Here is a 70683-nt window from a genome sequence, read left to right as displayed (position 1 = left end):
AAGTGCGCGCCTTTCGACGCCCCTCTGGGCCACGGCACCGCCACTGCGATCCCACGCTCACCACTGATGTATCTACAGGTTGGTTACTATGACGCTTATTCTTACCGTGACGATGACGTCTGTCTTTTAGCGGTGTCGTGGCCACCTCATGTTTTAAAAAGTTTCCGCGCTGGTGTATCCTATTTATGGTGTCTGCTAGTTTTGGGAGGCGATGTCGAGCTAAACCCGGGACCCATGACTAAGGCTCAAGAGGAAAAGCTGGACCTTGTGGCTGGTTCCATCTTACGCCTTGAAACCAGCAATGCAGTCCTTCAAGACTCTGTCAACAAAGTGCTTAAGATTCACGCAGACTTAAAAATTGACTTAGAAAAACTAACAAAGCGAGTTCACGATCTAGAGCAGAAATTTGCAACCGCACCATCTGCTGAGCTCGTGGGGAACAGTGACAAGGGTCTCGCAAATGTACAGGCAAAAATTGACGACCTTGAAAATCGCTCTAGGCGATCCAATGTTCTATTTTACGGTATAGATGATCCAGAGAAGTCGGAAACTTGGGAGGAGTCTGAACGTCTCGTAAATGACTTTTGTAAAGAAAAACTTGGGCTTACTGTTGAATCTGTTTCCAGAGCACATCGCGTGGGCCGCTTTTCTTCCGAGAAAAAGCGGCCTATCACAGCCAAATTTTTTAATGAAAGGGAAGTTGACACTGTCATGAGCCGCGGCTATAAGTTAAAAAACACTAATTTAAGCATCTCGCGCGATTACTCCGAAGCCGTTCGCGAAAAGCGACGGAAGCTTCTCCAGTTTTCAAAATCTATTAAGAAAGATGGGGATAAAGTGCGACTCGTTTTCAACAAGCTCTTCGTTAACGATGATCTTTACATGTGGAACACCAACGAAAGTCGAGCCATTCTTGTATCAGGGCGCGAGGATGGCGAATGACGTCCTCCCTCCGTTTCCGTTAACCTGCGTTCATCGACCACCTCACCTGCCAAATTACATTGTGGTAATGATAACGAATGGCTGTTTTTGTACACCAACATTAGAAGTGTTGTAGCTAACGGTATTGCACTATCATCTTTCATCGATTCATGTCAAGCTTCTTTAGTGGTACTAACTGAGACGTGGCTGAACGACACTATTCATGATGTCAACATCTTTACCAGTGCATGCAATTTCAAATTTTTTCGCTGCGATAGACAATTGCGAAGGGGGGGCGGTGTTCTCATCGCGATAAAGGAGGATTTCATTGCCACACCTATCGTTATAGATTCTTTCCTTGAATGTGTTTGGGTTTCTTTGAATGATGGTGCATTTCATGTCATCATCGGCGTTTTCTACCGTCCTCCCGACATGTCTGGTGAGTTTTCAGATGAATATCATCGGGTGCTCAGTGAAATGTATGCGCGTTTTCCCAATTCCGCTGTTATTATATTTGGAGATTTCAATTTTCCAAGAATTAATTGGTCAACACTTTCCGTAGTGGACACAGATGCAGAAGCACATTCTTTTCTCAGCACTTGCCTTGATTTTTCACTAACACAACTCATTAACCAACCAACACGATCAACTAAAGCCTCTTCCAATGTACTTGACTTAGTTCTCACAAACAAACCTGATATATTTTCAGGCATAACTCATGAGGAACGCATCTCTGACCACGATGTTATCACTGGGTACATTAAATTTCGCACTAGTAAAAAGATAACTACTAAAAAGAACATAAGATGTTACGGCAAAGCAAATTTTGATGCAATTAATGCAGAATTATTAATGTTTTCCGATAAATTTTTGCATGATTTCTGCTCTCGCTCTATAGAGCAGAACTGGATCCTTTTTAAAACTGCCCTCAATGATCTCATCGACCAGTTCATTCCCATGTTAACCATTACCTGTGATAGCAGTTCTCCTTGGTTTACCAACCGTCTTCGGCGGCTGAACAACAAAAAGAAAAAACTATACAGACAGGCAAAACTGAATGGTCTTGTGAGTTCACATGACAAATACAGAGCATGTGAAAAGGATTATAAGGCTCTATTAAAATCTACTCGGCGCAACTTTTTTTCTCATGACTTGTCTTCCATGCTGAAAAATAATATTCGCCGTTTTTGGCGTGTGGTAAACCCAGTAATTCGACCTGACATCACTCTTACAGATTCTGTTGGTGTTCCCATCCCTGATTCAGAGTGCGCTCAACTTCTTAACGATGCGTTTGTAACTGTGTTCACAGATGAAGACATTACATCCTTGCCTACATTAAGCGCACTAGTGGAACTAACTATGGACGAGATAGTCATCAGTGAGCCTGGTGTTTTATCTCTACTAAACAATCTCAAAACATCTTCTAGCGCTGATCATATGGGCTTCAATAATAAAATTTTAAGGAATACATCACATAGCATTTGCTCCATGTTAACCGCATTATTTTCCCAGTCGCTATCAACTGGCACCATTCCTAACGACTGGCGCATAGCTAAGATAATACCCATTTTCAAATCAGGTGATCGTGCTTCTCCGCTTAACTATCGTCCCATCTCCTTAACAAGTACAGTTTGTAAATTACTCGAGCATATTATACATACTCAGGTCATCAACTACCTTGAAGATCATAACATTATCTTCGATCATCAGCACGGTTTTCGCAAGGGCTACTCATGCGACACCCAACTTGCCGGATTTATTAACGATATTCATGCACAGATTGACGCTGGTTTCCAAGTTGACGCAATATTTTTAGATTTTTCTAAAGCATTTGATCGCGTTCCACACCAAAGGTTGTTGCTTAAACTTTCCCAACTGAACATTCACCCTCATTGAAGACTAAAGCCGAGTTAGATAACTTAGCACTGCGCCGAAAAATTTCCCGTCTGTCACTTTTCCACAAGCTTTATCACCATCCTTCCCTTCATGATGAATTCTTTCAGCCACCGCCAGTTATCTTTCCACGTCGCGATCATCCTTACAAAGTTAAACGCATTAACTGCCAGTCATTCCATTATGCCTATTCTTTTTTACCACGCACAATAACCGAATGGAACGCTTTGCCATCAGAGCCAAACAAACACGCACAATTAGTTTAGCTGTAAGAGAGGTTCCTTTCCTTGCAAAACCACAGTGCAAAGACGAATGCACTGGTTATGTATGTGCCCTTTCTATCTCTATCCTTCAAAGCTGGCCTGTATTGCTAACTGCACTTTAATGGCAGAGTCACTATTTTCACCTGACTCAGCTTAAAGGGACACCGAGAACAACTCTATTGTTAGCAAAATCCAATATGTGGGCATTTCAAAGAGTTGTTTGTCCAGCAGCAAAAGACTAATTTATTGCCGAGAGATTTGGATTCTGAGTTCAGAACGATTTTTCCACCTCTCTGACTCAAACTCTGGACTCTCTGATGATGTCACCTCCAAAAAGTGACGTGAACCATGACGTAAATGCGGACTCTGTGATTGTTGACTGCAAGCGGGGCTAGCAGCAGCCGAAGTAAAAGCAACCGCCAGCCACACGTTGAAGGCATCTTTTGTCTCTTCGTTGACACCAGCAGCTGGTATGGATCCCGTTCCCAATAACAAAGTTTTCGCAATAAACTCTGTTAGCTTCATCCTGCATTTCCCCAAACTTAGCCCCAGAGAGTGCACAATGCTTTTGAGGACTCAGAAAACTGGACTGCCTGGATACCAAGAGTATTGGGCACTGACGAGTTGGCAGCAAACGAGCTATTGCCTCGACCTGCAGAGTGCGGTCGTATGTTACTGCCGAGTCTCTCTCTCAACAGTGTCGCTCGAACCTTGGAACCCTCGTGTTCAGTAGATAGATGGATGTCGTTGCATGTGCCGTCCCTAGTGCCGCTAACCATGCGCTCCGTGGAAAGAATCTGAAGGGAGAAGGGAGCCTTCTTGTGAGCACTGCGCAGGTGCGTTAAGTGGCGGCTGTGATGTGTCTGCACTGTTGATTGACAGGAATACAGTAAAACCTCACTTGCGGGAAGAAACATATTATTCAAACCACCTCATTTTGAGAAATGTAACTGCTGAATTGAGGGAAAAAAACATTTATTGACAATTTCACTTTATAAAAATGCCGATTGGCATTTCTTGGCACAAGAGCTGAACAGATCCTATTCCAGAGCTCTCTGAATTCAGTCTGCGTTCGCGCTTTCTTTAGCGCGGAAGGGAATTCGTAATGCGTACGGTCCGTCGATGGCAGTGACGAAAGTAACCAAAATCTCTGCCTTGCAATTTTCAAATGCTTCACCCCTTCGCTGCCCAGTACTGTGGGAAAGCCACTGCGGCAGCTAATTGTCGCAGTGCTGCTTTTTAAACTGCATGTCCCAGACCCGGCCAATTCATATACAAGTTCATCGCTGTAGTTGATAGAAGCTTCGCCTCGTTTCCCTTATGCACCGCAAAGAAACCTCAGCGTTTCCCCTCTTCATATTGGGACCCTGCAGAAATACCCATTGCGAACGCTAGCACGCAGTTTTTATTTTTTGTTCTTGATGGCGGCGGTGGTGCTTCGCCTCGTCGCATTGAGACACCGCACAGAAGCCACCACAGTGTGTGACTGCCGCAAAAACACGTCATGTGCCCTCTCATTCGGCCCACTTGTATGTTTGCACATGTGCGCTTGGTCAATAAACGTATTATACGACCACAATTTGTCAAAATTTTTAAGCGTAGTAGCCGGGAAATCGCGTTTCTGGGAACATATTAACCGGAAAAAATAAGACAATTATGTTCATGATTTTGAGTGTACGAACCGGGAATGTATCAACGAGGTTCTACTGACAAACTTCGTCCGAGGAACACTTGGAAAGCGTTTGGGTTAACTGCTGCTCCATACTTGTAAATCATGGCACAACAAAAATGAAACCACACAGACACGAATCGCCAGACCAAGGATACTGAAACGATCTGCCTGCCTCTGGCGCCACCAAGTAAAAGCTGTCTTTAACTTGCAAAATTCAGATGCTGCCTTTTTCACTCTTCGTTGTGTGATGAAAGTGCACTAGCATTTGGAAATGACGCTTGCTTCAATACTCAGACGCGTAACCTTCATGGGCATTTGTCAGCTTCATAGATAGTGTTATTTTGGCGATGTCTTCTCACCTGCACTTGCGAAGTTGGCCTGTAGCAACGATACCTATATTTCAGTTCTAGCTTTTTTCTACGTTCCAAGAGGTGTTTTTTCAGCGAGACTGGTCTTTTTGTGATTAGGAGCTGGCATTCTATCAATACTAGCCAACTTAAAATTCTCCTCTGCATCCCACGAGACAACTTTTCCAGATAAAACAGCAGATAAGAATAGAATATTACAGCACAATAAAACTTAAAAAAATCGCACTTAGTAACAATGGGCCATGGTCTGCAGCATCTTGCATTGCTCCGCTGACGAATCAACAGTCAAGAAAATTAGCTTTTTAAAGTCTCACTATCTCAAACAAACCACAGGCAGCAAAATTCGTGACATTGTAATTTCGGCTTGCAATTTAGCTTCTTTTTATTGCTCGAAGAACGGACTACTTTTTCATCAAGTACGAATTCCGTGTGACGGCCCTGAAAGTGGGCCCTAATGAAAGTGTTAAAACAGATTGAATTTTTAATTTTGCTAAATATACATGCAAGGCCAGCAGTGAAACTTTAAAATAGTTCACTAAGAGGGAAATAACTGTTCATGTACATAAAGGTGAGGTGTGTAATTACCAATTGTCAAGTATGTTGGAATGACTATAAAAAAAAACTGCCTTTATGCAGGCATCTTTTTGTAACTGCAGCATAAAATAGTTACTTATTCTAGTTCACTGCACAGGCAAATATATAGGAAAAATAAGTATCAAAAAAGGTTTTTCAAGAAAAACTGCTAAAATGATTTGAAACATCTATGAATGCATAAAGCAGTCGAGAGGGTTACTATCTGCCAAATCCATACGCTGACAGGAAGATTTCCAGTTATAGTCCCATGTGAGGCAAGCCTTCAATGTTTACACATATAACTTGATCCCATTGTGGTTCAAGAATTCTAGCATCCTTCCCTTGCTATTGTTGAGATGACACATGGCACCATAGAAACCAAACCTCAGTGTTGGTAGGATGTAAACTGAAAAAGTAAATGTCACAAAAATCTTCCATTTATTTTCCTGTGTATCAAACTAAAACAGTTAGCTTTGGTTTCGCGAGACACTTTTAATGCTCCAACTTTGCCTTCATGTTTGGAACGGTGTAATGGGAACATGATTTCTGAATGATTTGCAAGAAAAATTAATATTTCAATAAAGTTTGAAAAATTCTTTTCCAATAATGTGATGGGGCGCTTCTACCCTTGGGTGTACAATGCAATAGCATTAGAGATCCCTCCCGTGCTTTTTTTTCCCTAGGTTTTTGCTCACAAGCCCAAATGGCGTTACGTTACTGTGTGACATGCAGGAGTGTTGCAGAAGCAGTTCCGTAGTGCCACCTGGCATGGTAGGCAGGTTATGAGGACGCCGCATGATCATGTGACCTCTAATGACCAATTAATTTTCGCCCCCCCCCCCCCGTAGGCAAGTTGCGATAACAAATTCACGCGATGTCACTCGACCAATCAGTAATTAGACTGCGATGTCACAAGGTCACATGACCTGTCTCTACCAACCAGGGATTTTTATGACACAGAGAGATGCCACTTTTTCTGAAGAAATTGCACCTTTAAGGCTATTGCATTAATATGCAGTTTTAGAAGCAACCTCATAACATAAGCTTTTAAGGCCAAAAATGAAATGCACATGTTCCTATCACCAGCTGATTTCTGCAAGTAAACTGCAGGGTTTGAAAAGTTTCTTGAGATTAGACTACACCGCCATTCACTTTCAGCAGGGTTCTTTATGTGTGTGCGAATTATGAGCTTGAATAGAGTGGCTGGGAAAACTTTGAAATGCAAATTTTGCAGCAGTGGATGAGTCTGTTGCAGAACCATCACCAACAAAGCCAGAATGATCCATGAATTAAATTTTTACCATGAATGAAAAAATCGGCAATGAGCAAAACTTGTCAAGACTATGGTAGAAATGAAAACATCTTGGGTCCAATTTCAATTCCGCATTAAAAATCGCATGAAATAAAATAAGCTGCAGTGAAACCTTGTCAATAGTGTATCAGACTTTGTGACCGCTTAGCAAAACACTGGCATAGAGGCAACAAATTTTTGGGCGCATGTTTTTTTTCATTTGGAACGATGCTATGTAAATAAAATTGTATATACGAGGACATGGCATTCGCTTAAGCCTGCTGATAATTTACGATTTTTTCCTCATGCCGTTTCGATGTGAACGCTGCATGGCAGCAGTGACATACGCACATACATGATGTGTCCAGTTCACAGAAGGCATGCAAAAAATAATCGTTCAACTATTGGGTAGGCTTGCATAACAGTTGATGTGAGGTCAAACGAATAAAGCAGTGACCATACTGCAGTTTTTTTCATGCCTTGCGCAACCTGACCGCCTTGTGTACATCACAGCGGTCGTTTAGCACTTGAAACCAGAAAAGCGAAAAAAAGGCAGTTATAAATTATGCACCGCTTGTTGGCGCAGTCCGTCTGCATGGCCATTTTTCAGTGTGTTGCGCATCATTCGAAAGTGAGAAAACAACTCAAATTTAGTTCTGTACTCTTTCAACACCATGTGTTTTCAGTTGGAACTCTGTTCTAGCAGATTTATCAGAAATCGGGTTAAGCCTCATTTCTTCCCAAAACTGCAGCTTCTGGAAAATATAACTTGCCACAACACAACGCCAAGAGCACTGCACGGGTATTAGTGGATGCCTTGTACTTGTTATAGAACTGCATTTTTAGCGCATGGTGTAACCTGAAGGTAAGTTCGAACAGTACATTTTCAAAGCGAGAGGCCTAGACAAGGTAGTGTCCAGCGTCATTGTATGACCACTACCAATGCTAATGACATGTTGAGCCAAAAGCTGGAACAAAGGAGCCAAAGGAAGAGGAAAGGCCAGCAGGGTCTCCATGGCTGCTGCATTTCCTGCGGCATTGAATAAAGGTTTAACGAAACAAAAGCAAGCAGTGTCCTGTGCATCCTGTCGTTTGTTGCTAGGAAAGAAAAACATGCACTAGATAGAGGTAATTTATCATTGTTGGTAACAACACAACATTCCCAGCTATAAAACTTGAATAGCCTGCTCTGTACCTAAGTTTGAACATTCCATGTTCAAACTTACGTAATGCCTCGATAGAGACCTTTAAGGGTAAAATAATGATGACAACCTAATTTTTTTTATCCTCCGAATTCTGGGTGGGGGGGGGGATACGAAAACAAAGGGCCACCATTTTGCTGGATGTCCAAGGGACAGGGCGGACACGGTGGATGAACTGCGACGTGTCGCTGCCATTGCGTCGAAGGAATCGGTGTAAGGGAGGCAAGTGATAGTAGGAACAGAGACGACCACAGGAAGACACCGGTGCACTCCTGTCAACAGCCCCAGGAACTTGGCAGCAGCAGGAAAAGCCATAGCCAGGACCCGTCGACGACATCCTGAAACGCCGTGGGCTTAAAGGGGCTCCGAATAAAGTTTTGGCATGCCGACGATGTTAAAGGGCGCTGGTCACAAATATCCTCCGGCTAGAATTTTTTTAATGCGTTTTGTGGAAGCTGAGTTATCTGTAGGCAAAATTTGAATTTACGCATCTTTGCACCTTTCTCCTTTCTCTCGTCACTTTTTTGCGCGCTGAAATGTTGGCACGCCTCTGTCGGTCCCACCCACTCCGTGGGAGAGGGGGCGGAGATTCCGGCCGCGGCCACGGGAGGTGCGTGACGTCATGGCAAACCAATAAAAGACCTTTGCTGCTGACGTAACGAGCTTGGGTTTCGGGCGAACACGCGGCACCGCAGGTCGCCGCGAATTTTAAATATATTGTAAATGATTGGTCCGCTTTTGAAGTACTGTACGCGGCATGAACACTCGGTGGTCTGTACTCTACATAACGCAAGGCGCTATTATAAGCAAGCTCAAATACGCTTTTCAGGAACCTTTTAATGCAGCCAATCCAAGGGAGCCTCTTGGCAGCACGATCCCTCTGCCCATCGGTCCACAGGCAGAGGCTCTTTCATTTTTATTTTTTTTTCATTCCTCACCATAATTTATGTCCATCGGCTGCCACCTCCACGATTGAATGGGGCGCAGTAGGCTTGCATCGGTGGTTCAAGGGAGGTCCACGACAGCACGGACCTAGTGTCCGATGGCTGCCACCTCCATGATTGGATCACCCGACCTCCGCTGCGCTGTCTCCCTTCACAGCTCGGCGACACCACGGGTTCCCGAGAATCCGCAGGGACATTCCCGCAGGGGGATGATGGTGAAGAGTGCTTCACCACGGACCCGAGCACCCGCGCTTCGCCGTGCGTGGCATCGCCGTGTCCGGGGAAAAGGGGTTCCTGGTGGTTGAGCCGATGCTGAGTGTTTGGACCTGTAAGGCCCCTCGGCGAAGGCAATACACCACTTTGGCCCCAGCTTCCTGTAGACGGCACCTCCGGCCTGACCCGACTGGGGGAAATCTGTAGTTGCCTTTTCCTATCCTCTCCTCTATTTTTTTACTTTCCTACCCCTTTCGCACAATTATCCTTCCTCCTACTCACTTCTTCGTTTTTCCTGGCAGCGAGGGTTAAACCTTGTGTGACCAACCACCGTGAGTTGCGCCATATTTGATTATACTTAAGGTGTACAGGTGGCGTGGGCAGGCCTTCCTTGCAAATTCCTGTCTCGTCGCTTAGTTGGGCTCCATGGTGGGTGACTGGCACCATGACCGAAAAACTTAATTTTTTGTGGCTCCCCCACTTTAAAAACAAGATCGCTTTCTCAAAAGAGGGCAGAACGAGGAAGACGACTTCTTTCAAAAAAGAAGAGTAACTTTTCCAAAATATTACGTAATCCACAGTGAAGAAGAAGATAAGCAGGCAAGAATAATATCCCCCTTCCTTGTGTTAATCTGCTTGACAGAAACATTAGGCATTGGCTATAAGCTCTCAAAAATGGCCAGCGGCGATTTATTGCTTGAACTGTGCGACAATGTCCAACACTTTAAGTTCTCCAACCTAACGTCCATAGCGGAAATCCCTGTCTCCGTGACTTCTCATCGCTCACTTAACACTGCCCGAGGCGTAATATCCTAAAATGATTTTGTTCACATCACCGAAAAAGAAATGCTCGAAGGGCCCACCGACCAAGACGTCATAGATGCCCACCGAATCAAAATCCAGGACAATAAGGAAATAGACACCAAACACTTCATCCTTACGTTCAACACCAGCACATTGCCCGACACAATTGACGTGGGATATTTGAAAGTTAATGTAAGACCATACATACCCAACCCTCGCAGATGTTTCAATTGTCAAAGGTTCGGCCATGGCTCACAGAGTTGCCACGGTCGCAAAACTTGCGCAAAATGTGTTTCGAATGATCACCAGTCTGATGGATGTGACGCAGCCCCGCACTGTGCAAACTGTGAAGGAGACCATGCTGCATACTCCAGGGCGTGTCCGTCCTGGAAGAAAGAAAAAGAGATAATCACCATAAAAACAAAGGAAAACATTTCATTTAAAGAAGCGAGAAGGCGTTTTGCGCTTACAAACACATTCTCCTTCACAGCAAAACAAAACTTCGCTGATGTGGTGCGCAGGGGCGTAGCACCACACAGCAATCCGGCACCTGCCAAGGCCGCTTTCACGGATCCTATGGCAGGGCCATCGACGCCCCAGGCAGGGTCAGCGAAAGCTGCCCTGTCATTGCCAAAGCAGGGAGAGCCGGTCCATGGGTCGGCATCCCGCAGGACTTCCCCTGTCAGGGGAGGTCTGAAACTAACACAACCGCAGCTGCGTGGTCCTCCAGCAGTTCTGGCAAGGTGATCGATATAACTCCCAGTCCGCCTGCTTTGCAGCGGCGGAACAGCTCTCTTGAGCGAAAAAAAGACAGGCCCCTCATAATGGGCCCATATCTAAGTAAATCCCCTTTCATTTCCTCTCAAAAACACAAACATGCCTTTTTTGAATTCAGTGGAATTGTAGGGGAATGCGGAATTACAGTGACATAACACATATTTTAGGGTGAAAGTTACCCATAGTTTTATGTTTTCAGGAGACCAATCTTGGTCCACAACATGTGCATATCCTGAAACATTATCAAACTTTTAGACGCGATCGAGAGCAGGCAAATCGACTCTTGGGAGGCGTCGCGATTGTCGTTCAAAGCGGCGTCCCTGCTCAAGAGATCAAGCTCATTACAAAACTTGAAGCGGTTGCAGTCAGCATCATCACCTATAAAACACTAACAATCTGTTCAGTATACATTCCTCCACAATTTGCATTAATAGCCCATGATCTACAAGAACTGATAGATGAACTTCCAGAGCCATATCTGGTAGTTGGGGATTTTAACGCCTACTCCCCTTTTTGGGGAAGCGAGCGCTGCGACTCTAGGGGGCAAACCATCCAAGATTTTATTCTCAGAAACAATATGTCTTTTAAACACGGAAAAGGCCACATACTGCTCTCCAACTTCAGGCACTGTGAGCTGGTTAGTTTGTCTTTTAGTTCTCTATCTGTTTTTAACGATTTTAAATGGGACGTTACTGACAACCCATATGGCAGCGATCACCTTCCTGTATTAACAGTTTGACATCAGCACTAGAAATCATCCCAACTAAACCGAGACATTGGAAGCTGCATTTAGCAGACTGGGAAATTTGAGCACAGGCCAATTTAGAAAATATAGCTTTAGAAAACCTCAGCATCAACGAAATGTTCCCGAATTGCATAATTACTACCGTACACTTAGCTGTTCCTCATTCTTCAGGAGTGTTGCGGCAAAAACAGTGTGGTGGACAAAGGAATGCAAGGAAGCAAAAAACAATAAAATAGAGCTTGGGGCAAATTTCGCAGATACCCTACACATAGAACCTCTAGCTCAGTACGTCAGTCACAGTGCTGAGAAAGCCTCATGGCAGAGTTACATTTCATCTGTAAGCTGTCAAATAACAAAAAAAAATAAGATTAACATTTGTTCTTGAACCCCGCGAACTTGATGCCCATCAATGCGGTTATAAAAAGGGATGCTCAACAACAGACCATTTAGTTCGCCTCAAAAACAATAAGAGAAGCTTTTATACACAAACAGCACTGTCTTGCCGTTTTCTTTGATATGGAGCAAGCGTATGATACAACCTGGAAGTTTGGTATCGTCCGCGACCTTGGCGACCTAGGTATCCGCGGTAGGATGTTAAACTGACTTCCTTTCCGACCGCTTATTTCAAGTACGCCTGGGATCAACTCTGTCCAGGAGCTTCGTTCAAGAGAATGGGGTTCCTCAGGGATGTATTTTAAGCACGACATTGTTTAGCATAAAAATGAATGCCATAAGTAAAATAATCCCAAAGTCCATCCTGTATTCAGTGTACGTTGATGATCTTCAAATAGCTTGCACATCCTAAAACGTAGCAACATGTGAGAGACAAATACAGTTGACAATGAATAAACTAGGGACATGGGCAGATCACTACGGTTTCCAGTTTTCCACACAGAAAACAGTAGCCATCCTTTTCTCGCTTAAACGAAGCATACAAGCTGACCCTTTTATACACCTGAACGGAACACGGATACCTGTCAAAAAAGAGCACAAATTTCTGGGTACAACTTTTGACAAAAAACTCAATTTCCTGCCTCATATAAACGCACTGAAAAAGAAAGCCTCCGGATCCCTAAATATATTCAAAGTACTGTCACGTGAACGTTGGGGTGCTGACAGGACGTCTTTTACAAATTTATCGCTGCATGGTACGCTCCATCTTAGACTACGGATGTATAGTTTATGGGTCAGCAAGGCCTTCATACCTGAAACGACTAGATCCAATACATAATTTAGGTTTGCGTCTTTACTCTGGTGCTTACAGAACGTCAAACATAACTAGTCTTCATGTAGAAATCAACAAACCATCGCTTACAGATAGAAGCACCATGCTCACATGCTCATACATTTTAAACATCCGTTCACTGCCCAAACACCTATGTTGCCCAATAGCCGCAAAGTGCCCATCTAGAACACTGTTTCACAACAAACCGCTCGCTATCAGGCCGCTCATTCTGTGTATTGAAGAGATGTGCCAAAACCTCGGCGTACTAGATACATTACCTAACATTGCTCGGAGACGAGATCCACTGCCTGCATGGTACAATTTTCCTGCAATCTGTGATCTCACTCTTACACAGTTTCATAAGAAACAAACTCCGCAACAACATATAGTACAAGAATTCCTTGCACTGGAAGAAAAGTACAGTAGTTTTATACAGATGGTTCAAAAATGGACACTGAAAAAAAAAGTAACTCAGTTTTATAATGAATGCATTCCTTTTCATCCAGCACTGCTCTTAGATGATAATGCCATTGTTAACATACATTCTGTTTTTAGCGTTTTAAAAGAAGCAGCGGTGCTTGAAAAACTAAATCTTGAACCACTGGCTTGCTTTAATACATGATGCACCTCAGCCGCTTTCTCATTCCTGAGAAGGCTGAGGCTTTTTATTTCAGATTCAGACCATTTTATTTCCTTTCAGTTGAAAGTGGAAGACGAGGCAAAAGGCATGGAGCCTGACAAGGCCTCGACTCCCATCTTTAGTTCGGAGCAGTCAAAATTTCAATACATTTGCAGGGATTTCTCCTGATGAAACGGTGTACACATAGGCATAAAATAAAAAAGTACATATGAACACAAAATGCTGGAAACTGTGTGCTCGCAGAGGTGCGCTGCCTTTTGGGTCAATAATCTGGCTGCTTTTCCAGATTTTTGTTTGTAGCAGTGCGCTTTGCTGCAGATGGCTGCTTATCCGGAAATTGCTTTAGCACCTGTCTTATCTCATGGACTTTCTTTATCACGAACTCTTCTTAAGCTGCATCGCCTGATTCCTTGTTCGCTAAGTCTTGTAAAGCAGCTCCAAGCAAAGTACGGATGTTTTCAATACCACGACTTTGCGGCTCAGGGATTGCATCAGCCTGGATGCTGTCGAGAAGTGCCTGGGACTCATATAGAGCGAATGAATCATTTTCGGTTGAATTCGAAGGAAGAGCTGCGCTTTTTTCAGTCGATCCCTGAGTGCTTGAATTGTCTTTTTCACGCTCCCATTGAGCAACTGCATGCATATGCTTACACAAACTCCAGTGCTGCTTGTAATCCAAGAATAAAAATTGCAAGGTGTGGATACATATGTTGCATTGTTTGCAACTGTAGCTGCACCCTTATCATGGTATGCTGCCCTTTAGTACAGTGTGCTTAAACTCTTGCAAAGATTGCGACTGCACCAGCCACCATCCATCAGGTGATTCACTCGCGCCAGATTGAGCGAGCTCGACACCTGTGCAGTGCTTCTTATAGCAGTCTGCTGTCTGGTGGCTTGCCATGGGCCTCACATGTGAAATGAGCTGCTTGATGAGCCGATCATTCGTAAATTCCAGTAAAGTATGCAGCAATTTGTCCAGGCGCTGGCATTGCTTTCTTCGCAAATAAGCAGCCTTTAGCTCATTGTGCATTGACTCTATGTGATTGTTTGTCGTGAGGCCAGTACCTTGCCTATAGCAATGCGCCCACTGCTCATGACGCTTCGCATAAGACTTTTCGAAATACTTCACAAAGTCTTTGCACTCCCCCACAGACTTAGCCGCCAGAAATTTTTGAAGAAGAGCCTGAAATTCTGGTACGCTTGGGCAAGCCATCAAAGTGTGCAGAGTGTCTGACCAGTTTTTTATTTTCATCGCCACTAACTCTGCTAAGTTTGGAGGTCCAACTGCGTCTTAGGTGCCAGCTGCAGAGCAAGCGTCTCTGAGGGATCCCCATAACCTTTTGCCAAGCATTGCAATATGCTGCTGCATCGTCAGACATGAAGGCCTCACAGCAAAGTGCCTGACCAATACTATCTTTTAATGCCTGAAAAAACGAACCATAGTTTCCTCCGATGTGCTTTGAGAGAGGAGATAAGCACAAGGTATGCCTGACCAGTCAGCCGCAATTACGAGCACTGTCATGAGCAGAAACCCATAAGAATTCGTACCATGCGTCGTGTCAACACATACAGCCTTGGTGCCGTAGTGCAGAAGCATTTCCCTTTGAGTGCAAGTCATAAGGGCCATGTTAAACTCCTTGATGTCTTTTCGTGAGAGCAACTCGTTATCAGCATACAACAGAGCTGAATCTGTGCTTTCCTTTAGATCATGGATCCACATCTGCATATTGACAGTCATCGGGATCTCTTTGCTCCTCATTTCCAATTTGGTACTTGTACTTTATGTTATATATATCTTTCGTAGTCAAAGTATGGAGCCTGTCCAATGCAACTTCAGCAAATGAGTGCATCTGCAAGAATCCTTCTAATGGGGACTCCTATACCGAGCTTTTGTGCTATGGCAGCCACTTCAGTGGCGGACATGCGCAGGTGTGTCACACTCTTCTCATGGCCATAGTGCTCGGCCTGGTACTCAATGGTTACCGTTTCACCATCCTGAGTGATAACCATAACAGCAAAACAATGTTTGTTGCATTTCACACTGCCCACTGCCTTTGGCTGCCGTTTACCTTGTCCAGACTGCACAGCTACTCCGGTACGGTGGCACTCTAGGTACCTCTTTGTCGCTACAGAGGACAAACGCGTCACCCCTCTCTTTGCGATGAAGTGCGCTTGCTCCTTCCTTTCAGTTTTTTCCTTCCAGGCTTGAAATTCTGCAAAAAGAAAAAAAATTATATATTTATGCAGAGACCACACAATGAGTGCATTTGATCTGCTATGTTCACAACCATTTACATGACATTCTTCAAGCCTTAAGGCAGCCAGCTGTAGGCTTTGACCAAAAAGCGGAAGTTGATCACTCTCTACACGACACAGCTACTAAATGACTGCTCAGACTACTTTGAAGACAGCACATCGCCACGATGGCTCGATAGTTATGGCGCTTGGCTGCTGACCCAAAGGACGCGGGTTCAATCCCAGCCGCGGCTGTCGCATTTTCTAGACGCCAGTCTACTGTGTCCGACGTCAGTGCACGTCAAAGGACCCCAGAGTGTCCCTCATAGTCCGAGTCACTTTGAGATGGTAAACCTCCATGAACGTAAAACCCAAAACGCTACCAACACTTCACTACTGTCGCCAGCCTAAGCTTTAAAAACGGTTCAGTGCACTTTTTAAAGCAGGCGTCATGCATTTTACAAATCCAGCAACCTGTAAATAGCCTACGAAAGATCAACACTAATCCTGAAAGGGCACATTATTACGGTATACCACCTACCGCTGTGTAAAAATCTTAAAGATTACCATGCCCAGTCTTCAATGTGTTTACACTGCATGCATTTATTTCAATTTCACTTGTCTTTCATTTCATGCACCAGAAAGACCGCTTCCGATATAAGGTGAACAGTGGGGCTAGTTGATGCATGATATACTAGTGACAACAGCATCTAGAGGATGGAGGATAAGGGACACAGCACGCGCTCTGCACAACACAGCACGAGGGCTTCAGACAAACCTTCCCTGTACGCAAGCTAACATATTCCTTCATGCGTGCATACACAAACAAAACCTAAGAACATGTGATTCTTTCTCACCTGCAATGGAAGAGAACTGAACCGTGCTGCGTCTCGCCATAAAGCCATGCTCCTGCTCGTGGTGCTGCAACAGTTCACGACGGTGGAGAAAAGCATTACAACAGAGGTCACATGCGAAAGTTTTCTCACGAGCTGATGAGCCCGCAGCGGCAGCGATCCGGCTGGCGTAACTTAAATGGCGGCCAGGCTGCGGTACCAATGTTGCCAGACTGCACGCTAGACATCTACAGACGAGTTCGACGGACACAGTGTTGCCACTTTCTCTCCATCCTCCTCCTCATACACACGCCCCCCCACCCTCTCCATCCCCTTTCAGATACCGTATTTCACGCTACGTAAGGCACGCGCTGTAGCGTGTTCGCCGCTGGGCTTTCAGATGCCGTGGATAATTCTAGCACCCTTCGCGAAGGGTGCGGTCGCTATAGCCGGCACGCTTCCGACGGTCTCTGGGCAGGCGTTGCATAATTCCTGCACGCTTCCGACGGTCTCGGGAACTCCCAATTTAAGCTGCACTGCTTTGGCGCGACCGAAACTTTCGCTCTGCGCGGCCGCTATAGCCGGCATGCACACGAATCCGGCAGGCGTTGCATAATTCCTGCACGCTTCCGACGGTCTCGGGAACTCCCAATTTAAGCTCCACTGCTCTGACGCGACCGAAACTTTCGCTCTGCGCGGCCGCTATAGCCAGCATGCACACGAATCCGGCAGGCGTTGCATAATTCCTGCACGCTTCCGACAGTCTCGGGATCTCCCAATTTAAGCCTGAGCCGGTTAGCCGGCCGCTAGGCGGTGTATGCATACTGGTGTGGCTTACTTCAAAAAAACTGATATTTGAGCTAGTTGGTGCACACTTCTGGGAATAACAGCGCTGAGACGAGGGACAAAGAAAGAAGACAACAGGACCGGCGCTCAGAAGCTCAATTCCCAGAACCTCAATTACTACAGCATTTTAACCACTTGTTAAAATGCAGGAAATTTTGTATGTGCTAGCTTCTTTCGTGGATGGTTATGAAAGATTGCATACATTAGACGAATTGGTGATCTTATAATGTTTTTGTCCGTGCATACCCACTGCGCTCTAACGAGCCTGCAAGGCACTGAGAGTAAAATGATTGTGTTTTACTTGCCTCTGATGTGAGATTGCATAATTGAGACCGGCAAGAAATTGCCACTGTGGCATGAGAGAGAATTCGGGCGGAGCGGGCAGCAGCGCCTCTGCCTAGGCAGCTCTTGGTGGCTCCGAGAGGAGCCGGTAAAAAAAATAGCGACAGCGGGTGCTGTCGCTGAAGTCGGCGTTGCAGAGTCGACTTCAATGGGGAGTGCAGATCGGCGACAGCGGCTGCGTGGCGATGGTTTAGAGCGGGTAGCGCCGTGCAATCGCCTCCGTCAGCCGCAGAAACGGGTCCTGGCACTTGGTGCGACCGTTGATGGATTGCCACCACTGCCAGGATAGGTGCGACTGCAGCAAGACCCGGGAGGTCTTCTGCCCGTTCCGCACAAGCTTACGCTTCACCTTCTGCCACGCACTCTCGATCCTCTGAGTGTTGGCCCCTGTGAGCGGGTCGACGAAATTGGTGGTGTGGTTGACTGTGTGCCAGTCTAAGTTTAAGGGAGCTACGTTCCCGTCTTGCAGGCTGGGGATGCAGTTGTAGGCGGCCCATTCGTCGCTGTAGACAGTGGTGCCTGGCATGATGTTGGCGGCGATGATTGGGCCCAACGTTGCGGCGTCCCTTTTCTCCACTTGGAAAAGTCTTAGCTCTCCAGTCTGTGACCACACCATCCCGAACACCCACGGGCCCTTGTCGGCCACACCACCGTAATTGTTGCGGTGCCTCGGGGGTACTGCATCGCCGGTCAGGAGCCGACCTCTGTTCGCCTTTCGCTTCCCCCGCAAAAGTGTCTCGTCTATCTGCACCTCCTGGCCGACTCCTCCCATGGGGGGCCGCGCTTGGAGCTCTTGCTCGAGAACTTCTCGGATGTAGTTTGCCAGTCGCTCCTGGCGTCGTTCCTCAGCTTGAAATCCTTCAACACGAGCTCCCGTGTCTGGGTAGAAGTGAGGCCCTTCGCCATACAATATGTTATCCATATTATTTCCCTCGTTGCCAACTTGACATTGGGGCGTCCGAGGCGGTCTTTGCATGGAAAAAAAGAGCCGTCGCCTTGCGCGCCTTGCAAAACGGCGGTGCCGTTCAGCTGGGATAGCTGCCTTCTACACTTGTTGCAGCGGAAGCTGGGTCACTTCCCTTTCGCAGATTTCTTATTAAAAGTCACCACTTCGCCTTCGCAGCTAGGACTCTTGGGGTTAAAACCAAGGTCCTTGCAGACACCCCAAAACTCCGATGTCGCAGGCCGGCCTCTCTGGTTGTTCGATGGTCGAGCAAGGGTCAACTCCGGCGTCAGCTTCAGCTCCCGGAGGAACGCTTGCTCCGACTCGAAGCTTCTGATGGCCAGATGGACCTCGCCAACCGATGGGTCGATTCTTGCACTCGCCATATAGCTCTGATGCTAGTGCCAAAAGGAGCGGTGCAGGATGACACGAATGAACGCTGAAAACTCGCAGTCTGGCAACATTGGTACCGCAGCCTGGCCGCCATTTAAGTTACGCCAGCCGGATCGCTGCCGGCGCACTTTGGCGGCGCCGAGAGCAGCCGAGAGCAGCCCTCGGTCCTCCGTTACAGTGAACTAGAATATTACTAGAATATTCTAGTTCACTGTAGCTCCGTCGTCAACGGCGGAGTAGGTGGGAGAATGAAGGAAGTCACATGACTTTTTGATGTCACTTCTGGTTTCATCCCGGGAAAGCCGTGCAAAATGGCGGATGGTGGTAGCGGTGACAGTCGGCCGGTGCAAGCAAGCGGAATATCAGTAGCTAAGCGCTGTCGTCTGGACGAAGAGTTGTTGTTGCTGTTTGATGAAGACAGCAGCTGTAGCACAGATGCGAGCACAAGCTCCTCTTCGGACAGCAGCGGCGACGACGAGGATTTAGCATTGTATGAGCAGATGTTCGAGCAGCTTTTTACCCCGCCGGAGAAGCGACCGAAGGTCGAGTCTTATGTGGAAAAGACGGTCGCCGGAAAAGACGGTCGGACGAAGAGGTGAGTCGTTGCATCCTAGTTAGAACCTGTAATCAATAACCGACCTCTGTTTTTTTTCTTTTTACCTCACTAGTTTCGCAGGAATTTCCGACTGTCACGGCCGGCTGCAGATTCCATTGCTGCTGAGTTCGCGAAATCGCCGCACTACCCTTCAAGAACTGATCGCGGAGGCCTGCCCCCAAAGTCGCCTCAAGAGCATGTGCTGTCCTTTTTGTGGTAAGATATCGAAATTAAAGTTATTAAGGTATATTGTTGAGCTAATTGGTGCATCAATCACTTAAAACGGGCATTAGAGAAGAACCAGACACACGGAAGAAACACACAGACGTGGACTAAGCTGCTCGTTCACGTTTGTTTTTTTTCCGTGTGTCTGGTTCCTCTCTGCTGCAAGATTTAAGCGATAACACATCGAAATTATTTACTATTGAAGAGAGAAGAGTTGTGACTTAGGATGAGTGATTGGAGACATCTGATTACAAAAGCGTCACGGCACATCTAACCTGGCGCGAAGCATGAAATTGAATGCACTAATACACTGCGCGAGGGTTTAGCAACCGATTTCTCAAATGCTTATGATGGCTGGAAATTCCTTTTAAGGTCACTGCTCTTCTGCATGCGAAGGACTCAAGGGCTCAATCTTCCCACCTGTGAAAATAAATGGGTTTGATCACACTTTTAATTCAGTGTGCCCAGTTTTTTTTCATTTCTGTTCTTGCCTATGGTTTTTAAAGGTATTTCATGGGGAAAATACCGCATGGCTGTACTAAAGGTGCCTGATGAACACACGTGAAGCTTTTTCAGAGAACGGGGCAGATGTAAATTTTTCCTATACTTTGCCGCAATGCTTGATGGTAACATGAGATGCTAGTTTAACAATTTCGCATTAATAAAAAATTATCCCATTTCGTGCAGGTATGCTGCCAATAAATCCTGCATACGGGATGTTGCAGGCCGATTTGAGGTTGGGGAAAGCACGCATCATAGGATGATGTACCGCGTTATGGCGTTTCTTCTGGACATCGCACCCCGCATCGTGACCTTCCCAGATGACTTGCAGAAGCTTGCTAATGCGTTTGAGCAGGTGACCAAAATTTTCTACTTTTAATTTGTGCCGTGCATAGGCTTTGACGTTAATCAAACCAGCATGTCACTTGCCATCTATATTACCCTTTAAAGCTGTCTTTTCCTTCACGAAACACTTTCAACTCTGAATGATTTTGTTACACTTCTGCATGCTTACGCGCTAATAATTTGATCTTTGTTGTCACTATGGTATAAAAAAATTTTTTAACTATCTTTTTGTGTGTTCTGCTGCTAATGTATTGTTGAGGGCCAGGGGCTCCTCAAGCCATCCTAAAACGGCTTTTTCCTTGGCCTCCTGTACGTACGCCCTTGTGTATGAATAAAAAGTCTGGATGAATGAACTGGGCATGCATTTCATGCCTTCCTGCACATGTAACAATGTCAATGGATGTATGTTGCTACGAGGGGGCTTAACATACCTAACTAAATAAAAACGCATCTATATACTACTTATAATTTGGATGTCTGTGTTCTGACCTCGTGTTACTGAGCATCAGCTGCAGTCTCTTCACACATTGCCCTAATGCCGAGATTGTTTTGCGGCATGCATGTGTATGCCAGTAAGGTTCTGGCATCCGGCAAACAATGCTTCCATATTGGTGAGGGCCATTGTTTTAATATACCCGCGTGAACATTGGGCTTGTCGGTCATGCTGGGCAACTTGCAAGCCATCATTTCTAAACATGTTTAGCAGACTGTTACAACCATATAAAGCCAACAGCCAAGGAAAGCATGGGGACATGAGCTGTGTTTGAAGCTGAAATGAGAAAAAAAGGAGGAGAAAGAGAAGGCAGGAAGGCGGATGGAAAAATAACTTGCCACCAATGAGAGCTGAGGCCACAACCTCCACATTATACATGTGTTGTACATGAATTGTGCTATTATGACGGCTATCAATATCCGTCTTCTCGTAACATTTTTTTTTCAACTTCCAGGTTTCAGGGTTTCCAGACACCATTGGCTGCATTGACGGGAGCTATATTCCTGTTAGGTGCCCTGCTGGTAAGGTGCGGTCAGTGTACGTGAATAGGCACCATTACCCACCCTTGACGCTGCAGGGGATATGTGATAACCGGAAGAGGTTCCTTGATGCCAGCACTGGTGCACCTAGTAAAATTCACGACTCCAGGATCTTTCGGCTCTCAAACATTTCCAAGAAATTGCCTCAACTCTGTGCTGGAAAATACCAAATACTTGGGGACGCTGCATACCCATCTCGAGAGTTTTTGATGACTCCCATTCGAGACTATGGAAGCCTGGATGCCTCTGACAAGGCATTTAACACCAAACTTTCAGCTACCCGTGTGCTAATTGAAAACGCATTTGGGGAATTAAAGGGTAGATTTAGGCAGCTACAGCGTTTGGACCTCATGACTGTAGACAACATGTCAAAATTTATTCTCTCTTGTTGTGTCCTTCACAACATCTGCATCGACAACAGGGATTCATATCATAGTCCACTTCAGGACATGCATTTTGAGCTCCCAGGTTAACAATGATCAGAGCCCTACTGTAGATGAAGTCTGCAGTGGAATATCTAGAGAAGAGAGCCTCTTAGGGGCACTTGCAGAAGTTAAACGAGAAAAAATTAAGTCCAAGATTGGACTGAAGAGGAGGTACCCACAAAGCCTGTAGTGATGCAAACACAGAGCTAAACATATGTTCAAAGCAATGCTTCGTGAAGACTATGCACAGAAACGTTTTGTCTTACACAAAATAAACACTCATAACAACATGTTCATCCAAAGTGCACTGTTTTATTGCTTGAGCCCCAAGGCCTCGCGGATGAGCTGAAGTTTATCTTCGTGCATCTTGCGACGTTCCTGCCGGTCTTGAATGCGCTCAGCTCGCCGCTCAGCATGCCTGTTCTCTTTTCTTGCTTTTCCCTGTGAGCTGTTCGTTCTGCGCTTATAGCCCTCATTTGATAAAAAAAAATTGCATCTGCTGCATACGACTAGTACTGGCACGGCATTTTCTTTTCTTCACCTCTGTTGACCTTTTCATAGTTTCATCATTTTCTGAATTGCTCGACAGAGTACGGGGCATTTCAGGCATAGGGGAAATTAGATCAGCTGAGCTGTCAGAGCTTGATGATGTTGACTTGTGGGTCACTCCAAAAGAGTCCCTTTGAATTTCTGGCTCGAGACTGTCATCAATGCTTTGGATTTTTCGCATTTCATCGTCAAATGGGACAGGCTGAGGTGAAGCACCTGATTTGTTGTTGTTGTCACTTGCCATTTTCTTCTGCCTCATTACTGTTTTATAGCGATTTTCACACTGCTGTGGCGTTTTGTTACATCCAAGAACCTCAGCCAAATCCTGTGAAACCTGCTTGAAAAGCATCTTTTTGTTTTTAAACTTTTTGAATGGGCCCACCTGCGGGAAGTATTTGTAACAGTAATCTAATAGCAGTTTGGTTTCTCCTGGTGTCCATTCGGGAGCTGAAAAATAAATGCGGATACTTTACTAAAAGCGTCGAATTCGTCAAGAAATGCAGGCAGCAGAAGTTCGACACTAAATACAAAAACAGCGCAGAGACGGGACAACTGAGGAGGAGAGGCGCTTTTTTACGAACAAGGACAAGCGCTGTCGCACTCCTCTTGCAGCACTGTTTTTGTATTCAAAGATGTACCAACAGCTCAACTTTCCGTTTAACAAGCTCACCTCCGCCGCCTCTTTTCACTTCTGGCGCTGGCTGCGGTCCCCTCTCGCCCACGTCCGACGCAGCGGTGTTCTCTGCAAGCAGGGTTCGTAGCGGTCCTTGAAACCCTTGAAAACCCTGGAATTTAAAAATAGCATTTTCAAGGCCTTGAAAACCCTTAATTATTTTGAAGTCCTTAAATATCCTTTAATTTCTCCAATAGGCTTTCGTTCAGCCGGTTTTTAGCGGATGCCTCTTGAATGCCTGACAACTATGTACTACTCAAGCCAACCAAAGCATCCAATCCAATCTGTTTCTGTAGCCACAACGCAGTAGCGTCGTTACAGTTGGTTACAGTGGCGTGCAACGACCGCAGCTAAGCCTACCTTCGTTGTGGGAAAGTGTGGTGCGCGAATAATCGCTGTCGCGTCTTTTGTAGCTGCAATATGCCGGGAATGTGCAATTTCCAGCAGTCGTGGTTAAATAGTGCTGCTTATAGGGGGTGGATTTCTCCGGATACGTCAAACACTCATCGGGAAAAGTGCAAGACATGCGGGAAAACCTTTGATGTATCATCAATGGGTGAGTCGGCCCTCAAAAGTCATATGAAGAGCGCAAAACACATTGTGAACATGAAAGCGACTACGGCACATAGTACGATGCGGAACTACTTGACAGCAGTTGCTTTTGAGCAACGCATCGAGCCGGCTCCATCGTCGTCGTCGGATGTGAGCAGCCTGTGCAAAGCGCACGAGTGTGTGACTGACGCGGAGATACTGTGGACTCTGAAAATGGTAGCATCACACTATTCCTACAACTCGTCAGCACACACAGGGGAATTGTTCAAGAAAATGTTCCCGGATAGCGAAATCGCTAAGTCATTTTCCTGTGGTGAAAGAAAATCTGCATACGTAGTGTGCCATGGTCTGAGACCATTTTTTCTCTCGTGCCTGCAACGTGAATTAGAGCAATCTGATGGCTACACCGTTCTGTTTGACGAGTCTTTGAACGACTGCCTGCAGAAAAAACAGATGGACATCCATTTGCGGTACTGGAGTACTATGCCCGAGCGTGTAACCACGAGATATTATACGTCGGTGTTCATGGGACATTCGACTGCCGAAGACCTTAAGCAGAAGCTTCTGGCTGCCTTGGCAGATTTGCCACTGGCGAAAGCTGTCCAGCTGTCTATGGATGGCCCCAATGTGAACCTAAAGTGTTTTAGGGAAATGCACAAATACTTGCAGCAGAACCATCAAGTTCAGTGTTTGGACCTGGGCACTTGCGGACTGCATACAATACATAACGCTTACAGGGCGGGTGCTGTTGCCAGCAAGTGGGGCATAGAGAATCTTCTTTCAAGCCTCAGTGCCATTTTTCATGATGCGCCAGCGCGGAGGGAAGACTTCACTACTGTAACAGGCCAAATGTCATTTCCTCTCAACTTTGTTGCTCATCGCTGGGTAGAAAATGTTGTTGTGATCGAACGTGCCATTGCGCTGTGGGGTGATGTGAAAAGGTACGTGGAATGTGCAAAAAAGAGGTGAACTTACCAAAGTGTGCGTCATTCACACAGCTCTGCGAATTTTGCCAGGACCCACTGCTGTTGGCCAAACTGAACTTTGCTCTCGGCATCGCGATGGTTCTTAAACCATTCCTCACGGAATACCAAATGGACAAACCACTGATGTTCTTTTTAAAAAGAGATGTGGAGTGTCTCGTGAGGAAACTTCTTGCAAGATTCATGAAGTGCTCAGTGCTGTCAGCTTCCACAGGAATTGTCAGTTTGCTCAAAATGGATCTCGTAAACCCAAATAGCAATGTATCTTCAGAGAATGTTGACATTGGGCATGCAGCTGAAGAAATGGTCAAAGCTGCAAAGGTGAGCGCCAAGGACGTATTTGCCTTCAGGATGGAATGCAAACAGTTCCTTATCAGTACTACCAAGAAAATTCTGCAAAAGAGCCCGCTGACATACCATCTAGTTAGGAGCCTGTCTTCGCTAGACCCTCGCCAAATGACCTCAAAGCCAGACGAGTGCCTCGGAGGCCTCAGGAAAGTATTAGACGCGCTCATTGCAGTTAGGCGATTGGGTGAGCATGAGCGCGATTCGGTCCTAGGCGAATACACAGAACTTCTGCAAGAGAAGAAACACAACCTGCGGCAGTTTGACAAACACTCTTTTAGCCTAGACGAGTTCTACCTTGAGCTCTTGAAGGTTGACTATAAGCACTTGTGGAAAGTAGTGCGACTTCTCGTCTTGAGCCACGGGCAGGCAACTGTTGAAAGAGGATTCAGTGTGAACCGTCAGGTCTCTGTCGAAAACCTGAAGGAGATCTCGTATGTGTCGCAGCGAATCGTTTACGATGCAGTAAGCAAGGCTGGTGGGATCCTGAACATTGTAATAACGAAGGAGTTGCGTAGATCTGTCTTGGCCGCACACAACCGCTATCGAACCTACTTGGAGGGTAAAAAAAAAGAAGCGATCGAGCAGTCAAAGGCATCAAAGCGAGGCCACATTGAAGAAGAAATACACGGCATGAAGATGAAGAGGAGGAGGCTGGAGGCAACAATTGCCGATTTAACAGCTTCTGCTGACAACTACGCTGAGCGGGCAGAAGCTACAAGCGACATCAACTTCATTTTGAAGTCCAACAGTTTGAGAAAAACGGCAAAAGAAAAGACTCTGGAGCTTGCAGAAATTGATGACAAGTTGAAGGGAAAGCTTCAGGAACTTAATCACGAGTCCACTGTTTGAGAGTGGGCCTCTTTTTGTGGGTGTGTGCAATACGTATGTAAAAAGAAACTAGTTGGCTATTGATTGTGGAAAATGTGCCTACTTTGACTTATGTGCAGTAAAAGATGTGCTTTCTTGCCGTAAAGCATGTTGTGGTCTTTTTCTATGATCTCAAAAAGTCTTCTTGTAAGTCCTTGAAAATTCTTTGTTAGAGCCTTGAAAGTCCTTAAAAACCCTTGAATTTTTTCCTTCCCGGTGGCTGTGAACCCTGGCAAGTGAACATAAAAGTTGCAACTGTAAAAACTGTACCGAGGTGCCTACTCTGTGCGACCTGAAATGGTAAGGTCTTTTTTTCTTCTTCAGTTTACTAAGGGCCTGATGTTTGCGACGGACGAAGCATGTCATGAGCCCTTGCCGTGGGCGAGGCTTGCTTTGATTGGTCAGATGCTGCACAGCAAAACAGGCATATACAGTAATCTGAAAGCATCAACAGACAGAAGTGACGGTAAACCGCAGATGACAAAAAGCAAGAAGGTGCGGCATCATGACCAGTAATGTTACAGTACAAATATTAACGGCTGCGTTCTCGCCCGTTGTTGCATCACACGCAGCGACGTCCCCGGCCGTTATCCTAAATACTCCATTCGCCGCAAAAAATGGTAATAAAAGAAATCAATTAATATAATCCTCAAATATGCCCCCATGCATAGTAGTTATTGTCGCTTACCATCGGGTATCTCTCCAACGTTCACAAGAGTGGCCAAGGCATCGACGACAGCTGTGGTGAGCACAAAATGATATTGACGCTGCTATCTTTCACAGCTTATTTCTGAGAGAGACGACGCTTACCTGGTGCTGCGGGTAGCGGTGACTCCTCTATCATGGTCATGAACAGCCGTTGTGCTCCTTCATCCATCGTCATGCTAAACGCAGCGACGAACGAAAGGCCGGCGCAGAATATGCTGCGCGCGCGAGACGGGATGCAGGCGGCAACTCGAGCGCGGGAAAAGTTTGGTCAGGTGATTCATGGCGTCACATCCTCCTCACCGCTGCGTTGCCCCCGCTACAGCGTGAATGTTCCAGTCGCGAGACGTGAACGCGCGTCCCCGCTGCTCTCGTGCGCTGCTCTGTTTGCTCGCTGCTCTTGCTCTTGTTCGCCCAATGGAAACCGCTATTAGATGGCGTGCGAATGCCGACTCACCGCTCATCACACTCCATGCTCCATGCAAACTCCAATAGGCGGGGCGCCAGCTTTCCCTCTAGTTAATAGTAAGAAACTCTATGGCCGGCTCCCATTGCTCGCCTCTCCTTTTCCCAGGCACAGAAAGTATAGAGCAGGCACTGGCCTGGGCCAGGGAGCAATACTGTTTAGGAGGTGAAACTCCCGTCAGCGCGAGTGAGCGCAAGCGAAAGGTCAAAATTGTATGCGCCGACGAGGCCGTATGCAGTAGCGGCGCCATGCGGCGCGTCGTAGAAGCCGCAGCGAAAAAAAAAAATGCAGCGCCCGAGCAGGCGGCTCCGGCGCGCTCTCCGGCGGCGCGCGCTCAAAGCAGACGACAAGCAGACGACACAGGTGTTTGCTTCAGCGGGCACGCCATGACGTTGTATTTGTGCGCCCTTACGTCAAACAGCAACAGTTCTTTTCGGTGTCTGTTGGAGGGCCGTAATACTAACAGCGCTGCTACGCGCAGTGCGGCCTTCTTTGGATTTTGCTAGACTAAGATGGGACGCAGGTGTTTTGTTCGAAACTGCAAAAGCGGTTACAAGTGTTGCAGGGAGAAGGTGAGCAAGGTGAGAAGTTGTAGCCGCTTGTTGCCTTCTCAGCTGACGTGTAGCATAAGCGCTGCGCCATACGACGCCCGCGTTCTCCTCCAGCGGATGAAACCATGGTCACATACTCGACGAACGTGAAGGCATGTTTGCTTTCGACGAATGCCAGCAGCGCTTATACCCATCCAATCGATGTCATCGCGCGGGTGTCAAATACGTGTGATTAGAATTAGAAGAAAGGGTTCCCAATGGATGTCAAAAGTAAATAAAAAGGATAGAAAAGCACCTCAAAAATTCTGGAAACATCTAAATGCAATGAGTAATAAGACTAGGCTAGAGCAACGGTTTATTGTTACAGATCAGAGTATTCGAATAGAAGGGGATGAAGCGATAAAACATAGGAACAAGGATGACAGAAAAATTTAAAAGAAAGAAATGTTGCACATAATTTATCGAAGGAGGATAGACCGGTTACTGCAATAGCTTCACTTGAGCACAGAGAGTGGGAAAGGGTAGAGAATAAGGTTCTTAGTGGCACATCAACAGGACCAGATGGTATTCCGATTATGTTAATAAGAAGCTAGGACTAAAAATAAAAGCAAACATTAATAGAGGTAGTGAACAAAATGATAGTGGATGAGAAAGTCCCCGATGAATGGAGATTAAGTAGAATGAACATGATATATAAGGGAAAGGGGGACAAAGCAGACGTAAGTAACTATCGTCCCATAACAGTGACATCTGTGGTTTACAGGGTGGTGATGCAGATTATAAAGGATAGACTGCAGGCTTGGGTGGAAAACGAGGGGGTGCTAAGGGAACTACAAAATGGGTTCCAGAAACAAACGAGGTTGGAGGACAATCTGTTTTCATTGATGCAGTGTATAGAGATTGCTGAAAAGGAACACAGGCCCCTATGGCTAGCATTTCTGGATATTAAGGGAACCTACGACAACGTTATTCAAGAGTATCTGTGGGACATACTGGGCACATTGATGTTGAAGATGGAGTAATTAATCTTTTAAAATATATATATGAAGGTACCAGAGTGCTTATAAAATGGGAAAGAATTGTATCAGAGCCTGTAGAGTTACAGCGGGGGCTTAGGCAAGGATGTCCTCTGTCTCCTTTGTTGTTCATGTTGTACCTGCAAGGGTTGGAGACCAAGCTAGAGAGGAGTGGACTAGGCTTCAACCTTTCTTTTTCAAGCAAGAAGAATGGATTAAACAGTCATTACTGGGTCTAATATACGGGGATGATATAGTGCTAACGGCTGACAACAAGGAAGATTTACAGAAGTTGATAGACATAAATGGTACAGAGGAAGATAGATTAGGTTTCAAGATTAGTACGGAAAAATCTGCTGTCACGATATTTAATGATGAGGGCGGCGAGCATAGAATACAGGAGTTCACGCTAGAAGTAGTGGATGACTACAAGTATCTTGGGGTGTGGATAAATAACGGTGTTGTATATCTGACAGTGCATGAAAAATATATAATGAATAAAGCTAGTAGGAATGCAGCCGTCATGAAAAATAGGGCACTGTGGAATTACAATAGCTATGAAGTGGTAAGAGGGATCTGGAAAGGGGCGATGGTTGCTAGCCTGACTTTCGGTAATGCGGTCCTGTGCATGACACCAGATTTTCAAGCAAGGTTAGAAATCAAACAACGGGGAGTAGGGAGGCTAGATTTGGGAGCACAACGCAATACACCAAATCAGGGGGTACAGGGTGACATGGGATGGGCGTCGTTCGAGAGCAGAGAAGCTAGCAGTAAGATAGCATTTGAGGAGCGATTGAGAAAAATGGAGGAAAAGCAGTGGGCTAGGGAAGTTTTCAGATACCTGTAAAAAAGAAATCTTGACACGAAATGGAGGAAGCGAACTAGAAAATGGACAAGCAAATATCAGGACAGCGGCAGACGGGCAAATCAGCAATTATCGGTAAATAAAAAGGTTAAAGAAACAGAGAGAGCTCTGTGGAAAACAGGGATGCTGACGAAATCGGCCCTGGGAACATACAGGGTCATTAAGCAGGAAATTGCCAAAGAAAATATCTATGATAATTGTAGGGGAAGCTCTTTGTTGCTTGAGGCCAGGACTGGAGTTTTGCGGACTAAGACGTATAGAGTCATAGACACTTTGTGCATTGCGTGCGGAGAGGAGGAAACGGCTGGACACTTGAAACTTTTCTGTAAAGGGCTGCACCCTACAGTGGAAAGCAGCGGGACTTATTTACCCAATGCACTGGGGTTTAAGGACAGTGAAGGGAAAGTAGATTTTAAGCGGGTAGAAGTAACCAGGCGGAGGTTATCTGATTGGTGGCTAAAATCAAGAGAAGAGTAAAATTTCACAAGTATGGCTAAGTGACTTGAGCCACCGCCCGATTTAAAGGGTTGAGCCGTATCCATCCATCCATCCATCCATCCATCCATCCATCCATCCATCCATCCATCCATCCATCCATCCATCCATCCATCCATCCATCCATCCATCCATCCATCCATCCATCCATCCATCCATCCATCCATCCATCCATCCATCCATCCATCCATCCATCCATCCATCCATCCATCCATCCATCCATCCATCCATCCATCCATCCATCCATCCATCCATCCATCCATCCATCCATCCATCCATCCATCCATCCATCCATCCATCCATCCATCCATCCATCCATCCATCCATCCATCCATCCATCCATCCATCCATCCATCCATCCATCCATCCATCCATCCATCCATCCATCCATCCATCCATCCATCCATCCATCCATCCATCCATCCATCCATCCATCCATCCATCCATCCATCCATCCATCCATCCATCCATCCATCCATCCATCCATCCATCCATCCATCCATCCATCCATCCATCCATCCATCCATCCATCCATCCATCCATCCATCCATCCATCCATCCATCCATCCATCCATCCATCCATCCATCCATCCATCCATCCATCCATCCATCCATCCATCCATCCATCCATCCATCCATCCATCCATCCATCCATCCATCCATCCATCCATCCATCCATCCATCCATCCATCCATCCATCCATCCATCCATCCATCCATCCATCCATCCATCCATCCATCCATCCATCCATCCATCCATCCATCCATCCATCCATCCATCCATCCATCCATCCATCCATCCATCCATCCATCCATCCATCCATCCATCCATCCATCCATCCATCCATCCATCCGTCAGGCGCACCAGGTGCCTCCGCTCTCCTCGAGAATACGAGAAGCTGGGTTGGCGCTGATCGGCCGCGCGCAGTACGAATTTTGCTTTCGTGTTTAATTGCATTCATGGTTTTGTGAGGCTTTTGCGGGTACGTATTCCGCATGCAATCTCTCCGACTGCACTTTCAGTGCGAAACTTGCATTCGTATTTGATTGTATTCGTGTTTTTCTTTGTCTTTCGCACGCACGTGTTTTGTATGCAGTCCTTCCGGCCGCGCTGAATGCGAAGCTTTATCCGTGTTTTGTCTTTGTTTTTTTTTCAGGCTTTTGCAAGAACGCGTTCCGTATGCCTCAGTATGTCGTACTGTTGTGTTCCATTGTGCAAATCAAACGGAAAGAAAAAGGTTCCCGGGCTGTCGTTCCATGAAATACCAGCTGCCGCTGGTGTACGAGAGAGGTGGCTTGCAGTAATTCGGCGGGATAATTGGTCCCCTAATACAGAATCGAACTACACTAGAGAATGCAGCCGCCATTTCAGAACAGAAGACTTCTTAGAAGGTAAAAAGCGGCGGCTCAAAAAGGATGCGGTACCATCCGTCTTTGAAGACTACCCTTCACGTTTGCAGGCCAAGGCGACCCCTGAATGAAGCATGGCAAGGATCACTAAACGTGACCGTGCTGTGAACGAACGGGCAACGAATGCTTGCACCAGTAGCAACGCTACCTCGCGACCACTGCCATGTGCGACGCTGACGCTATCAGGTCCCGAAGCTGAAGAATCGGAGCCCATGGACACTACAAGCACTGCAGACGAAACAACAGACCTTCATGCTGTAGACTGCCAAAATGAATGGGTGCACAAGGGTGGACAGGCTGCTACATGCGATAAAAGCATCCAGGTTGACAGCAATTCGGCCTCTACTTTGCTCACTACCGAAAAGGCCAAATGGAAGAGAAAAGAAAGAGACCTGAGGAGCCAGATACTGAGACTACAGCAGACGCTTGACAAATACAAGATGGAGCTCAAGAAACTGCAGGAGGATTCTTTGACAGCAGACATTTCCTACATCAGAGAAAGAGCAGCAGAAAAAGAGACTTCAGCTTTGTTTCTCATGGATCAAATCAGTAATTTCAAGAAAAAAAGGCCTACCTGGTCTGAAGAAACAACTCGGCGTTGTGTGATACTGAGGCATTTATCAACAAAAGCCTATGAACATATTCGGGGGAAATGCCTTTGAAGCAACCTGACCGAAAGACCCTAACCAACTATACTGGAACGACAAGTGGTGAGACTGGGTTCAGCCAACTGGTGGAAACTCGGCTGATATCTGAAGCCCAAAACTTGGGCAATCCACAGTCAAAGGTCTGCTCGCTCATTGTTGACGAGATGAGGGTAAAGGAGAAGCTGCAGTACAATAAGCAACGTGACTGCTTCGTCGGGCAAGTGGACACTGGGCTGGAAGAGCAAAATGCCGACCTTGTCTTAGCCAACTCGCTTTTGTGCTTTGTCCTCAGCGGATTGTCAACAACGTTTCGAATCCCAGTCGCATACTATTTTACAAGAGGGCTAACTGGGCCCCAACTCCACCAGTTGACGATTTTTGTCATGCAAAAAGTGGAAGCCTGTGGGTTTAGGATTGTTCGCCTTGTGACTGACAATCACAAGGTGAATGTGAACTGCATGAAACTGCTCGGAAATGGTGTGCTTACCTACCGGATCGAACACCCCTGTGACCACAACAGGCTTCTTTTCATTAGCTTTGACCCGTGCCACGTGATGAAGAACGTGAGGTCACAGTTTCTGTCGCGTGACCTTGGCCCGAAAGGTGAGATTTCTGCTTCTCACGTAAAATACCTGTACGAGCTGCAGAAAGGTTTGTCTGTAAAGCCTGTTCGGTATTTGAGCAGGAAGCACGTCTATCCGACCAACATAGAAAAGATGAACGTGGTAAGAGCTGTCCATCTCATGTCTCGGAGTTCCACCGCTGCCTTGGAGCACCTCAAGGATCAGGCTGGGCACACTTGTGCCGTGTCATTTTCAGCTGCAGGCGCAACAATTACGTTCCTGAAGAACGTTTATCGGTGGTTCGTGATTCACGATGTCAGCAACACGACGCAGCACATACACCACTATTTTTCGGATGCTCGTCAATTCGAGGACAGTGCTGATCCGCGGCTTAATTGAATGGCTTAAAGTCACTTTCCCTATGTATTTAGAAGCGCTAAAAAGAAAAAGATGTGGGCATACCCGCGAACTTCTCACAGACGAGACGTATATCAGGCGATTCTGCTCACTACCTATTTTGCAGTGGCGAGTGTCAAATATCTGCCGACAGAAGAGAAGTTCTTTTTCGTCCCCACCCGAAAATTCAACAGCGATCCAATAGAATCCCTGTTTGGCAGTTTGCGAATGGCATCCGGGTGCATGTAACGACATATACTGGATGTTTGGGCTGCACTGTCAGGTCTCGGAAAGCTACTGAAGACCATGATCGCTGCGTCTAATTCAGCATCCAATACTGCCCACAAAGAATGTGCTTCGATGTCAATGCTCATACCCGCTGATCTCCTCTCTTCTGAGCAACCAACTTTTACTTCAGCTCCAAAGCCTCCCCTGACGTCGACTGTGCAAGCATGCAGCGCCGAGGCTATTGAGAGAAAGATTGGTGCTTCAGAGGCTTACTACCACAATTTTGCCACAGCACCTGCCATCGCTTCAGAACTCGGTTACCGCTTATGTGGGCGGTTACATTGCACGAGTTGTCGGCGAGCATATATAGAATGCCTTACTTTGTGTACGAAGACGGTTAGCAACCAGCCACTCTTTCAGTTCACCCGCAGCCAAAATTGAGGTGGGCTGCTCTACCCGTCAGATCAACTTCTCTTCGTTCTCGACACATTAAGAGTTCTTGCTGACCGCGCCCTTCACGAAGATCAGGCCTTGCAAAGCCTCTCACTACATTAGTAGAGCACGCTGTCCCAGCTCTTTGTGCTTCAAAGTTGCTGAAGTGCAACAGCGATAACAGCAACGAGCACAGGCTTAATTAAGCTCATGAACTGGCTCGTTTCCTGAGGGCGCTCCTCTGCAACTACGCATTCAATGTTACTGACAAGCATGACGTAGTTAAACATATTGCAAGAAGGCCCCTTTCGCGAAAGTACGCGAAACTGTGAAACGCGAAAGTACGCGAAACTGCCATGTGGGAGTTACCCTCCACAGTAACGCTTTTTTTTTTTCGAGTTGGAGCAAGTTTTGACTCACAACGCACTGATATTGAATACATGAACCTCTATATCTGCGCAGTGTTATCTGCAGGCAGATGGTGCAGCGCCTCGCGTTAAATAACTGATGGCACTGACAGCACGGCGCATTTTTCTCGCGTACCATGCACGCTTAAGTTGAGCGTCAACACTGCGACTCGAAAGACCATGGAGTGTTGCAGGAAGTGCGCGGCAGATCAAATGATGAAACCACATGGCACAGCTCAACATATTCTGGCGCCAGCTGTGGCTTCGGTGGCGACAATGGTAACTCTCAAAAACTTTACGAAGGAAACGCGGGATCAGGTATCGCTTTGGAACCAGTCTAACGGCTTTACGTGCTACTCAGCGAATGCCCTTCCGGCTTGCGTGTCGTCTGTTACATGAGTAGACAACAGCACACAATGGAGCTCTTTCAGCGTCCAAGCTTTCAGTGTTAGCTGCTGCCAAACACTGCTTTCAAATAGCGACCCTCAGATAAGCGAACTTAAAAGTGACAGAACAATTTTCCACGCATTGGATTTAAGCAGGCGCGCGCTGTCATCAGCGCAGCAGACGACGCGCGAGCGCGTTACACAGCAATAGCCACAAACGACACAACTAAAATGGGCCGGTTACTCTTAGCGACAAGTGCTTCAGAGCTCCCTTTTAAAAAAAAGTTTTGATTGTACTTGAAACAAAATGAATGGAGTCGAAAACTCAACGACAGAACAGCTGCGAACGGTCTGCGTTTTTATGAGCGACGGGGATCCTACTCCGGTAGCGGCGCGTGGCGGCGAAAGGCCGTACTAGCCCCGACGGCCGGCTCCCGTTGTTCGCCTCTTTTTCCCAGGCACAGAAGGTATAGAGGAGGTGCTGTCCTAACATAAGTTCACGATAAGGGCTTGGATTGGATAACGTGAGGCGAGTCAGGTTAGCATATCAGAAGTACCTGTATACAGTATTGTGCGTTTTTATCGCTGACACATTCAAAAATTTCCCCGCCTCAACCGCTGGCTCATTTGCAGTGAAACTGCACACAGAGCTTGCGTATTATGGTAACTTTTGTATCGTAGCAAGTTTGACAATGGTACTTACTTAGTTCAGGCGCACATGATGCGAAAACGTAAGCGTCTACGAGAGATCGGCAAGCCAAAACCCACAGAAAACGCTTTTTCGCTGAGAACCGGCAGTGGCGCCATCTGTTTTCGGCAGCAGAAAGCGTCTCTAGGCCGCCGAGGCGAGCATTGAAAACAATATTCTTTAAAAGGTAAAGCCTCGTTAAATCATTTGTTCTGATATTTTTCCGCTTAATTAGTCGAAAATGTTGTAAGCGCTTCAGTAGAAGCAGACGAAACGACAGGAACGGCATATTCAAACGGCCCGCGCTCCTTGCAACGCTCTACTCCACGGCCTTGTCGTGACGCTTTGCGCTACCGCAAACAGATGGCGCCACTGCCGCCCTTCAGCGAAAAAGCGTCGTCTGCGGGTTTTGGTTGCCGATCTCTACGTAGACGATTATGTTTTCGCATCATGCACGGCTCAACTGAGTAAGTACCGTTGTCAAACTTCCTACGATACAAAAGTTACCATAATACGCAAGCTCTGTGTGCAGTTTCACCGCAAACGAGCCAGCGGTCGAGGCGGGGAAATTTTTGAGTGTCAGCGATAAAAACGCACAATACTGTACGTTGATCCTATTTATACAGTATTGTGCGTTTTTATCGTGAAGACTTTCAAAAATTTCCCCGCCTCAACCGCTGGCTCATTTGTAGTAAAGCTGCGCACAGAGCTTGCGTATTATGGTAACTTTTGTATCGTAGCAAGTTTGACAACGGTGCTTACTGAGTTGAGTCGTGCATGGTGCAAAAACGTAATCGCCTACGTAGAGATCGGCGAACCAAAATCCGCAGACGTTTTTTCGCTGAAGGGCGGCAGTGGCGCCATCTGTTTGCGGTTTGCGGCGCCATCTGTTTGCGAAAAAACGTCGTCTGCGGGTTTTGGTTCGCTGATCTCTACGTAGACGATAACGTTTTCGCATCATGCACGGCTCAACTAAGTAAGTAACGTTGTCAAAATTGCTACGATACAAAAGTTAGCATAATACGCAAGCTCTGTGTGCACTTTCATCGCAAATGAGCCAGCGGTAGAGGCGGGGTAACTTTTGAAAGTCTTCACGATAAAAACGCACAATACTGTAGATCTGATCCGATCGAGTTGGCTGCAACTGGCATGAATGTGGTCAATTAAACATAGGCCATGAAGGCTTGTTGGTTCAAGCTGAACAAAGGTGGACTTAGTGAATGTGTTGTGGTCTGACTTAGTGAAGTATCTTGGAGATATGTACTGATGTGCACATCATTAATTATGAGCATGCTAATCATGAAACAAGTCATTGAGAGAGTGTTCAGTAAGCGATGCAATGGGACCTAACAGTGCTATGTCGTTCTACTCTTTAAAAAAAAAAAAGGGACAGGAAGACAAGAAGTGACAGCCACAGCTGTGTCTGTCACTTCTTGTCTTCCTGTCCCGTTTTTTTCGCGCCATTCCAAGGTAAAGTTCAAGCGTCCCCCAAGCTTTTTAAGTGTTATCAGGGGTAGAAAACTTCCTACCAATCCAAGTCAATCCAGGTGTCAGTGCCAATTCCTCCCACAGACGCCACAAGAGAGTGAAAAGGCATTTCTAAACGCACATCTCAGGTGGCCTTAACCACTGTGGCCTACTGTCACACACGCCCTTGGGAGGGGGCGGACGGAGGGGGGTTCTTAACCAAAATTCTAAAGAAAACACAAAGCAGAAATACTCTGACTGCTCTTCGTAGCAGTACAAGAAAGAAAAGAGCTTTTCCTAATGAAGTGAACTGCGGTATTGAACCTGACTGAAATTTCTTCCATGACCTCTCAAAAAACTCAGCCTTCAACGACACCACTTTTTCTCTGCATATGAATTCATGTGTTCCTGCGATAAAACTTCCAGCTGTCAGCAGCAGCGCGTGGGTTGTCCTTCCTCAGTGTTCATCTGTTTGCACTCAGAACATGCAGTGCGATTTCCTTGCCATGCAATTTATTTTGGCGCTGAGGACATCGAGAAAATGTACTGGCAGTTCCCCACACAAGTTTGGCCTTGCCGCAAGCACACTTCCACCACCAATAAAGAGGAATGCGAAAATAAGAGTTCTTTTGGCACGCTTCATAAAGCTTACTTCTTGCCGTCCCCCCCCCCCCCCCCCCCCCCCCCCCCCCCCCTATGCTGCAAACATGGAAATGGCCCAATAGGCAGGGCTGCAAACCACAGCGCCGCGTGGTGAGATTTACAAATTCTGATCGCCAGTGATTTGTGCTAATATTTTTTACTCGCGACTGCACCCGGAGGATATGTCACAGCAGTCTTGTGTTCTCTCAACAACTATGCAAAGTCTCATTGCCCTTCTCTGTGTACCCAACCAACTTCTGCACTCACATGACTGCTGCTATGGCACAAACCTTGAGCACTGTTTGTAAAGTCTGCAATAAATTATCGGGTTTAAAGGCCTCTATCAGCAATTTAGGAAGTGCAAAAGAAACTGTCCGGAATGAGCATCAGACTAACCCATTCTGATACTGAAAAAGCTCTTCCCATTCACAATGCTACAGAGAGTGTTGTTTCACAGTTGATTAAACACTCACTGCAATTACAAGCATACATTTGAAACTCAATGAAGCAAGCACCTCTTGCCATTTATGAAACACTGAAACCCTGGTTTTGGTTACAACCAGAAGCTCGATTTAAGCTTTAGCCAGACACTTGGTGTGGCAGCCATCATCTTGAGTGGCTGTCAAGCTTGCGCTGTTGTTCTGGCTGCTTGAAGCTGATGACAACTTCAGTTTTGTCATCGCCGTCTTGACTTGGGAATATGCGGACTGTTGGACTTTGGTGTGTCCAGACGAGAAGCACGCTTGCGCTTGGGTACGTTCTCTGGCAGCTCCTCCTTCACCTGCCTACTGGATCCCTTGGCTGCATGGAGACATTTTGAGCAGATGCATAAGAAAACAATGACATCTGATGATTGCGCACACTCTGGTTAAAGTTTGTTTCCAATTGCTTAATTTCAAGCCCTTTAAGATGCAAGGCAGTCCAATCAAATGATAGTGCCAGTGGTGCAGGCTACAGTTTTCCAAAATTTTGCAGTAAAGATCAGTTTTAACGCAATACCAGTGCCACCTGCAGTCACATTCAGTATGACCTGCAACACTCTGGCAACATCTGCACTTTGTAGCAATGGAATGTGCCATTATGTACACTGCTGAGGTACAGCGTATTGATATTACAAAGTGGCACGAGCGGGGGGGCTGCTCCTATTGTTCAGTGCATACAGGTTTTGGAAAAAAAGAAGCGGCGGCACAATCATTGCCCGCCCTCCGCTTCTTCCTAGCACTTTCATTGTGTGGAGCTCCCCTTCTTTCACGTTTTTTTTCCTGCTCCTGATGTTTACAAAGCAGTGTTTATGCCACTTTCATGCACTAGGTTGGACAAGTGGGTATGCGAGAACAGCCCAAGAGTGCAAATTATCTCTTTTTAAGGCCCCAAAAATGTGAAGAACAACGGCTAGTTTGGAAAATCAAGTTTCACAGATTTGACTGGTCCTGGGCTCCGGCTGTGCTGCGTGTGCATTTATACGCTTTGAGCCACATCTTATTTTGAAGGATAATGTCATTATCATTACCACAAATGGCATTATCGTAAACTCTTGACACAGGCATGTTTCTGATACCGTATAAATGCGTGTAAGGGCTGCACCGTTTTCCTGAAGGAAATATTTTTACAAAATATTATCCGTGTAAAGGCCTCACCCAAACTTTTCATGACCCATGCAAGAAGAGCCTTCGAAATGCATGCGCCGTGGTCTCCATGATCAGCTTATGCCACACGGCATAAAAAGTAAACCATGAAAGTCTGCGTTGCGACATTCATTTTTGTCAGTTTGCTACAAACTTTGGGACATAAGGAAAGAATGCCACGCGACATCCACGTTCATAATAAGTGGGCTTCAACGGACCTTAATCTTTTGAAATGGCAGTGACAACTAAGGTCTTGTCCTCCTCGATAGCCAGCACATGGCGCCACACAATTCAAAAGCAGCGAGATTGGAGCAGTTTTGTGCAATTTTCTCAATTTCATCAGGATGGCACAGCTTATCTGGTTTGGTGCAACGGTGGCATCACTGTGCACCTTTAAAGGATTAGCTTTCCTATGGCATTCTCACTGTGCTATTTGACACATACCCAAATCAATATCTGACTCACTCTTCAGATTGATTTCAACAGCCCTTCCGCCAGGTGAGCAACCTTAAATATGCATCTTAAAGGGATACTGAGGCAGTTTACGAATCTGCTAACCTTCTAGAGTTCTGAAGTAGACTTGTTGCTAACCGTGTCTGTGAAGTTATTTTTTCGGTTCTGGCTAAGACACAGGCGCAATGATCAATTGAAAGCATGTCGTTCAAATACCCCGCGTCCCGTGCGAGCGCAGGGGAGGAGGACAACGGAGAGGGAAACCTCATCCATATCGGCGAACGTGACGTCACGTTGAGGAGCCGGGGATACTTCGAGCCACCCGAGCGAGCTTTCGGCGAGCTTATTTCTTGCGCTGTGTGCGTTGTTGCTCGTGCTATGTGCGTTGCGGACGTACAAAACATGCCACCTGAGTACAAGCGCAAAGTTAAACATGAGTTACAGCTCTGCGTTTGGGTGCACGAACAACTTATGCCGCAACTGTGTTGTCTTCTACTGTTTCCCGCAAGATGGAAAGCTCGCAGCGCAGTGGGTCGCTGCTCTGAAGAGGGAGAATTTCAAGTCGGCCAAAGGAAGCATACACTGCTCGAAGCCCTTTCGTCAGAGCGGCTGCATTGCAGAGCTTGTCCCCAATGCGATCTCTAGGGCTTTCTGTCAAGGAGGGACGGATGAACCACGACACCGTTCTTTGGATTTTCTCGCATATGAGATGCGAGTCACCATCGCCAAGAAGCGCCTCTGTTAAAAGAGGAAAAGGGAGTTAAAGGCTGCTACTTCCCATTCTAATTTCGTTGCTTTATGAGAGTTCAGCTCTCTCTCTGTGTGCAGCTTTGCGTGAAGTGTTGACAGCAGATCAGTCCTCGGAGAGTGACATCCCGATGGGACGGACAGGCAGCTTCAGCGCGTGGGTGCATTTGCGTGTCTTTTTTTTTTACGCAAGGGGACACACTACATACCTCTCCGCTGATCATTGCGCAACCCATTAGCAGCATTATTTGCGTGCAGACCGGCTATTAAAAGAGCCTACTGATGTGTCCGAGACTCAAGGGTCGAGGTAGCTCTGCGAGATGCATGGCACGTGCCTGACATGCTCTTGGAGCCCCTGTAGAAGTTTTATAGAGGCTCAGGCATGTGTGGCTCCCCTCAGCACAGACCTCATGGGGCGTGCTGAGCAATGTTCAGTTCGACGCATCCAAGCACGAAAGCAAGCATCGAAATTGTTGATATGCAGCATCTTTTCCACACGTGTTGCTGCCTCGTCACTAAGAACAGCTACGCGATTAATATGAAAAGGTTCGACAGAGGTCTCTCTGGTTTCGGATGCCAATTAAGAGATAAATGAACACCAACCAAGTTATTGTAAGAAAACATGACGCTTTGAAGCCTTGCTCGGTTTATTCATCAATGTGTTATTGCGGGCGAGTTGTAGCTTTGCTTTTAAACACATACACAGTTGACCGCCAGATCACTGAATTTAAAACTGTGCATGTAGCAAGAGGGAGTGATTCCGAGGGAGCGATTAATATTTCCCGGCGTCTGCTGAACATGCGTTGACTGAAGCAACAGCCTTGTGCATGGTTTTGGCTTGGCCTCCAGCACAATAGTTCCGTCTAAGTCTATCCTGTGCTCACATGCCTTGCATTGCTTGGCTGCTGCGCTTCGCTCACTTCGACGTCACTTTTGTGCTGCTTCATTCTTTCCGTGAGATAACTCTGGGCACCCAGAACAGGGTATTTTGTATACAACGCCTTGGGCCTATCCTTTAGAAGACGCTCTTTCGGGAGAGGCAAGAGACATCCGGTGGTGGTAACCGGCTTGAGTATTGTTCGCACCGCTTCTTTTCCGAGAATAAGAGCAGAGGTTTCCCCGACGCCTTTTACGTGTGGTATGCATACGTGTTTTTCCCGCTGCCATATGCTTGGGCTAGGCAAAGAACTTTTTCGTTGCGTCTTTTTGATTTCATATGATACGTGGGATGAACGAACTGAGGTATCTTTTTTTTGGGCGGCAGCGGAAAAATAGTAGCCATAACCGCTTTTAAAACACCGCGGAAAGCTGCTATCTGCACGGAAGGCATCGCCCGACCCATGCCGGCAGCTTCTCCTGTCCTCAACGTGACATCATGACCTCTTGACCAATCAGAGACGGCGGCGCAACCCACAGTGTGGCCCGCGGCGGCGGCCACATATTTCTGCTAAAAAAGACAATTCGCGCTTGTTTGTGCTAAAATTGGGTTCGATATTCGAGTACGCAGCATGAAAAACTGTACGACGGCCCTGCAAGCCCGATTTTCACAAAAAGTGCTTCAGTGTCCCTTTAACAATAAAAATGGTAAGCCATAAGATTTTCATGCCATACTATTCCCACCGAAGCTTCAAACAACACCATCCAAGGCTCCCAAGACAGGTTTCACCTCATAGCACCTCAGTTGTTGCACAACGATCAGTTTCATGGGGAATGCACAGTAGTCACATCTAGTGATATACAGTAATTTACACAGAAGAATTCAATGCCGTTAGATCACCTCATAAGCCCCTAGTTTACAGAATGTCAGCTCATTAGAAACTACACCATAGTATGGGACCCTCGCTCATTTCTGACCAACAAATTAGAATCTACCCAGAATTGTGGACTGTCTTTTACCCTGCCTATAAAGTCCACCCTTGTCACCACCAAGTATTTGTGATTCCCTGCAGCCAACCATATAAACCTCCCGAAGCTGAGGTAGGTGCACTACCTTGAGATTTTTTTCTTCTTTTTGGCAGATCTAAATATTCTGAAAGAGTTCAATATTTCGTGTGGTTTCACCAGAAACGGCCGCCAAAGTAACTTTGCCTTTCAGTGGCGCCGCAGACATTCCTAGCGCAATGAGAATTAATACGCAGACATGTGTACGTAACGATGGCATCTGGCGCATGACTGCCTGCGAGTTTTGCTGACAGCTCAGGCTCCACGCGTGTGACTGCCAGCCGTTGGTGCGAGGCAGTTTTCGGCTGGTACGCTCTTCTGCTGGCTTCACTGACAAAGGCTTGATGGAAATCAGTTGTATGTTCACTTGAATATAAAGTTACTGTGTCAGCGGTAACAGGTAACAACTTTCGACCTTTTACGACGAGCAGTGGCTATACGCTGCTCCACACATCATGTGCAGTGCTGTGAGAGGTACGGCAATTGTCCGCATGAAAAAAATAAAGGGAGGCGTGTTACTCCGCACTTTTGTGGCCGAGTGGTCCAAGGCATGAGAAAGCGAAAGCCTGTCATTAGCAATAAGAGTGCATTTAATCAAGCTCATGACAAACGTATCATGTATTAAGGGGAGGCACGGGTCTTAGAGCGTGGAAATATGGGGGGACAAAGCCTTTCGCCCCTACCCGCACTCCGCGGATGCAGCGTTCCCGCTCGCTAACCGCGGATGCGGTTCGTGCTCTAGGGACAAAGGGAAGGGACGACACTAGGGTTAACACTCATATGCTATTTATTACAGTTGCAATTAATACACAGAGCGGGCCAGCTAGCTACACAACATCAACGAGGCATTCCTCGGAAATAGAAGGCTACGTAAGAAGGACTTCCGACTTACCGGCTGGGGCGGGGGCGCGACTTCGGAGGTATCGGCGGCGAACGTTTCATCATCATCATCAGCCTTACTACACCCACTGCAGGGCAAAGGCCTCTCCCATGTCTCTCCAATTAACCCTATCCTTTGCCAGCTGCATCCACCCTTTGCCTGCAAACTTCTTAATCTCATCCGCCCATCTAACCTTCTGCCGCCCCCTGCTACGCTTACTTTTTCTTGGAACCCACTCCGTTACCCTTAAAGACCTGCGGTTATCTTGCCTTCGCATCACATGCCCTGCCCAAGCCCATTTCTTTCTCTTGATTTCGACTAGGATGTCATTAACCCGTGTTTGTTCCCTCACCCACTCTGCCCGCTTCCGATCTCTTAACGTTACACCTATCATTTTTCTTTCCATGGCTCGCTGCGTTGTCCTTAACTTAAGCTGAACTCTTTTCGTTAGCCTCCACGTTTCTGCCCCGTAGGTGAGTACCGGTAAGATTATGCTGTTGTACACTTTCCTCTTGAGGGAAATTGGTAAACTGCCACTCATGATCTGCGAGAATTTGCCATATGCGCTCCACCCCATTCTTATCCTTCTAGTTATCTCCCTCTCATGATCCGGATCAGCTGTCACTACCTGCCCTAAGTAGACGTATTCCGGCACAATTTCTAGGCTCTCGTTGCCAATTGTGAACTGTTGTTCCCTTGCTAGACTGTTGAACATTACCTTGGTTTTCTGCATGTTAATTTTTAGACCCATCGATCTGCTCAGCCTGTCTAACTCGTTGATCATGATTTGCAGTTCACCTCCTGAGTGAGCCGCATTCTTGAGGCAAAGCCATTCCCTAGCATTTGTTGGGGAAGGCGGTCAGAGCGCGCGTTTGCTGCGCTCGCTTCTCTGCCTGGAACCAGAAGTCCAGCGGCAAGGCACAACGGATCCCCGTGCACCTGCCGCAGAAGGTGGCGGGAGCGTGCGGCTCCAACCGCTCACGACGCTGGCCGGATCCCGAAGAGCCTCTCTCCGGTTCCGCAGAATTCCGCGCAACCTACGAGGTGGCGCTCCCGTCGCCGTTTCCTTTCCCCCATGAGGGAGACTTCCCTCCTCGCACAGCCGGGGGCTGTCCGTCCCGACGGCAGACGATGAAGATCGGCCGCACCGAAACGGAGGGGGGAAACAGGTTCCCCACAAGAGCAGTAAAAAATGGTCAAAAAATCGATTTTGAGCAAAACTCATTTTCGGAACGTTTGGCCTTTCGAACACCTATTCTCAAATTATTAATGCTAAGTTCGGTCGGAAAATGCGATAAAATATGCTTTCAATATACCACGGCAGCCACGAAATGCCCCCAAAAGGGTGAAATTTGTTCGAACTTCACGCGGGCGCCACGGACGCTGCAGTCGGCTGATCGCCACCATCTTGGGTTGGTTTGAAGCTGTTTTCTTTGTGCACAATTTGCAATATCTCAAAATGGCGTCGATCAAGCAAAACGGCTGCCCTAGCCAGTTTTCCGAAGGCTGTTTCCGGGTCGCTGATTGTCTCGCTGACGACGCCACGGGACCGAGTTCCAGCACGAATTGCATCTGGATCACTGTACAGTTCGTATTGATGATGCATACTACTCTGTGGCAGAGCAGGTGCAGCTTGTTGAGCGATCCGCACATACGAAGTCTGCTCTGTTGCGAAAGTCAGCGACCCAGCGCAACTTATAAGTTCTTGGCGTAAGCACAGAGTGCCAGACCGTTGATGCTGGTACCGAGTTCGTGATTGCGGACATGAAAGATTTAAACAACTTTTTCGTGCAAGCGAAGTGCGGAGCCTACGACGTAGGAAGTCTGACTTTGAGCAAGGCAACAGACAAGGAGTATGGCTTAGCTGTAAAGCTCCAGCTCGTCTGCGGCAGCCGCAACTTCGAGAGGAAGCAATTTTCTTCCCTACCAGTAAGTGAAACTGCCAACATAACTCCCTTTGAGGTCAACATGAGGGCCATTAAGGGAATACAGACGATAGGCAAAGGCGTGACAGCCCGTGCCGACTTTTGCACCTGTATGAACCTGTCACATCGAGGTCTGCACCACAAGACCATTCAGGGACACCTTGAGAATTTTGTGAAAGCCTGCAAGCACAGCGACTGCAAGCAAAGCTGCCGGTGTGGCAGTCATCAAGGATCTCTATAGAGACTTCCTGAATCCAGTTGGGAACATTTACATTATTTTTAAATGGTTCATGGATGGCCCAAATTCGAAGCTATCACATCAGTGTGCGCTGCATTGTTGAGCTGTGCACTGGTCTTGTGATCGACCACATTGCTTACTCGAACTTTTGTCTCGGATGTGCGTTGGGACCACAGCCACAAGATGAAGGCTACAGTGACTGGCTCGCCACCCACGAGTGCCAGCGAAACATCGATTGTAACTCTGGCCGCATGGAAGTGGAGGCTGCGCTGACCATGTTTCAGAGGTCCCTGGCCAAGTATGGTCTGCGCTACACAACCGTCCTCTCAGATGGAAACAGCCGAACATTTAATGCTTTGTCAGAAGCAAAAGTGTACCGATTCATAAAGATTGACAAGACTGTATCAACCACGTTCATCATAAGTGAATGGGGACTGCTCTGCGGAACCTGGTTGATAGAAAGAAGGCTCAGGGTGAATCTCTTGGTGGAAGAGGCAAGCTGACGCAGGAAAAGATCAAGAAGATCACCAACTACTTCGGCTATGCCCTGAGGAGCAACAGTAATGACGTTCCAGGCATGAAGAAGGCAGTGGAAGCTACACTCCTGCACACAACTTCTACAGATGATGTCCCGAAACACTCCAAGTGCCCTGAGGGTGCTGACTCTTGGTGCAAGTTGAACAGAGCCTTGGTCAATGGTGAACATCCACCTCCACTCAAGAGCGCCCTCCCGGCTTGTGTTGGGGCTGTTCTGGAGCCAGTGTTTGCAAGGCTCAGCGATGAGAACCTGTTGGCACGGTGCAGTGAAGGAAAGACTCAGAATGCGAGTGAGCCTACACTCTCTCATTTAAACGCAAGCTTCAAAGAATGGGAATGCTTCTTTGGAAAGTGTGAAGCGGGCTGCTGCTGAGGCTGCTGCCATCTACAATCAAGGAAAGAGGGCAACTAATGAATCCATCACTGCAAGTCTGGTCTATGCTGCTGGTGGCTGCCTTGTTCGCCGAAGCCGAGAAAAAGACGCCCTGCGTTTGCGCGAGGCAAATGGAGCTCAGCTAAAGAGCACTAATACGAAAGAGAGACTGACAAGGCGGCACAAAACGGGAGCAACTGAAGATTACAGTTCTAAACTGCCATGAAGACGTTCTCCAGCAGCACAGGGCAGCGTGCTGCCTACCATCCAGGCAGTTCTTCTCAAAGACAGAGTAGAAGACGTGTTGAATGTCGCACCCAATGGTCCTTTTCAGGACCAACCAACAGCTTGCCATGGTGGCGGCTTGGATCTCCTGGGCTCCAGACCGCTACGTCCCTCAAGAACAGTCTTCAGGATTCAAAATATTGTCTTTTGAGCTCGACACCCTAGCCCTGCACTCCATTGTCTCTAAAAAAAAATATACCGATAACTTCATGAGAAATTTTTTTTTACAGCTTCATCACGCTTACATCTTTGACATTTTTTTTATTAATGTTTGCTTGGATAGAATAAGCAACTTTTTGTTTTGCTTTGTAGGGAAACAAATAGAGAACATCTAAATAAAATCTGTTGTTGAAGATTCCTCCCAAAATTTTCTGTAGTCAGTGTCAAAACATTAAATGCGAATTTTCTTTTTCATGTTTTTTGCCAATGTCACTAGGCTTACGGAACTTTTCATCATATTTTTGTGGTGCAATTTTAATTAATTTTACACCGTTGAGTTCAAAAAGAACTGTACTGTGGAGCTATGCTATTTTTATGAGGCTAAGTTGAACGTATCAACAATAATACCAGCTAATTATATTCCAAAATTGTGAAGAATCGACACAATTGAACATTTTTATATGATGATGTACCTGAATAACAATATAAACAACATAACTCCGCATGGCAGCTCTTTGCCTAGGGCTACATTTCAATCGGAACCAAAAATGTCTTAATGACCCATAAGAAATTATCTAATTAGGCTTCAGTTATTTTTCCATAAGGTAAGAACTACTGAGATAAGCTGAAACTAATTACATTTTCGAAAACAGTACAAAGAAATACATGTGCATACCCTATTTCATTACGATAAGACTGCAGGCAAAGTATTTACCATATTTACGTGCATAATTTGCGCCCTCACATAATTTGCGCACCCTAAACTTATCACCCGGGTTTACAAAAAGTTTTTTACTAGCATATTTTACACACTGCGCTGTGCTAGACCACCATCATGCATGCGGGCTCTACCCTATGGCTCTACCCAGTAGCATTCGGCTATTCCGCGTTTGTTCGGAAGGCTTTTTGAATCTTTTGTGCACTGGGTGTTCATGGTGGTGTCAGAGGCCGCTGTTACAATCGCGGCGGCACCAGTGGCATAGCCACTCGGAATGGCCAGCAGCGCTTCCGAGGAGGATCGGCAGCTGATAGAAGAGCCAACACTGCTGTTTGTTTGGCTGATGCATGTGACTCGACTGCCGACTACGCTTTTCTTGGTCGCTCTGACTGCTTGTGTTTGGCTGTTCTGTCGTGTCTTGCGATGGGATATCACAACTATGTCACAACTGCTTGTCAGCGCCTTATCACGGCGCGGAGCGGTGAAGCCAGTGAGAATAACCGCGTGCGCACAAGTTTGCCCATAGACGACAATCGTTGTGTCGGAAAACTTGTGCGCACCGTGGCTATTCTCGCTGGCATCACAGCTTCGCGCCATGATAAAGCGCCGACAAGCAGTTTGGACAACGTTCGTGCGGTAGTGTTAAAGGGGCTCTGAAACGCCTTTCGAGGAGAGCACATTAACTCACTTAATCACTGTGTTGCCATGAAAAAGAGCCAAATAATACTCTTCTACAAGCAGCAGACGACCCACAATCACACGTCAAAGTTGGCGAGCCCTTCCCGGCGACTTTTTCAAGCTCGCACCCTCCTCCACCCCCCGCATCTGCGCAGACAAGGCGAGAGGTGGCCATTGGTTAGATTCTTTCAGACGTCAGGCAGCTACCGTGGCCGCGGCCAATAAGCCGCTTAGCTCTGGCGGGTTCGGGAAGCTTTTTTTCGGGGGAGGGCCAGCATGGGGTGCGGGTCCGGGTGCTGACGTATACGCAGCCAACATACACTATACCTATATTGCGTGTTATGACCTTTGTGGAGTTTTTTAAGTGGTGCTCGCGAAATCTCCACGTAATTTGCGCACCCTCTTCTTCGAGCCCTAATTTCTAAATAAAAACTGCGCAAATTATGCGCATAAATACGGCATTATTTTTCACTCACCACAAGATTAACAGCTTTGACAGCATTGCGCCTGATGTATGGAACAACTCCAAAGCACTATCACTGGCTTCAGTGTGGAGTATATTAAGACCAGCAGCACTCAGCAAACAGTGCGAAACCAATCCATGTTGCCCAGCGTGGCAACAGCCAGCTCATCATTGCAGGTTATTTACATGAGCCCACACTCACGTCACCGATGCTGGAGTGCCTCCAGGCAATGCAGTGCGGGAAGCATTCTAGTAGCCAGAACAGTGGGGTGCATTTATCATGGAAATATGTCCACTGTTCGACATTTCCGGAGTACCATGAAAATCACGCCAGGGCACTTATTTTGAGATGGCGAAAAACCAAAGCTGACAGAGGACTGAACAGTATATTGTTCATAAACTGTTCAGTCCTATCTGTCAATGTTCTTGTCTGAATTCAGGCTTTTGCATCACAGTAGTTTTATCTAATGTACACCTGGAGGACGGTAGTCTACATTTTTGCACTTTGCTTTGCGCACACAGTCTAGAATGTCGAAGAACTGCTCCAAAATCGTGAAGGCCGCAGTGCGATGAGGTAGCACTGGTCCCACTTTACAAATGGTCCCATAGCGTTTTGAGGATGCTACAACGCGGACTGAATAGCACGTTTCAGTGTACCAGAAGAACGAAAGGAGCATGTGGGTGCAAGCAAGAAAATTATGCATAGGTGTTAGAATGGCAAGACGCCACCTCAAAATAAAAAAATAATGGCCAGTGGGGCACCAAGCAGCATTCGAAATGGTACAATGGGCCGAAGTGCATGCCCAATGACAACGACAGCTGCAAAATGGCGTCAAGTTAAGAAAAGCAAAACCAACACTATGTGGTCGAACTAAATTTCGGCAAGGGGGACTTCAGATCGCCGTGCCTGCCATAGCATGCACAGCTGAGGTGTGCGGCCATCACTGTTTCATGCAATGCAAGTTTGGGGGGGGGCCCATATGGATAATCGCTGGCTGCGCTGGTCATACCTCGACGGGACCCCCGTCCAAATTAACCCGTGGGAGCCCACTCATGTCCGATGGTATGCATAGACTTACATGGGCGCCGGCTGGGACCGCGTTCCTAGATTGAATTATCTGAATTAACGGAGGTCGAATTAACAAGATTTCACTGTACAGGCTTTTGGCTAAATTGTCGTCGACTGATGCACGTATGGGTCCCTGGCTCTCTCAAGAAGTCTGCGACTGCTTTTTCGCTGAGGTGCCCCTTCAACCAGGAGTTGGAAAATTAACAATTTGATTGACTGACTGGTTGATTGATCGATCAATCAAATCACCCTGGCACTGCATTGTCGCGCTGGGCAGCAGAACGAGCTTTCCCACAGTGTTACACAAGAGTTTCATGACCAGCAGGAACTACACAGAAAAACATGAAGTATGTTACCTGAGGTAGAAGTGTTGTCATCCTCTGCTTTGCCTCGCCCTTCAGTTTTCCGGCTAGACTCTTTCACTTTTGGTGGTTCACTTCGCTTTGCACCTGCTGTGCTGCTGTCGCCTTTGGACCCTCCTCCACCTTTTGGCTCTGCCTTTGGGTGGTCTCCCTTGGCTTCTGCCTTGGATTCAGCTTTGGATTCGGCCTTGGAATCGCCCTTGCTGTCTGATTTGCTCTCCCCTTTGGATCCCTTTGAAGTATCTCTGGACTGCTTGTGCTTTTCGTGGGGCGTCCCTACGTCTTGAGTCTTGCTTTCAGACTTCGCATCTGATGCTTTGGATGACTTGGTGTCCAATTTGGACGGTTTGCTACTGCTGCTGCTGCTTTCTGCTTTATGCGGCTTGCTGGGCCCTGAGGCAGGTGGCTCAAGCCGGCTAGACTTGTGGCTTGGTGTACTATCATTTTTGACCTTGCCATGAGCATGCTCTGGCTTCACCCTGCTGGTTGCCTGGTTGTGCTTGGGCACACTCGTGTCACTTTTACGGGAGGATGCTGCTGCAGCAGTGTCTGACTTGGACTTGCCTCCAGACCTGCAATTCCCATTGTCCCAAATAAGTCACCAGCACCCGTGATGGCAAAACCACACTTCAGCAGCTCATGTGATCACACAAGACCAAGTAGATATTCAGTAAGAAAAGGCACGCTCAAAGCTTTCAAGATAACAAAACCAGAGACAGCACAGCAGAGCACCCCCCCCCCCCCCCCCTATTCTCCAAGTCTGCCTTGTCTGCACTGAAACGTGCACCGTTACAGGAGCATAAAATATCAAAACAAGAAATACTGTAAATTCAACTGCAAGTTCTCGTTGAGTACGACAGGCTGCTGGTGCCCAGTACTTTAAATTCATCATGCCTGCACACATTATCATCATCATCATGAGCCTGACTACACCCATTGCAGGGCGAACGCCTCCCCCATGTCTCTCCAATTAACCCCCTTTGCCAGCTGCGCCCACCCTATGCCTGCAAACTTCTTAATCTTATCCGCCCACCTAACCTTCTGCCGCCCCCTGCTACGCTTGCCCTCTCTTGGAATCCATTCCGTTACTCTTAAAGGCCAGCGGTTATTTATCCTGCCTGCGCATTACATTCCCTGCCCAAGCCCCTCAAGTTCGACTACGGTGTCATTAACTCGCGTTAATCCCTCACCCACTCTGCCTGCTTCCTGTCTCTGAACGTTACGCCTATCCTTTTCCTTTCCATAGTTTGGTGTGTTGTCTGCAACATAAGCTAAATCCTTTTCATTCGCCTCCACGTTTCTGCCCCATAGGTGAGTACCGGTAAGATACAGCTGTTGCACACTTTTCTCTGGAGTGAGATTTGTAAACTGCCATTCATGATCTGAGAGAACCTGCATATGCGCTCCACCCCTGCACACAGGACAGCAAAAAATTTTATGATATGGCGTTGGCTGTCACATATTAATAGTCCAGGGATCAAGGGCATAGCAGCATTTTGGCTAAAAGCTACTCCTCCATGTGCTTTATTTCACAGCCTGCACTGGGTATGGGAGAAGACATGGCTGCATCTCATCACCTTTGTGTCTTGCCACCAGTGGTCTCTGGCTTCCTAGGTGCTGTAGCGTCATCCAGGCGAGACTTGCCACCCGTGGAAGACCTGCAGGAAGCCAGCAAATACACTCAATGGCTGCAAAGCAACTCTTGTTACAGCTCAAAACCACTGTCCACTGCTCCAAAAGTCCCCATAAACTAAGCATGCACCAGCCTTATACAGGGCATCCTAGCCAACATGCACCAAGAGTTTAACAACTTTAATGGAACCAAGTGAATTTTGTTCGACAACGCAGCAGTGGAAAGCATACAATGTGTATATAATAGATTTTTCATTTCATGTCATTTACTGAAGCCTTAAGGGCCCGTAGGTACCCCATAAGGCAGAGGCAGGAACAAGCTGCCTCTAAGGCACCAACTTTTTAATAAGTGATGGGAATGAAAGATGCTACATAAACTGCATCTTTCCCGCGAATACACCACCCTTCAATATAACCAATGCCAATGATTTTCCACAAGCATTGCATTTGTCTATCTGCATGCCACTTGTAGAAGAACAAGGGTGCGGCCAGAGTCTTTGAACAGTGCTTTATGGCCATAAAACTTCTTCGTAACACGTACAAAAAGCTTGGTGCACTGCGCAAAGCGGCTGCACAACAGTGCTGCCATCAATCAAGTAGCATGTTTTGGCAAGCAGTGAAGAGCAAGGCTGGCTAACTGTGTACAAAGCAATGTTTTGCAATGTATGTGTAGTTTCCTTGCCCTGGCATTTTATCAGATGCAGTGTCGAAGTGTGTGATTGCATGTGCTTTAGTGAACAATGCCTTCACCTTGTTATGAGACGTGCTGATACTGAGGCTACAGGAGCAATGACGATAAAATATCACTCATTTCCCACCTCATGCCCAAATACGAGAGAACAGGAGATGCTTCATCCCTCGAAAACAGGATGGTAGCTTCTTTTTCGATTTGCTGAACATGCATGTTTGTGAGAAGTATTTCAATCCCACAAACATCATTCAGCCTGACGAGTTCATGGTAAAGAGGGACGCTGTGTCACTGCGACATGAGCTGCCCAAGCTGAAGCCTGACGCTGTTCCTAGGCTGTTCGAAAGGTCCCCCAAAGTCCTTCAAGCTCAAACCACGTTCTTGACTATCAACAAAATGATGCCGAATCTCATCAAATGCTTGCACAGCAGTGGATGCTCTGGTTAACTCATGCCCAAACTACCTGGAAGGCATGGGCAGTATCAAAGACACATGCACCTTCGATGCCACCTGTCAATACATTTTATGTATTGGCATTAGGTATCTCGTGCCACAAACAAAAGTAGCAGAGTATCGGTATCAAAAATAAATTTTTAATGTCTCATATTTTAACGATGCTCGACACTAAAAAAAATGTGCCGCAGATTTTGAGGCCGCTGTGAGTCGGACTTTGGGCTGACGGCACTCATTTAGGCGGTAGCACACTGAAAACTGAAAGGAACAGAGACTATGCCAAAGCCACTGGCCTGGTCAGTCTGCTTTTTCCCAACCTCCTTGTTTGGCAGACAGATGATGTACAGTAAAACCTCATTAATTCAGTCTTCAAGGGAGTGGAAGACACGTCTGAACAGTGCGAATGTCAAAGTATCGAATGGCCCCCCAGAAGTGCCACAAACTGTTCGCATGAAAGTGAAATTTATTTCGTGGGAACCTGGCCAATTGTTGGCTCCTTTTAAGATGAAAACTGCGCAACAGCAATTTCTTGCAGTTCTATCAAATGTTTTAATTTGTGCACGCTATCGGGAGTTGCGGAAGAACGGTTCCACAATGGCAAGGTTCTCCACGGCTTCTTCATTGTCCATGGTAGCGCTGGGACCGCTTCACATGTAATGTCGCACGTGAGGAGGGTTCACTGCATAAACGGCGAACAGTGCGTGACAACCGCGGAGTCTTGGCATGCTGGAACAACGCGCCTAGTATTTACCAGGCTAACGGAAGCGTGGGAAGCGTGCATTGGCCCCGGAGCAGCAAGATGCCTTCGAAAAACAAACAAAAAAAGATCAGCAAAAAGGCAATCGTTGTTACCAGATGGTGTGCTGCTTGGCTGGCTCGCTGATATGCACAGCCGACAGCCACCATCGCCTCAGCCTGCAGATGACTGGTGAAGAAGTTTTAAGAATGAAACTATGCGGCCGGACTCTCTCTTGGCCTATCGACAGGAACCTGACGACTGTCAACATGCCTATCTTTGCGCATAGATCAGAGGGGTGTGGGAGAAAATGCAATATGCAATTCAGGCCTGTGGACGAATATCTGGATGATCGCCTGTCGAGCACGTCATATCTCGACACAGCGCCCCTTCAAGGGCCTATCTGAATTGGCCAATGTGAGACCCGTGACGTCCAAATGAACGAGCTTCTGATGCCATACACTTGCATGGGCGTTTGGCGGCACTCTGGCAGCAGTCAGAATTCCAGAATTAATGGGGGCGAAATAAACAAGGTTTTACTGTAGCAGCGCTGCCCCTCGTAAGTTTTCAGTTTCAGAATGGAGGGTGATTTCCGGCCCGGCACCCGTTTCCAGATGATGAGAGTAGCAATGCGTGTCTCGAAAACCGACTTCAGCGCCGTTGTGTCACAAGTGTGGTGCCACTGACTTCTGTACATTTTTGAAGAGAGGGAGCAGACAGGCCGAATTATCCAAATTTCCAAACTAAAGGGGACCGATAGAGAGGTTTTACTGCATATACAGTCGTGCCCCGTTATACGACCCCCGTTAATATGGACAACTCGAAATAAGGTCAGTCTTTACCGGGAACAAACTTTTCTAATGTATTTACAACTCATGAATACGGAAACTTGCTATCCGGACAATGGACAGGATGAAAATGCCCATAGCCCATTTGGGCCCATGTATTTTTATCCTGTTAATATGGACAGTGAGGAGAACAAAATCCCAAAGGCCTCTAAAAGATGTTCCAGTACTTGTATTTTGAGTGCAGGGCACCAGCAGAAGGCAGCACAACAGTATAGATGATGTAGTGATGGCCTGTGTGTCTGTGTGCGTGTGCACGTGTGTGCATGCATGTTTGAGTGTACGCGTGCGTGCATGTGTGGCACGTACCTCTAAGCCCTTCCAGTATGGTTCAATCTGCATGACATTATTTTAAACAGAATGGCGACCAGAATAATGCACTCCGATTACCACTTTACTGCCCACCACTACGCGCACAAGCAGATCGTACCCTTAAATCAGTTTTTTTTTCAGAATATTTCTTTTGAAGAGAAAAGCTTCAATACACCAGCTTTTCGAGCCGTCAGCGGGGCCGCAAGTTTGACCTTGAATGTAGCTAGATGTCAAACCATGAGCATAACTGGCGGTAGTCAGGTTTGACATGACGTCAGCAACAGCAGCGACACCAGCGGCTGTTGCACTATCTAGACTTTGACCTTGACCTTTGGTCAAGCAAGAAAGTGTCTGCCGGCATCGCATGCGCAGGTAAAGTGGGTTCTGCATAAAACGCCGCTGCACTTCGATGCGTTCAGCGGAACGCTAGGTATGATCGATGCCACTCCTGCCGTGGTGAGCAGCAGATGTGTGCTCCATCGCCGCGTTATGGAGAGGAGGAGAGGAGGCCTTCCAGGTGTGCTGCCTACTCCCTCCGTGACGTCACACACCTTGACCGAGCGGAGCGGGAAAGCGTCTGCTAGAATCGTATGCGCAGGGCATCAAAGTGGGTTCTGCATAAAACGCTGGTGCACTTTAATGCGTTCAGCCTAATGCTAGGTGTGTTCAATGCGACGCCTGCCGTGGAGACCACCAGTCGCTCAACCACATAGCCAGGGAGATGCAGCTTTTCGGTTTAGACCAGGATTAACCAGAGCTAAACCACCAGAAATTTTGTAGCCATAGCTACATTACGCTAGCATTTCAAGCCTTCAGCATGGCGATGCTGCCATTTGGTTCCGTGGTGAGTGGTTGGTCACGTGGTGCGGAGCAGCTGCTGGCGGCGAAACAGAGTGGGGGGAGGAGTGGAGAGGGGGAGAGAGTGAATCCACATCCAGGGACGAAGATGAAGAAGGAACGGCCAGCGAAACGCAGCGGCGAAAGACACTTTCCAATTCAACTGAGCAAGTGCCACTAGGCCAGCTGTAGCTATCGCGTCACTCCAGGTTTAACCAGAGCTAAACCAATGCCATTTTTTTGTTTTTCTGCATGATTCATTATTATAGACAACTCGCTTTGTGGACACTTTTGGTCGGGAACGAAAGTGTTCATACTGACACGTGCACTTATCTTTATCGGGCGACCACGTTTCACCGCCTAACAAGTGTTATCGCACAGCGCGGGACGCGCCTGCATCTATCCGAAGTTTCTGGCAAGTCATCGATGCTTCTATTCGCTGTCTGTTGTAGCGTGTTCGCCGCTACCATTGTGCTGTAAGTGTAGCCTCTTTTTGTGGGCACAGGTTCATCCAATAAAAGTTAGTTTTGTCTTTCACAGTATTGCTACTGTGTTCTTCAACGTCACCACCACGTTACAATATTAAGGAGGCACGACTATACTGCACTTTTGCCCATTCAGTGGCAGAAGGGACGAGGAGACAAGTTCGCCATTGTGGTAGAAACAACACCCCTTCACCCCTGTTTCAAGTTGAAGTGGCTGCCAACGGAAATGGAAAACTTTCAACATGATGCTCAATAGCTTACAGAACACTTGTTGATTTTGTCAGCACGATAAAAGGCCACCCACTCTTCCACATGCAGGTCAGTGGTATCATACACACCAGCAGTGTCAAATGCACCAGCTCACACACTCCTTTCGTTTGGAGAAGTGCGACAAGCCATTCAAGATGCACTAGACACACTTTCTTATATACCTCCAGAATCCTCGCGTCGACGTGGCTGTGATTCATTTGCATGCATTCAAAAATGGCATCTTGATAAAGTATAACATGGCTACATGGTCGTCTGCTTTCACAAGAGAGGCTTTTCATATGGTTCACCAATAGCACGGCCAAACTGCAAGGCTCTTGCAGTTGTGGTTAGAGCAAAAGCTGTTACTTGATGCCGTTAAGGAAATGTAACATCGGCATAACAGACATTAGAAAGATATGCTTCGCCTAATAAAACCTTTCAGCCCTTTGTTTCCCTTCTAGCTTTTAGCGCAGAATGTTCCAACTTGAAACGTTTGTTAAACACAGCGATGGGGAAAGCTCAAGGCGAAGGCAGAGGCCACCTGGTAAATAATGCAACAACAAATGAAAAATACCTGGAAGAGTTTTAAGTTTACTAATGTAGTCAAGTGCTCACTCATTCATTCGCATGAAGAACATTGCCTCAAAAAAATTATTTGCTAGGCTGCTTATGGAAGCGACTGTTTCAACGTCAACATGGGTTCAGCCCAGTGGTAAAGTTCTAATGAAACCAAATGCACCAACAATGAAGCTTAAAGAAATCCGTGTGCCCGAATTCCTTTAAACAATTTCAAAGACAGTGTGCTATATCGAATACACTAATGATTCCAGAAACAATCGAGACATTTCTCAACTTAGCTAATCACATAACCAGCTTTGTTAACACTGGCACTTGCAGTTATGTATCGAAGTATCAATGATACAGTAAAAGCTTGTTCATCACCCCCTGAGGTACTCCACGAGATATTTGAAGCAGAGCAGCGTTACCTACACTTGTTGACATGAAAATCGATCTTTAGTGCAGACAGTCAACTTCAAGGAACTGAATCAAATGTTCAAATTATCAAACGACCCTCAAAAATCTAATAACCGCTTGCATCATGGTAAATTTATTTGGTGAAAAACTGGGCAATGGTTACTTCCTTTCGAGATGAGAAGGGCACAACAATGACTATTTTAAGCGATGGCGCTACACCGCTATGGTGTCGTACACCGTAGGCCACATTCTCACAGCCGGTTTTTCGCTTTCTCCGTTCCCACCGGAGCCGCCGGAGGGTGATGTTTTTGTACTGGTTTCCCCCCAGATCGGGCGACCGGTGCCGCCGGGCCCTGCTCTATGTTTCCGTCGAGTGGCGGCGACGGAGCCCTGCCCCACAAAAAACGTGCCAGTCACAGCGCAAGCTCGTGTCACGTGACCCACGGCTTGCTTGCTGCGAGCGAGAGATGGCGCTGGCAAGCGTCGCAGCTTCCCCATCACTGCTTCGGCGATGCGCTGGTGCGTGGGTGCCACGCCTGTCGCCACGCCACGCCTGTCGTTGCGCGTACATCAGAGGTGCACGAGTGATACTGCAGCACGAAATTCAGGTTTGAACAGGGTTATCTGAACTATTGCATGCCGCACCAGGCATATCTGGACACGGGCTCTTGACGACCTCCCTTCGGGAGCCGGAATTAACCGGCATGAGACCCGCAGCGTCCCAATTAACGAGCGTGCGATGCCATAGACTTGCATGCATGAAGCTTACCAGAACTTCGCCAGCAGTTCGAATTATCCAAATTTTCAAATTAACGTGATTCGAATTAAAGAGCATTTACTGTAGAGTATCTTGTATCTTCATCGGAAATCAATTTCAGTTCTATATCTTGCAACGGCACCGGCAACAGTTTTTGATAATATCAGATATCGGAGTCATTTTTTAAAAGTATCGTGCTCAGTCTTGTGTTACCCGGCCATCGAAGCTACTAAAACGGCTAATGACAGTGTCACTGTCAACATAATAGTGCGCTAATGTCAATGCGTCTTAAGCTTTCAACTCAAAAAGCTATTTTTAAAAATTATGTAAATTCTTAGATGAAACACCCTGTATATAAACCCCAAAAAGATAGCTTCCGTGGAACTTCACACTGTTGTGCGCAGAAGCTATCTTGACTGAGGGAGCACGCTTTCTTGCAGAGAAACTTGGTTGCCCGTGCGGAAAAGGCAAGGTGGCTTCGCGTTTACCTGCGCGTGGTGCAGAGATGCTAGATCTTGGCATTGTGCGTGCTTCCCGTGCCATGCATTGGCACTGGCAGACTAAAAGGCCTGTCAGCGTGGAGCAGGCCCGCTCACTGAGTTCGGGCTGAGGCAATTGGAAAATTTTTAACTGACAAGGAGTTGCAGAATGCATTATTGCGGAAAGATATTTCAGCCACATGGGTACGGCCTGCATCAGAAGGAAAAGCGCATGGTGCACCTGCTCATAGAGTTGACAACAGCGACACTATGAACGGAGCAAGGTAAGGTGCCCAGCTGGGCACCTTCAGAGCACTTGGAGCCTCAATACTGAGTGGTAAGGAGCAAAAAACAAAAAAGCAATTGCTGTAGAAGAGAGAGAGAAAAAAGTAGACCAATGCTGTTTGCATTCTTTTCTTACCACAGCATAGGCAATCGGTTATAGTGACCCGACGGTTGACCGACGTTTTGAATCTGCCGCCAAAAATTCAAAACAGCGCTCCTGGACAAGCTGTGCCATCTAGTTTGCTTCTATAACACCATCTCAGTGGTTTCAATTCTTTTTATTTTCTAATGCGAGGAGGTGACATGAAAAATGAAACTGACAGGATGTAGTCTGCCGGTCGCCAATCACGGTGTGTTTCACCGCATGCTCCTCAAAGGCAAAAGGCTACACTGAGCCCTTTTCTTGGTTCTTATGCTGTCTTTTTTTTTTTTTAAGCAGTAGTGGTGAGTTAGACAACCATGTGGAGTGACCAGATTTTAGTTTCACTTGCAAGACTTCATCTCAGAGGCCCGGAACATCAGTGCGTGCTCGCACGTGTTTCGTTTTACCATTCACGCTGTATTTTATGCAGTGCGTTTGATTTATAAAGGATGAAAGTAATTTTATTTGATACTTTAGGGTATTCGCAACATATTAGAAGGATATTTTACAAAATGTGCCAGCGGAATTTTAAATATGCAAATGTCAAGGAAGGCCATGCTCCCTTTTCACCCATAAAAGCCATTCACTACCCGCCAAAAAAAAAAAAAACCTCTGCTAAAGAGAACAGAACTCAGAAAAAGTGTATTGTACAGCACTTCTCTCTAGTGCAACTGCTTTCTCTAGTGGATGAGAAGCATATTGCCCAACTTAAAAGGCCACGGAAAGTACAGTGTATTATGTACACAGCTGAAAATCACAAGAATGGTAGCTAAGCTAAGAATATGCGCAAAGTTTTGTACATTTAAATTTTTTGTAATCAACTTCTGGCTCAGTGCAGCAGCTTATTATTGTTTTGCTTGTGTTCTTTTCCACATACAACTCTGGCGTTTTTTTTCTTCGGAAGTAAAATCATTAAGCTACACTTTGATGTATTAGAATACACAGTGCATTTGGCACTTCTTGAAGAAATAATTTTTAATTTTCAGTAGTTTCAGCTGAAGTGAGCTGCTCAGCTCACTTCATGCATAGTGTCATATTTGTTCTATTTGTAATCATCCTCTCGCTACAAGGTCATTTTAACTGTTGTCACGTCACTGATGTAACATGTATTTGGACATGCATAGCATTCTCACATCTTTTTTGGGGCCACTTCTGTTAAGACAAGCTTCTGAGCAGACAAATTTTCTGGGCCCTTCAAGTTTGCCTTAAAGGGAATCTCCTGTATACTGCTCGCCTTAACACTCACTGAGGCTTCAAGAAGAATGAATGATATGTGGTGGAGTAACATGGTTTTGGCCCGGGTGCACTACTTTAACAGCCTCCACAGCACTGACAGCTATGCCTGAAATGGAGTCTATATTCTTTCCTTCCTCTATGTTCCACTGTGTAGGAAGAGAGTTTCAGCTTCCGCTCCATGGCTAGAAAAAATTGTCATGGAGTTAACACTAATTCTCACTGTAAATTGTCCTCTTCTGAACAAACTTGTAAACTTAGTTTTGCGCAGTTGTGGTATTGTGCTGCCAAGGCATCAAGTCAGTGGTGCATGGCTTTGTAAAGCTGTCCTTATGACACATTTCTCCTCATGCTACTTATTTACATGCTTCATACCTGGTGCAAATAAAACTGAAAGCATTGTACATTAAACTAAATGAGAAGCCCCAACAGCAATTAACAGTAAGCACTGCTTTACCTGGCAGCAGGTGACGGTGCTCGCTTGGTGCCTTCTTTGTCTGTCGTGCTCTTCTCTCTACGCTTGGACAAGAGGTCCCCAAATTCACTATCGGGCAGCGTGAACTCGTTTTCGTTGTTGGGAAATGGCAAGATCTCCGACTCGTGCTGTAAGAAAGAGTTATCGACTGTTTAACATGCTCCAAATACAGAGACGACGAGCTGGCAAAAAACTTTTACTGTAGTTTATTTAGGCATTCCATGGTCTGCCTAGGTACTCTCAATAGTCCCTTTTCCAGTGGTGCATCCCTCTAGCGGCTGCCAGAGACAAATATAAATTTGCCAAGTAGCAAAGGGATGCGACAGGCATAACCCTTATTAATGCTTTTACAATGCCCTCGTGGGCTCACTTCAGGCAAACAGTTAAGAGCAGTGCTGGCTTCGTCCAGACAGAGTAGATGTTAGTGAGCAATCTGTGGACACCTGCCATGCAGCACACTGACAGCCCTGCACTTAAACCCTAGACTCAAGAACGCTCGCGAACCATGCTGCGCCTTCCCACTTGAGGCTGGTGCATGCGGGGAACGTGCACACATATCTGCATGGGCCTAGAATATGCTAGTACTGCACTTAATTTTCAACAGTTCACTGCTCTGTCGGTCAAGCAGACACTGGTCACAGAAGAGCAGGTGACACAGCCTCACCCGTCACTTTCACCAGGCATGCTTTAAGCAAGTGGCGCATGCACAAGACATCACTGGAAAGAGGTGCATTCACCGTTAACTATGGTCGGATACAACTCAAGGACGCAGCAGCTTTTCCCCGTCAAAGGACCCCCTTCCAGCCAGTAGCGTCGGCCGATTCTCATGACCCTGCTGATGTGACCAAGCAGGGAGTGGCAGCACTCCCTGCTTTGTCACACTAGCAGGGTCAGGAGAATCGCCGGAGCAACTGGTTGGAAGAGGGTCCAGTATCCGAATACAGCATGCAAATCATCTTCGCATCTGCCGGTGATGCCTTGCAGCAAAAAAATCAACCTGATAGTTAGAAAGCATTCTTGCACTACCGCAAGCTTTCACACAGATATATTTGACGAACTTTAGAAACCTATGCATTCGTTTTACTCACGCTATGCAGCAGACAAGACACTCACAAACGCATGTTTCTGTAAGTCAGCATTTACAAAAAAAAATGTTCTTTTATATGTCTATTCATGCTTGAAACGCAAGTCAAGGGGAATAGAAAGCTTGCTCTGAAACTTATTATCCACACAGTATACAAAAAAGAAAAAAGAATGTCTCTAATAGGTGAAAGACTGCTCAGAGGAAGGCTTAGGAGTGCCACATACCAAAGCTGCCATATCATACATGGTGTCCAGGTGATCCCATATTATCTGCGAAGCTATGTCCTTGTTCAGAGACGCGCTAAACTTCTCGTGAATACAAGCCATCTGGAAGTATCTGTTGACGCCTGCAAAGTACAAAGGTGTTAGAGGAGTAAACACTTGGGGTTTTGCAAATTTATTTACTACAGAAAGGCCACTGAATGATACAACACTGAGCCACCATGGCAGCTGCTTAAAAGCAGGAAATCGAGCACATGATAGAACAAGGGATCACTGCACGCGGAGACAATGTACTAGCTTCTAGGTTGTATAAAAAAGGGCTCACCGAAGTACTGCATACCCCATACCCAACAAAGCTGCTTTATCTGGTACCTACAAGCAGCAAGACCAGCATCAAAGCCTGCCAAGTGTCAATCGGTCCGCTCAGAAGACGCCGGCGTCCCACTGGAGGGCATGGCAGCCAGCCTGTGGACAGCATGCCTAAGCCGCTACTGCTACTTTTGCAGGTTCATTGCCAAGATGAAGTTCCATCTTCAAATAGTGATAACCGTTCTCTGTTAGTCCTGCCATGACCCCGTAGATTTTGCTACATTGATGTTGAATGTTGGTAACTGTTCATGATGTCAGGCGATATTGAAGAAAACCCAGGGCCCGCAGGCACCCAATTGTTGTAGATGATCCTAGATAACCAGGCCACAACTCATGGTGGTCTGAGTAACACTGAGGCTCAGATCTCCGAAGTGAATGTAAAGACAGACAAGCTAGCTAGTGCAACAGATGCAATCCAAAATATGAAATACAGAATAAATTCTCTTCAAGCCTCTATGTAGACACAAGAAAAAAAAGTTGAATACAAAAACAGAAGAAGACTCAGCAAACTACTTATCATAAAGCCAACGAATTAGGAAAAACAGTTATGGAACACTCAGCTCAACCACCGGGATTCCCTCTTACCCCATTTCCCCAGACACTGCGCTGCCATGCATGTAAGCGCAGGTGTGCTGGGGTCCATGGTGGTGCATTACTCGCTAACATCCCCCTCCAAAGTTGCCCCTGCAAGGACAAAGAACTTCTATTCGTTTCAACATGAATTCCAAAGTGGCTTATCAACTGTTTCCCTACTTATTGAAACAGTTCACGATTTTTATTTAGCTTTGGAAGCCCGCGAACAAACTGATGTCATCTGCATAGATTTTTCCAATGCATTCAATAAGTTTCATCATAGGAAAAACTCCGGAACGAATGCAGGTATTTCTTTAGACACTGAACTGGACTGCAGCCCATCTGAGTGACTGTGAGTACAATCCGTTCGTACTGCAAACTGCAAGTCTTATTCACTAGAAAATTCACCCGACGTTCTACATTTGTCAGTGCTTTATTTGGATTTACTAGTTATTTAAAACATATTGCAGTCTCAGGTGCTGTGGCAAAAGGCAATATTTTTTGCCTGACAAAGGCCACAGCACCCAAAGCATTCATACTCTCTCTGGGGAAAAAAAAAAGAAAACAACAGCACAGCAAGTAGCAATTTCATTCAAAAAGAAGACAAAAATAATACACAGCATCTGACGATGCAGTGATCTAACAAGTAATTTCAAACAAACTTCACACAAACAAAATAACTTTTCATACGAGTTTCAAACTCACGATAGAATGACATGTTTCCAGCTTCTCTAGAACATTCGGGTAATTATTTTACACAGTAGATATTTGAAAATGCAAAGCTGGTGTTCCATAGTTAGTGTGTATTTGTGTTAGAAATGTTTCATGCCTCAAGTTGTATCAAGTATCTTTTGTGGTGAATGTCTTGCTTAAGTGTTCTTTGGCAGTCTGTCAGACGAAATGCTTCCAGCAATAAATTATGTAAAGATAGGTAGTCTAGAGCAAGTATTTTGAGCTTATTATAAACAACGTAGTATGTGCAAGGAAGTCTATGTTACAAATGGACCTCAGCACCCTTTTTTGCAGCCCAAAATATGATTCAAGGTTTGTTTTGGTGGTAGCGCCCCAGAATAAAAGCAAATACTGCAGACGTGAGTGTATTAGGCAGCAATATAGCTGATTTTTCAGGCTAAACGGAATAAAGTGCTTCAAAGGTTTATCATTCCTATTGCTCTGCGAATATCTGCTCCGTCATTGGGTCCATTATGTCTGATTTATATCAATGACATTGCTACTGTTTCTGAATTGCCTGTAAAGATCAAACTTTTCGCCAACAATTGCCTAAATTTAATTTACCCCAGAGTGGTCAACACAACTAATCACATTAAAGGGGCCCTGAAACACCTGCTCGGGAGAGTACATACACTTTCTCAGAAAATCACTTCACTGTCTTGCATGAACACCTGAGACAAAAAATAGACTTATGCAAGCTGCAAAGAACCCACGATCACGAGCAAAAGTTAGCGAGCCCTTTCCGGTGACATTTTCATGCTTGCGCCCTCCTCCGTTTCACATTGGCAGGCAGCGGTTGGACCGAGTGGTTGCAAAAAGTGATGAGAAGAAAGGAAATGGCGTGAAGATGCTGAAATACAAATTTTTAGTGCAGATAACTCAGCTTCTAACAAGCGCAATAAAAAGATTCTTGATCGATAACACATCCCAGGCATACTGCGCTTTCATTCAGAGCCCTTTTAAAACCAACCAATGCCTGCAAGGTTTATGTGACTCGTGCATAGAGCGGCGAATGGAAATTAATTAGCCTAAGTCAATGCCTGCTCACATAGCAAAGAAAAAAATTGGAGGGTACACTTACGCTCAGCCTCAAGGGTATGACACGAAAGCGTTAATGGGATAACGCCCATACATGTGAAAACTGGTCATTCTCTACTTTATATTCATAGTTCCCTGGGAGTCCTCATACCACTCCTGGAGCCACCTTTGTCCATCTCCTCGCATAGTGAGCAAGGAAACAAACGCGGGTTAATGACATCGTAGTCGAAATCAAGAGGAAGAAATGGGCTTGGGCAGGACATATAATGCGAAGGCAAGATAACTGCTCGTCCTTAAGGGTAATGGAGTGGATTCAAAGAGAAGGCAAGCATAGCAGGGGGCGGCAAAAAGTTAGGTGGGCGGTCGAGATTAAGAAGTCTGCAGGGATACGGTGGCCGCAGCTGGCAAAGGACAGAGTTAATTGGAGAGACATGGCAGAGGCCTTTGCCCTGCAGTGGGCGTAGTCTGGCAGATGATAGTGATGAAAACACACTACTCATTTGAACCACAATATCCCAATACAGACATAAAACACGCCTAGCTGGCTTGGTTTATGGGGGTTTAACATTCCAAAGCAGCTCAGGGCTCCAGAAATTTCGACCACCTGGGGTTCTTTAATGTGCACTGACATCACACAGTACATGGCATCTAGAAATTAGCCTTAACCAAAATTCGAGCGCTGCGGCCGGCACTGAACCCGCATCTAGCGGGTCAGCAGCCGAACCCCATAACCACCGAGCCACTGCAGCGGCCAAACACACCTAGATGGTTTCCAAACCCTTCCAGTTTAGTATTAATTTGTGGAATGGCCTACCGGACTTTTTGTTGTAGCAGCACAAAACGTCACACTTGGAACGTTTTTTTGAATTGTACTACAGGCTACAACAGAATTAAGAACTTATCATGCATTTTTTTCTTGTTTATTAGGTGCTTCTCCATTCGTGCTTTCACGCATGATTTTCTTTTAATGCGAGAGCATTACTTGGCTTGTGTGAAAACCCTGCCATTGCCAGAAAGTCGTGGTAGAAACGTGTGGCAGAAATGCAGCCCGTGAATTATGTCACCACCTCTCCTCCAGCAACAGGCCAACACAAGACAAGGGTACATCAAGAAAGACAAGTCAACTTTTGCAGTGAATAGAAACAGGTTTGGAGGCGGTGCTGCACAATACCCTCTCAGTTCGATAACAAAGCAGACTGTGCTCAAGATAGGGGTGGCTGGACTCAACACCCTTTTTTGCAGCCCAAAATATGATTCAAGTGCACTGGGTGAGGGGTCGTTGTCCAGACAGACTTGATGTGGTACATGCACACAGTGGTGTGTCAGCACTAAGATATATGATGCCCACTGTCGTATTCACGCAAACGTAGCTTATGCAGTATTCATCTTCCGAAGTTCAATCACCTGAATCTACATCACCAGGCGAGACAACAAAATGTGGCCGGAGACAGCAGTTGACTGCCAACAAAGTATGAGACCATTGCAACACAGCAAAAAGTGCGAAATGAGTTACTGCAGCAAAACAGTGTTCACCCCCCCCCCCAAGCTCTCACATTTACGCATCATAAGAATTGTTTAGTGTTCCCACATTTTTTAACTTATTGCTGACCCTGTATTTTTGCACTGACCATGCTTTCCAAACGCGTGTTAAAATTTTTTTTTACGATTCCTCTCCTGCACTTGCCATCAAGTGAAGGCTACAATATTCATAAATAAATAAATAAGGACGATGATGGGGATCTGTTGTTATCCTTTAGGTCAATTATAGAAGGCACTGAGCTATTGAAACAGAACGACCACACAGTTAATACTCGCAACACAGACACTTAATTCCCCCTTTTCGCAATGACTAACTTCCAAGCATTACAGCACAATCTTCCAATAATTTTAAATAGATATAGAGATATAAATAACCCTACTAAGAAAGCATTGCGTGAATTATTTCTTCAGAAATAATTCCAGACTTCTTCGCGCCCAAGTACAGCTGTTCCCTTGTATTTTTTTTTTGAAAATGTTTTTTTGCACTTCCGTATTTTCATTAATGATGATTTTGTGCTTTTTGACTGTCTTGTTTTTGCGAAAACTGTAACCTGACTATGTGTTCGCATTTTATTTGGTGTATGTAAAGATTTTCAACTGTATCTGCTCCTTTTTTTTCTGAGCATGTAACGACTTTGAACTGAGTCCGCCCGTTCCTTGCGATGGCTGCCTGGGCCTCGTCAAGCTGTATACCTACAGCTTTTAGTCCTGGCAGCCAGCCAGAATTTTCTGGGAAATAAATGGAATTGAATTGAATTGAAAAAAATTTTATGGCGCAAGGCCAGCTGTTGCCAAAGCTGTGGCCATGGCACAAGATGCTTTGCTCTACTCAAAGTAGGGCCAAAGGCCCATTTCCCAAGCATTTCACCCTAAAAAAGCCAAGCACCAGGCCAGGGGAAGGCTTGCGCTGGCTGTATCACTGGTGGGTGCCCAGAGGCACAGGGGATCAAGCCTTGCACCTCTCGTATGCGAGGTGGACAAATAAATAAAAAGAAAGTGATGAGTTGACAGCTTCGATGGCAACACACAAGAGTCCAAATCTATGATTTCTTGGACTGGTAGGCCACCACCAATGCTCTTGTTTCGCAGCATTCCAAGGCAGCCATGCTTCAGACAGAGCACACACCACAGCAGTGATTTCCCTACACACCCCTTGTTTTTCTGAAGGCATCCCCTTAATGCTAAAATTTTTGTTGTTCTTTTTTTACACCCAACTGAAAATATTGTTGAACAGCACTGGAAAACGAGCACGTACACGATGGGACACATCCACAGCTGGTTTTGAGTGTAAGAAACGAGTTTGGCACATTTCACAGCTAGTTTCTTTTATAAGGTTTATTACTAGTAGTCTACTGCTGCGTAGTTTCTCAACACATTTCATGTGGTCCTTATTCTTTACTTTTGTCTGTCCTTGTGTAAAAAGCAGTAAGAGTTTTGGTGTTATAAACTTTGCTAATCCTACCCGGCACATAAATGACGAGGTCTGCGCGCACGACGTGATCTTGAACCGGAAAAGGTATGCGCACGACGTGACCTTAGTGCCCTCAGCGGTGGCGGCGCGTGCTCGACGAAGACTGTGGCTTCGGCTGCCAGCTGTTGAGCCCGTGGCCGCTCCCGTTCCCCCCACTCTGGCGCCAAACATGGCTCACAGACGGATGCGGAGACTGCTTTCTCAACGCAGTCACGTTACTCAAATCGGCGGCCGGATGGCGCGGCGTTGTGTGCCGGTACCGCTGCCCATGCAGGCGATATATACTGATCTATTGCGGGTGCGGTCACAGCCGTGATGCTCACCCGCTTCCTTGTGCACATACAATTTTCCTTTGCAAACATATTCAGCCGCAGCAGCAGCGGACTTACGAAAGCCCGATACATGCAAATTGTGTTTGGACCCACCGGGCACAGGAGTTTTGGTTACGACTTGTTATGACACACACTGCAATTTTACTTAATGGAAAGAAATTATTGTTCCTTCTGATAAATTTCCGGAAAATTGTAGTTCTACTTTACCACTGCTTCCTCACATGCTTGGCTATGCATTTTCATTGTGAACTACTAGAACTTATGTGACAGTCTTTAAAACTTAGTTGCACTACACACGGCTCCACGATTCCAGGCAGGCAGCACGAACACGGCGTTGCGCTTGTCAGCGCAACTGCCACGAATCTCGCTGCCAGCAATTCGGGTACCCCCGTAAAAGCAGAAAAGAATTGCCACCGCACATCCTTTGTTTAGACTGCAACGCCAGCAGCAGCTCACGACGCCGCGGCGAGCAGTACGTCCGGCCGCCGAGCTGTACAGCCGCGGTCAAAAATACGCGGCCCGCGGCTCCGGCGCAAGGAGCGGCTGCGGGGCAGCACTGCGGCGCTGCTACCTGCGTCAGGCGCTCAGTGCGAGGGTGCAGAGTGACGACAAAGCTCCGCCCTAACACTCCCCTGAGCACGCCACACGGCTGATGAATGTCAAATGCAGCGTTCAGCTGTTTCGCGGCCGACTGTCAGTACGCAAGAGGGCACTGCAATGCGTGCTGCGTTCAAGCCCCTTGATAATATGAAGGACTTTATGCTGCGCGCGACTTTCAGCGCTTACTCGAATATCTCGTCTTCCCTGTGCACAGACCGGCTACGGCAGGCGCGTGTTCGGCAGTTCGAATAACCGCGTCTGTATGCGAAGCGTCCGAGTTCGGTTAGCATTCCATACTTACGCGCGTCTCGCGTCCATGTACGCCGCGCTCCAGTGCCCGGCGCTTGTTCGAGTTGACTCTAATCAGTAGCTGGAGCTCGCTCCTTTAAAATCTTTTAATTTAAAGCTAAAAAAAAAACCTAAGCATGCTCCAGCTGCAACAAAATTACGAGTAACACACTACCAGAAACAAAACAGGGCTTCACCGAGTTCACAGGCCGGGGTCCTGACGCGAAAATAACTTGTTCTGCGCTATTTCTTGAGCACCGTAATGCCCGTGCACCAAGACTCGCCACGCATGGGCGCGCGGAGCATACGAGAGCGAAGCAGTATCGAGGCGGCAACGGCGAACCGCGCGCATTCCGTTTCAGCACGGCTGGCAAACGACGCAAAGCGGAGACACCCTTCGTAGTGACCGTCAGCCGCGAAACAGCTGAACGCCGCCGCCGCCGCTGACGGCGCTAAGGTCGCGTCGTGCGCACAGACCGCGCCAAAAGAAATTACTGCTCCTCGTCTACCCTCAACACATTCCCACTTAGAAATTGGTATACCCCCAGCCCCAATTTCAATTCCTGGGCCAGACAAAACACACTGGACGAACGAAAGAAATCAAATGCATTTTTCAAGGGCTGCTGACACTTTACACTGGCGTTTCATGGTACAATGTGAGGCATGCATTTGAAATTCGGGAGTGGCACTGTGCCGGGTTTACGCGGGAACAAGTACACCAGCGAACGCTACCACGCCATGGTTCCGCCAGAAACGCAAGTGCCTGCGCTTGCGGCGGACTGTCCAATTCCAGGGCTTTCCCTGGTCGCTTCATTGTTGCTAGGGGGTGGCTCTAGTTACCGTACAGCAGCTGACACCATCCCAGACCTCCTTGACGGTTGTGAAGCTGAGGTGCAGATGCGGGTGCCTTGTCGCCTTCTACCGGCGACGGAGGGCTCCCTTTGCAAGAACCGAACACATGCCGGCGGGGCAATGCGTACAGAACCGTACCGATATTTACGGCTATGCACGCATCGCCCCGCCGCAGTTTTGAACTTTCGCCCGAAACGCTCCCTTGGTCAACGAGCCAAGTTACTGGACGCACCAGCTTTGCTAACAATGCGAACGCGTCGCGGCAGCAATGGCGGCGTCCACCGTCGCCTTATGCAGTTCGAGTGAACGCGCAAACTACAACGCCCACAAGCGCATGAGAACAGTTCAAAACACCACACTTACCCACTGGCTTGTGCCCCCTCATCGCGTGAAACAACTGCACTTCTGTATCGGCATTCCAATCGAAAGTTTCAGCCGGCTTTTCGGAGACAGAGTCCATTGCGCTCCTCGTGTTTCCAAACGTCCGAATGCAGCAGCAGAAGTTCCGGTTACGTCACTAAACAAAAAAACAAGCAAAACAAATCAATTACGCGTTTACGTTTGTAAGAGCATAATTTTACTGTACAAATTTAAATGATTTATTAATAAAAGGGTCTGCTGCATTAGAACTTCTTAACAGAAAACCGCCGCCTACATGGATGAATGGATGGATAAGGCTGTAACCTAACCACGGCCGACTTCGACCCTAACCTTTAAATCGGAGAGTGGCTCACGCCGCCTAGCCATGACTTATGAAATTTCACTTTCGTCTTGATTTTAGCCACCAAGCAGATAACCTTCGCTTCGTTACTTCTACCCGCTTAAAATTTACATTTACTTTCCCTTCACTGTCCTTAAACCCCAATACCTGGGATAAATAGCCCCGCTGCTTTCCACTGTAGGGTGAAGCCCTTTCCAGAAAAGTATCAAGCGTTAGCCGTTTCGTCCTCTTCTCCGCACGCAATGC

At 46.7% G+C, this 70683-nt stretch overlaps 4 protein-coding genes and 1 pseudogene across 8 annotated transcripts; 1 reads left to right on the top strand and 4 right to left on the bottom strand.

The window, feature by feature from the left end:
- Nucleotides 1–2826: 2826 nt before the first annotated feature.
- Nucleotides 2827–16806, bottom strand: LOC144116255 (uncharacterized). 3 transcript variants are annotated; one of them, XR_013311807.1, is made up of 4 exons: nt 16624–16806; nt 15601–15744; nt 9122–10530; nt 2827–8521 (listed from the first exon to the last, which is right to left on the bottom strand). XR_013311807.1 is itself a non-coding variant. In XM_077650972.1 (4 exons), the coding sequence occupies exons 1-3, from the start codon at nt 16661–16663 to the stop codon at nt 10397–10399; spliced, it is 318 nt and encodes a 105-aa protein (XP_077507098.1). In that variant the 5' UTR covers nt 16664–16806; the 3' UTR covers nt 2827–9421; nt 10353–10396. The 3 variants fall into 3 exon arrangements, 2 of the variants coding, with proteins under 2 accessions (XP_077507098.1, XP_077507097.1); XM_077650972.1 differs by having other exon boundaries at nt 2827–9421; nt 10353–10530; XM_077650971.1 differs by having other exon boundaries at nt 2827–10530.
- A 1133-nt stretch (nt 16807–17939) lies between these two features.
- LOC144107506 (uncharacterized) lies at nt 17940–18748 on the bottom strand. The gene has a single exon (XM_077640537.1). The coding sequence runs from the start codon at nt 18707–18709 to the stop codon at nt 17978–17980; it is 732 nt and encodes a 243-aa protein (XP_077496663.1). The 5' UTR covers nt 18710–18748; the 3' UTR covers nt 17940–17977.
- Nucleotides 18749–22538: 3790 nt separating this feature from the next.
- LOC144107490 (uncharacterized) lies at nt 22539–27617 on the bottom strand. Of its 2 annotated transcripts, none has more exons than XM_077640511.1 (4): nt 27029–27617; nt 26907–26957; nt 23466–23537; nt 22539–23242 (listed from the first exon to the last, which is right to left on the bottom strand). In XM_077640511.1, exons 1-4 carry the CDS (start codon nt 27099–27101, stop codon nt 22719–22721), a joined length of 720 nt encoding a protein of 239 aa, XP_077496637.1. In that variant the 5' UTR covers nt 27102–27617; the 3' UTR covers nt 22539–22718. The 2 variants fall into 2 exon arrangements, with proteins under 2 accessions (XP_077496637.1, XP_077496639.1); XM_077640513.1 differs by having other exon boundaries at nt 23466–23580; nt 27029–27112.
- LOC144107480 (uncharacterized) lies at nt 23889–26387 on the top strand (annotated as a pseudogene).
- Nucleotides 27618–38084: 10467 nt separating the features above from the next.
- Nucleotides 38085–70233, bottom strand: LOC144116254 (uncharacterized). Of its 2 annotated transcripts, none has more exons than XM_077650969.1 (6): nt 70080–70233; nt 61926–62047; nt 60600–60745; nt 51612–51692; nt 50029–50606; nt 38085–38382 (listed from the first exon to the last, which is right to left on the bottom strand). In XM_077650969.1, the coding sequence occupies exons 1-6, from the start codon at nt 70174–70176 to the stop codon at nt 38258–38260; spliced, it is 1149 nt and encodes a 382-aa protein (XP_077507095.1). In that variant the 5' UTR covers nt 70177–70233; the 3' UTR covers nt 38085–38257. The 2 variants fall into 2 exon arrangements, with proteins under 2 accessions (XP_077507095.1, XP_077507096.1); XM_077650970.1 differs by lacking the exon at nt 70080–70233 and adding an exon at nt 62877–62949.
- Between the last annotated feature and the right edge of the window lie 450 nt (nt 70234–70683).

This window comes from Amblyomma americanum, chromosome 1 (assembly GCF_052857255.1).
Source record: "Amblyomma americanum isolate KBUSLIRL-KWMA chromosome 1, ASM5285725v1, whole genome shotgun sequence".
Classification (NCBI taxonomy): Eukaryota; Metazoa; Arthropoda; class Arachnida; order Ixodida; family Ixodidae; genus Amblyomma; species Amblyomma americanum.
Note: the sequence above shows the minus strand (reverse complement) of the source record. Positions and strands in the feature narration are given on the sequence as shown.

Bases quoted from the DNA above. Each gene is read 5' to 3' on its own strand.
- LOC144107490 (XM_077640511.1), bottom strand. From the start codon at position 27,101: ATGACGATGGATGAAGGAGCACAACGGCTGTTCATGACCATGATAGAG. The intron at 23,538-26,906 runs GTAAGCGACAAT...CCCTGCTTGCAG, and splicing joins CGTTGGAGAGATACCCGATG to AGAACACCGCTGCGTCGGAC. The intron at 23,243-23,465 runs GTGAGCTTGTTA...TTTATTTTTCAG, and splicing joins AGTGAAAAGAGGCGGCGGAG to CTCCCGAATGGACACCAGGA.
- LOC144116255 (XM_077650971.1), bottom strand. From the start codon at position 16,663: ATGGCGAGACGCAGCACGGTTCAGTTCTCTTCCATTGCAG. The intron at 15,745-16,623 runs GTGAGAAAGAAT...TTCTTTTTGCAG, and splicing joins TCAGTTCTCTTCCATTGCAG to AATTTCAAGCCTGGAAGGAA. The intron at 10,531-15,600 runs GTAAACGGCAGC...TCTTTCTTCCAG, and splicing joins AGCTGTGCAGTCTGGACAAG to GACGGACACGCCCTGGAGTA.
- LOC144116254 (XM_077650969.1), bottom strand. From the start codon at position 70,176: ATGGACTCTGTCTCCGAAAAGCCGGCTGAAACTTTCGATTGGAATGCC. The intron at 62,048-70,079 runs GTAAGTGTGGTG...TGTACTTTGCAG, and splicing joins GAGGGGGCACAAGCCAGTGG to GCGTCAACAGATACTTCCAG. The intron at 38,383-50,028 runs GTAACATACTTC...GTCTCCATGCAG, and splicing joins TGACAACACTTCTACCTCAG to CCAAGGGATCCAGTAGGCAG.
- LOC144107506 (XM_077640537.1), bottom strand. From the start codon at position 18,709: ATGGATAACATATTGTATGGCGAAGGGCCTCACTTCTACCCAGACACG.